Source organism: Populus trichocarpa, chromosome 5, assembly GCF_000002775.5.
Source record: "Populus trichocarpa isolate Nisqually-1 chromosome 5, P.trichocarpa_v4.1, whole genome shotgun sequence".
Taxonomy (NCBI): domain Eukaryota; kingdom Viridiplantae; phylum Streptophyta; class Magnoliopsida; order Malpighiales; family Salicaceae; genus Populus; species Populus trichocarpa.
This window is the reverse complement of record NC_037289.2, coordinates 16,490,846-16,546,721: the sequence shown is the minus strand read 5'-3', so window position 1 is coordinate 16,546,721 and position 55,876 is coordinate 16,490,846. Positions and strand designations below refer to the sequence as shown.

At 32.9% G+C, this 55,876-nt stretch overlaps 2 protein-coding genes and 1 non-coding gene across 12 annotated transcripts; 2 read left to right on the top strand and 1 right to left on the bottom strand.

Annotated features, from left to right (window-relative positions):
• Window positions 1-1,194: 1,194 nt before the first annotated feature.
• Window positions 1,195-1,267, top strand: TRNAK-CUU (transfer RNA lysine (anticodon CUU)). The gene has a single exon. It is a non-coding gene; the product is annotated as a tRNA-Lys (tRNA).
• An 8,093-nt stretch (window positions 1,268-9,360) lies between these two features.
• Window positions 9,361-12,171, top strand: LOC7468898 (uncharacterized). The gene is made up of 5 exons (XM_002307348.4): window positions 9,361-9,815; window positions 9,891-9,964; window positions 10,734-10,869; window positions 10,997-11,281; window positions 11,618-12,171. Exons 1-5 carry the CDS (start codon window positions 9,690-9,692, stop codon window positions 11,879-11,881), a joined length of 885 nt encoding a protein of 294 aa, XP_002307384.1. The 5' UTR covers window positions 9,361-9,689; the 3' UTR covers window positions 11,882-12,171.
• A 4,577-nt stretch (window positions 12,172-16,748) lies between these two features.
• LOC7486602 (serine/arginine-rich splicing factor SC35) lies at window positions 16,749-20,583 on the bottom strand. 10 transcript variants are annotated; one of them, XR_008059361.1, is made up of 12 exons: window positions 20,347-20,555; window positions 20,171-20,249; window positions 20,019-20,098; window positions 19,841-19,907; window positions 18,667-18,738; window positions 18,275-18,484; window positions 18,081-18,176; window positions 17,877-17,972; window positions 17,615-17,768; window positions 17,493-17,533; window positions 17,310-17,410; window positions 16,749-17,069 (listed from the first exon to the last, which is right to left on the bottom strand). XR_008059361.1 is itself a non-coding variant. In XM_052453393.1 (10 exons), exons 1-9 carry the CDS (start codon window positions 20,420-20,422, stop codon window positions 17,636-17,638), a joined length of 909 nt encoding a protein of 302 aa, XP_052309353.1. In that variant the 5' UTR covers window positions 20,423-20,583; the 3' UTR covers window positions 16,749-17,533; window positions 17,615-17,635. The 10 variants fall into 10 exon arrangements, 3 of the variants coding, with proteins under 3 accessions (XP_052309353.1, XP_024456216.1, XP_052309354.1); XR_008059362.1 differs by having other exon boundaries at window positions 16,749-17,059; XR_008059364.1 differs by having other exon boundaries at window positions 17,229-17,533; window positions 20,347-20,583.
• Window positions 20,584-55,876: the final 35,293 nt, after the last annotated feature.

The following is a 55,876-nucleotide window of genomic DNA, read 5'->3' as shown; positions in this document are numbered from 1 at the left end:
TTTTTTCCCTCTTTATAAGGTTTTCTCGTGCTCAGTTAATTTTTGGTTTGTTATCAAATAAGACTATTGAGACATTTTAAGAATATTTAAAGGGTATATTTTCATAATATTTGTAAGAATTTATTTTTTTATTAGTCATTGTCATTATTTTGGTGTTTTTTTTATAATAATATTATTAAGTTAACCGAGTTAATTTAACTCATTTGAATCAATAACTCGAATCCTAAATTTTTCTTGATACTTTAAAAACACTATCATCACTCAAATATTTTTATATTAAAAAAAAACTTAACCTAGCCCATTATATCATAATATAACGTGATCTACCTTTCTAGTTTACTATTTAAAAAAAAACTCATTAACTTAGATGTACACAACGGGAACTAAAAGTCAACATTTATTTTGTTACATTAAAATATCAATCCCTATCAACAACAAAATCTCAAAACTAAAACCTAACTCCAAGCAACTAATAATTCGATGGCAGTGATGATTTTGACCTATAAATTGGTGTGTATGGTGTTTGTGATAAGTACGAGGAGAAATGAAAACTATATGAGAGATCAAAATAAGAGGAGGGAGGAGGAAGAAAAGAGGATAGATTAAGATCTTATTGTATAACCGGTTTGCATGATAGATATGTTTTAGAGAGCGTTTGGAAATGCGAACCAACCCGTCTTTTTAAAAAATTCAAATTGTTTTTTATTAAAAATAAATTTTTTTGTATGTTTTGGATTGTTTTTGATACGCTGATCTAAAAACTGATTTTTAAAAAATAAAAAAATATCATTTTAATGTATTTGGACACGAAAAGCACTTTGAAAAGCAACAGCAACCACACTTCAAACAGGACTAATGATGATTTTAGTGATCGCAGTGTTTTCAAATGTTATGAATTATAGATTTTGTGAAGAATTGGAATTTTCGTAATTTTTTGTTAATGGGTTTTTTTAAAAAAGAATATTACAAAAAGGTGAAAGTGGGCATTTATTTGTCGAGACTATCAATTTTTATTGGAACTTCGAGCCAGTCATAAGGGTAAAATCCGGGAAATTAAAACAAGAGGGAAAAGAAACGGAACGTTGTCGAAAGTCCGGGGACAAAAATTAAATCGTTGATGTTCTGATTATGATTATTTGTGTGTGCGTGTATATATTTATATATATATATTAAGTAGAATCGGGTCAACAAGAAGCCCGTCTAGCTCAGTTGGTAGAGCGCAAGGCTCTTAACCTTGTGGTCGTGGGTTCGAGCCCCACGGTGGGCGATAGCTATATCTTTTTCAAGCTTTGGTTTTCTTGGTGGTGGAAGGCATTCCCATAATGAAAGACCATTTTTTTTTTCTTTCTTTCTTGATAAGGGGTGGGAAACTGTTTATTATGAACGAGACCTGACCATTTTGCTACTGAAATTAGTTTCATTTTAATGTAAACTACATTTATATTTCATCATCTAATGAATCCATCTTGCTGTTAGAACCTTATCAAACTAGAGTTGTTTTTTCTATTTTAGCTTTTGAGGGTGTTTAAAAATGTAGTAGCTGTTGCTTTTCAAAGTTTTTTTTGTTTAAAAATATATTAAAATAATATTTTTTTTATTTTTAAAAAATTATTTTTTACATCAGCACATCAAAATAATTTGAAAACATAAAAAAAATTAAATTTAAATTAAAAAAATTAAAATTTCATGGAGTGCACTGGTTACTAAGAGAGCGTTTGGAAACGCGGGCCAACCTGCGTTTCCAAAAAATTCAATTTTGTTTTTATTAAAAAAAATTTAAAAGAAATTATGTTTTGAATCGTTTTGATGCGCTGATCTTAAAAATAATTTTAAAAAAATAAAACAAATATTATTTTAATATATTTCGGCATAAAAAACACTTTAAAAAACAACCGCAACCACACTCCCGAAAAGTCACTTAACGGTAACATGTGGTTTATTTCCAAGTTGGCTAGAACAGTATTATTGTACTTGTTTCTCCATGCAGCAGAAATTGTTAGGCAAAGGATGAACTAAACTAAATTAAAGTTAAGCAAAAACACTAAAACACTGGCTTTTATCTTTGTACATTATTGTTCGTCTTACAATGCTTCTTTTTTTATTCTTAAATTTTATTTCCTGGTTATTTCATCATTTTATTTTACACTTGATATTTTCATCCATTTATGTGTCCTAATTCGCTTTTATTTTCATTCTATTGTATATGCGAGGTCTCTCAAAGTATTTTCTCTGTTAATTAACCATCAATTTTATAAAAACAAAGTTTAATTTGTACCCAGGGAAAAAATATAAACCAGAATTAAGAAGAAAAACATCCATTTCGTTTTTACTGATCAAGAGGCATGGAAAACTATGGTTTAGTCCTTGAAGTTTAAAATTTTTACATATTTGGTCCTTATTATTTGATATTTTTTGTTTAGGTCCTAAATTTTAGTTTGTTTACATTTTGGTTCTTATATTGAAGGAGAGGGAGAGAAAGTCACCGAAAAAAAAGAGAAGGATAAGAAAATGTTCATTTGTCCATGTCCTAACAAAAAAAAAAAAATTAATATTGGTATCAATAAGCTTCTCTATTAAAATTGTTTGAAACTTTTGTATTGTTAAAAAAATAGATCCAAACTTGGGACTGTTTTTTTAATTAGTTTTCTTTTAGTTTGGGTTGATTTTATGGTATTTTAGGGTTCCAAATAAGTTTCCTTGGTTTCTAGGATTTTTCAAGTTTAATATAGGGTTTTTTAATCCAAGAATCCACAACTTGACTTTGCAGCTAATTAAGGTAGTTATTTGAAGGTGTTTGTTTTTGTGGTTACTTCTACTTTTAAAGCAAATCATAGAAAAAAACTGTTTGGTAAAGTATAAAACACGATTTACTATTTATGGGATCCAATATATTTTGCATTTAAAACGCAGGTTAATCGAAAGCAACTCCAAACTCCTTCTCTTCTTATATGACATATGTGCCGAGTGAATTAATTCACTCTGCATATAAAGTGAATAGTACAAAGTGAATTGTTCACGTGAACAATAAAAAATTCAATTTGTTTTATTTTTAATTTTATTTTATTCAAAAAAAACTAGTGTTTAACATTATTCAATGACACTACATAAATTAAAAGGAGATCGCATGATGGCGTAACATTTACAGGATTTGATCGTAATCTTAATTTTGTTCCTGATGATATTTTACCTGATTTTGTTGCACGCTCAAAAAACCATGAAAACTGTAGTCATTGTCGGATGAATTTCGTACGTGATGGAATTGTAGATAGTTTAATGGAATAATAAAAAATATTTTATATAAAATATTATTTATTTCATAATGTAATAACAGTAGTTAAATCTATAATATTTAAATTAAAAACCATCAATATTAATATATATATTTTTTAGTTATTTTATAACCTCAATTTAAAAAACATTATTAAACACATTAAATTACTTTTTGTTCAACCTCAATTTTAACTACAGTTTTAACCAAACATATATAAATATCAAACTAACCTCAACTAAAAATGTTTTTTATAAAATATTTTTTTTTAAAATTACAATCACAAAAATAAAGAAACTTAATTTATTATTTAAAACAGGTGACTCCATGTTGTCCGTTTAGTTTTTTTAAAAAAACAAATAATATATTTTTCATTTATTAAAAAATAGACAAAAAAAAGTTTAGGCGTGTCCGGCTTGATATTGCATCCCCATATGCGTTTAAGCTTCTTTTGGGGGCCAGGTGTTTGACCCAATCCTCCTAGGCCTAGTGCTTAGCCTTTTTTTTTATATCACCCTTCAATTATTTTTTTTCCTTTTCTATTTTAAATCAAGTTCATTATAATAAATAAAAATAATATTTAAAATATTATCCAATATTACCATGGTTTTTGAATAAAATCTCATTTTTTTTATAATTATATTAACAACTATTTTATCAACTGTTATATATAAATCTAATATGCAAATAATATTGTAATTAACTGTAAGCATTGGAAGCATTAAAGATCAGATAATAAATTATTTTAAAATTATATGATTAATCTAAATTTTGAAGCTGTTATTTTGTTAATAAACTTGTGAGTTGAGTTTTTCTATGCGTTAATTTATATTTGTTTGTGTAGTGACTAGATTATCTGAGGGAGCAATTTTTTGTCTAGAATTATAGTGATGTAATATTTTTTATTTTTTAAAATTTATTTTTAAAATTAGTATATCAAAATAATCTCTAATTACCAAATAAATATTAATCTAAAATAAAAAAAATAAAAAAATTTAATTAGGATGCCAACAATTGTTGTTTGATTGGCAAGCATCGAACATTTAAGCTTCTGATTATCTTAATTATCATCCTCTTATTTTCCTGCCGACAGACCTTTGGTGGCTTGGCAAATTCGCAGAAGTTCAACCTCTTCTAGCCCATAAAATGATCGTTAGTTGATGACATTGATGTCTAGGAAAACAAAATTCCAAGAGCTTATTCATTTTTTTATTTTAAAAATATTTGTGAAAAAAATATAAAAAATTATTTTTTTAATTTTTTCTTTTTTTTATATGATAATGTTAAAAATAATTATAAAAAATTATATTATTTTAATATATTTTAAAATAAAAAATATTTTTAAAAAACAACCGACTCAAAAGTGCCCTTCCTTGCTTTGTAATTCAAAACTATTGATGCCGCCCTTTATTGTGTTTTTGTTTCCCTGTTCTTCACATCACATAAACCTTCTACCACTCTTTCGGTTTGATCGAGTCACTGTAGTGATCCCGTCATCATGATATAAGAGTTGGCTAGTAGTAGTGGTCAATAAAATTGTTTCAATAAATAATTATTACATGGCCATTGATAATTAACAAATAATCAATAATTCCAAGATTTAAATAAAATAAAAAAAAATTCCTAGTAGGAGATTAAAAGGCACAATTTCATTTCTGCCAATAGTAGAAAAGACTTTGTCTGGAAAAAAAATAAATAAGTTAAAACAGTTTGTTTTTGTGTTTTAAAAGTGCTTTTGAAAAAATTTAAATTTTTTTTATTTTTTTTGTTTTAAATTAATATATTTTTAGTTTTTTCAGATTATTTTAATGTGCTAATATCAAAAATATTTTTTAAAAAATAAATAAATATTATTTTAATGTGTTTTACATATCAATACAAATATATGATATATAATTTTTTTTATTTAGTGGAAGATGGTAATACTATTTTGATTTGCCAATTAATTTTAATCCTAGCCCTTTGCATATGGCATTATTATATTTTTATTTAATATATGTATGATTTTATATATTTTTAATATAAATTCTTTCATAGGTTTATTTTTTTTTGCCTTTTCTAATATGTGTTTCCTATTTAATCTTTTCCCTTATTATACTATTATTTTAATCTTTTCCCTTATTATACTATTATTTTTTCTTTTTCGATTTAATACTCAATCGCGTGGTTTCTATATAACATATTCAATGTCTATTTATTATATAGTTTCTTTTATATACTATCATAACTTTTCTTTTTATAGCACCATAAAGAGACTCGTTGATTATAAATAGACAATGAATCCTTCAATCAAAAGGGTTCAAAATCTTCATTCTTTACTTAATATTTATTTTTAAAGTATCTCTCTGTAATATTATTGTATTTTCTCTAAAAAAATCATTGATTTAATCATGAGAGAGTCCTCAAATTCACCAAAAGAAAATCTTTTGCAAGTATCAAACACCCCCGCTCTTAGCCAACTTGGCTGAGAAGAATAGATTATATTGTCAGAATAAAGAGATTAACCGATTATCTAAAACATAAGCTTTGCCTCCAAGCTACTTAGATAAATATAATTACCAAAATCCCTTTATAATTTTTTTTATTAAAAAAACTCATCATGATATTTTTAATGAGAAAACAGTCAAATTAAATGGAGAAATTTAAAATATAAGAAAAAATTGAAAAATAATCATATATTAAGATATATTTTCAAGTTATAACTACCAAATAAAATAGTATTTATCATCAAATTAGATAAAGTATATATCAGTAAAAATGGTACAGGATTCGCCTTGTTAAATTACACTCCTGACCTCAGAAGGAATGTCTTCAAGCTTTCACTGGTAAATTTGCTAGGTTTTATAGAAGAAACAAGGGAGACTTCATATTATTATTTTATTTTCCTACGATATATTTCAAGCAATTTCTCTAGAAAATTGATAAACACTTTTTTAAATAAATACACATTGTTCAACACTTGCGCGGGGCAAGGTTTCTACTTTCTGTACAAGTGGTATTATAGTATTAAACAACTGTGATGTGCATAATCTATTTCCCAACCAATTAAACAGCGATAATCATTATTTGTAAGGAAAGGATAATATAGAAAAATCATAAAACCTAGGCAAGTGGATGTTATGGCTTCTTTAAGGAATCTCTAATCTTGTTCGTTGGGTATGTTCCAAGGTAGGTTACATTACATGGCATACCAATGTGTGGGACACAATTCTCTTATCCACTAGTTTATTTTTTTTTATTTTTTTTTTTTTGATTTACGTGGGGTGTCCGGGCCAGCTTACGCGCACCACGACTATTCCCCACGGCCCACTGGACATCCTGCAAGCCCAGGAGCAGGTAAGGCACCGCGGGGGTGACAGGCGTGCACATAGAGGGTCGAACCCGGGACGGGGGCGGAACAAGTCACACGGTTAACCACAGCAGCTAGACCCTCAAGTGCATCCACTAGTTTATTTTACTGTGTTTTATCGTAGGCTAAATTAATATTTTTTAAAATATATAAAAAAATATTAAGAGCATAAGAATTTTTTTTATAATGTTATTAAACTCGAGTAAGAAGATAAATCTTGAAATACCTTGACTTGGATCCTTGCGTGAGTTTTCAATTTAACTATATAATAGCTAACTCGATGCGAATTGGTTTATTTAATAGGTTAAAAGAAAACCATATGATTGGAAAAGACATGGATCATCTAAAAAAATCAAAAAGAATTTTTTAGAAAAAGTATTAAGACAATGTCATATTAGATGACTCCAAACACGCACGACTTGGTTCATGAACTTGGTTGGGTTTAATATTTTTTTAAAAAAATAATTTTTACTTAATTATATGATAGAAATTAGATGCTTGTAATTTTGAGTATCAATTCTAAAATAGATGTTTATTAGAGACCGTGACAACCCTAAACAAAGTAGGAAAAAAACTATCCATGAAGTCTATTTCCCAAGCAATTCAATATTGATGTATGAAATATGAAAAAAAAAAAGTTTTTAAATTATTATCAAAATTAAGTAAAACATCAAATTACCCCTAAGCCGACCATTAAACCCCTAAAGTCAAGCTTTAAAAGTGATTTGGTTTTTTTATAAAAAGAACTTAATTAAGTGTTGTTTTTTGCATTTAGCATTATAGTAGATTAACTTTGCAAAAAAAAAAAAGACATCAATAACCTCGATTAATTAAAAAATAGCTAATTCACAGTAATTAAAGGAGGGTAAATATGAAAGTCGTTGTAGGAAAAACTGTTAAATTGACTATTTCAGCCTATACTAATTAAGCTGAATGAATCTTCTAAACCTTAGTTAATATTCAAATCTGTAACCCGTGAAATTAAAAACCTAAGTTCAATTAAGAATTTTAATTGTCAATTAATTTAATGCTAAATGATAAAATTAAAAATAAAATCTTAAATACAAAAATAACCAAAGCAAAAAAAAAAAAAGAGTATCAAATATGGAAGGAGAAAAAAAATGAAGGTGTGAAATTGAAAAAGAGAAAAATTCAAAAACTATCTTAAATAGAAAAAGAAATTAAAAAAGGATCAAATTTGATAGAAAAAAAATTAAAGGAAGATCCAATTGAAAAAAAAAAAAGAGAAATGAATAAAAATAAAACAAATAGAAATCAAAATGAGGGACAAAATCAAAAGGAAAAATAACTTGAAAGGTTGATTTGAAAATTGTGGAGGGCAAGACACATGTTTCCAAGTGAAAAGAGAAAAGAAAAGAAAAGAAAAGAAAAGAAAAGGGATGTTGGCGATGCATAAGAGGTCCAGCGACTACACGCGCCATACAAGGTGAAAGAGGAGGTGGAGACCAATCAAATGACGTGGCACAATCAATTTTTCTTCCACCGGATTCAGTTGCACGGGCCGCCTAATGGTGAATGACGCGTTCAATGCATGCATCAGTAGCTTTTTGTGTTTTTTTTTAAATACAGCTTTACCCTCAGGACTCAAATATTATTACAAAAAACCCTCATACAATTACAAATTAGCCCTTCAATTTCAATGCATCCATCGACACTTTTTGTGTTTTTTTTCAAAAATACAACTCTATTCTCATGACCTAAATATTATTATAAAAAAACCATCATACAATTACAAATTAGCCCCTCAATCAAAGCTTTTGAAAATTTGAATCCAAGTTATACTATAGCAAAAAAAATAAAATGCCAGAAAAGACCTGGACTAGAGTTAAATGATTTTTTTTTCTTTTAAGAGTGGAAAAATAATTTTACTGTACAAAAACATAATAAAAAGACAAAGACACCCCTAAATAAATCTCAAATGATAAATGAACCAAAAAAAATTATTTTACCCTTAAAAAAACAGTTGCAATCTAAAAGTTTTTTCAATGATAAAATTATCATTTTACCGTTACAATTCATAATAAACAAATATATATATAATGATTTTTACTATATATTTTTAGCTTTTTTCTTTAATTTCCTTTTCAACAATTAATTAACGCCTTAAACGGAGTTCATTTTCCAAATTTTGTAGTTGTATTGGTAATGGTGATTAGTGATAGTAAATGTAATGTAATGTGATGTAAGCAGGCAATTGGCGGGCCGCCTTTTCAACCTCACGTGAAAGCTGATGCTTTGGCACACGACCCTCGAAATGATGTGGTGTCAAGTGTTGAATGGGCATCTCAAGGTCACCCATTTTGGTTGCTCGCTCACATGGGTGGTGGAGTAGCGGAAACGATTCATTTCTTGAATAGAAAGAGGAAGCAATATTATTCTACAAAAAAAAAAAAAAAAAAAAAAAAAATATATATATATATATATATATATATATATATATATCAATTAACAGTTCTAAGTTCTAACGTAAATAATGGCATGTGAACGCAGTTTGGAAAACGGAAAATAATCTCAGTCACCGGCTCAAAACCGTCATCTGGCCGTAACGGAAAACGCTCATGCTAAGCAGAGGAAAGAAAAATCCCAGGGCGGTACGAAATTCAAATTTAGCACTGGAGAAATAATTAAATAGTAATAATAATAAAAAAAACCCAACAACAGCTGTGCATCCAAGAATCATTTTTAACTCTATATATTTTTTTTCTCTTTGCTTTTAAAACAGAGGAAGAAAGAAAGAGTAGCTGCTACACTACCCTCTGCCCGCTCGCTCGTTCTCTCTCTCTTAAAATCCCCTTCTCTCAGAAAGCTAAGCCAACCATAAAAACAGAAAATTCTAGAGTAGAGATCAGGTCACCAGAATCAAGGACATCGTAGTCATTTCCCTCAGATCCATCCATTTTCTCTCCCTGAAAGACACATAGGAAAACCAAGGGGAGACACTCTCCTCTTATACACATTCATACTGTCTGAAAAGGCAAGCGAACAGCTGTTCTTTCTAGTTCAACCATTCTTATTTACCTTCTTGGTTTTGTTTTTTTTTTTTTTTAAATAATGGAGAGGAGCACTCCGGTTAGGAAACCACACACTTCCACTGCAGATCTGCTCACGTGGTCCGAGACTCCGCCACCTGATTCTCCCTCCGTTGGCTCCGCTCCTCGCCCTACTCGGTCCCACCAGGTCGCTCCCTTTTTTCTTTCTTTTTTAAATTCTTAACTTGTTAGTTGATTAATTTTTTTGGTGATTGATTTATAGCCTTCAGATGGGATCAGTAAGGTGGTGTTTGGAGGCCAAGTTACCGAGGAGGAGTTCGAGAGCTTAAATAAACGGTGAGATCTGCCTGCCTTCTTTTGTTTTTTCTGTCCCGTTACTTTTCATGGATCTTAATAATTCATCTTTATTTCCATTCTAAACTATCTAAATTTGGCTTTGATAAGAAACGGAGAAAGAAAAGATTTTTTTTTTGTCTAAAATTGGAAGAGTTGTCATTATTATTATTTTTTCGCACAATGGGGGTCTTATATATAATTCTAGTTACTTTCTGTTGAATTTGAACCATTTTGTGCGATATATATAATTCTAGTTACTGTCTGTTGAATTTGAACCATTTTGTGCGTGATTAATCCATCTTGTTGTCCTTAGATCTGTTGAAACATACATTTCCATCAGATTTCACAGAGCTTAAAAAATATGTTTACTCATAAGGTGTGTGTCAAAAAATTTGTTTTACACATCTTACTTCTAACATTTGTTCCTTTTGACTTATAATCCTCTCTAATTTTATGTTACTCTTTGCCAATATTCTCATTGAAGTAGTATAATAATCTCTACCGAGTTTTTTTAAAGTCATTGATATTGCTTTTAACAATTCTAGTTTTTTAGGTTTATTTCAAAATATTGAAACAACCATTTTCAATATTGTTTTCTTAGTAGAAAATTAAGTGATGGAGTCTTTGATGGCCGTGGGGTTGTCAAAATCTCTGTTTTCTGATACTAAAAAAACTGCAGTGATGTACAGTCATTCTGCACCTTGTTGTTGTTCATTGTTTTGAGGTTTCCATGTGAGGTCTTTGAATTGGCTGGCTTTGAAATTTTCAGGAAACCTTGTTCTGGGTATAAAATGAAGGAGATGACTGGCAGTGGCATTTTTGCAGCCAATGGAGAAGATGATACTGCCGAATCTGGCAGTGCCAACCCCATTCCTAACAGCAAAACAGGATTGCGAATGTACCAGGTACCTATTACATTGTTCTTGGTTAATTTTCTTCTAGCTTACGCACCACTCTTTGCCCACATTAAAGTAATTTCGCTAAATGATATGATGACTTGTGTTTCTGTATTTTGATTTCGGGAACTGCCAGCAAGCAATTGCTGGAATCAGTCACATTTCATTTGCAGAGGATGATAGTGTTTCTCCCAAAAAGCCTACTACTCTGCCCGAGGTAGCAAAACAACGGGAGTTAAGTGGAACCTTAGAAAGTGAATCCGATGCCAAGTTGAAGAAGCAGATCTCCGGTGCCAAGTCCAAAGAGCTCAGTGGACATGACATCTTTGCACCCCCTCCTGAAATTTTACCACGGCCGACAACTGTGCGTGCTTTGGCTTTGCAAGAAAGCATCCAATTGGGTGAACCGTCTCCGCATGATGTAAGTGCTTCTATCAATCTTTTAATTTGAGTTCGTGTGGATGCATAAGCAAAGTGTTCTGGTTTCTCCCAATCCCTTTTCCTCTCTTGCTTTGCAAGGGAATTTAATCGACCAAATGAATTGGTTGGGGGACATGGTAATGGTTGTCATACATGCAGGCCAAAGATTTATTGTTCTAAATTTTTAGGTTATATTCGCCTAAGCTTAGAATGACTGCTTAAATAAATGGACTTTGTTTACTAGAGGAAGTATATAATTTCCTCGCAGCAGGACTGACCTGCTCTGTAGGTTTGAATTAAAGCCTAACTGGTTATGTGTTTTGCTGGAATTTTTTAGCCTGTTGGAGGTCAGCAGCCTAGCGAGGAATCAGTAGTGAAGACAGCAAAGAAAATTAATAATCAGAAATTCAATGAACTTTCTGGAAATGACATATTCAAAGGTGATGCTCCTCCATCATCTGCGGAGAAACCTCTGAGTGTGGCAAAATTGCGAGAGATGAGCGGCAATGATATATTTGCTGATGGGAAGGTAGAGTCTCGAGACTTCCTAGGTGGCGTACGCAAGCCCCCTGGCGGCGAGAGCAGCATTGCCCTGGTTTAATTTATTAGGTCTAACCCCGTTATTTTATCACGCAGTGTCTGGTTGTGTTCATTGCTAGTGGGAATGTGTTCCAATATTATTTTGACCTTGCATTGTGGGTTTTGGGAATTATATTTTAGGTCTTAACACGCCAAACAGTGTTGTGGACTGTCTGCTAATTGGTTTGTGTGTCCATACTCGTGTTTTTTCAGTGCTTGTTTTAGTGAAGTACTTGGGCTGTTGACTAGATTTCATTTTGTACTTAGGATTATATTTGCCTTTGTTAATTGTTTGTGATTCATTCTGATGAACTATTTTCTTGTCCCCACTGAGCGCCTTTATAGCTCAGCAGAAGATTGTTCGGTGTTTGTTGAACCTTAAAAGTTGTAGCAGTTGGTGTTTGTCCTTTTTTATCATTTTCCCGACCTTTAAGAGTAGTCCAGAGGACAAGAAATCCATGAAGGGATTGTCTACAATATCTGTAATCGTAGTTTTGTAGTGCTCAGATTGTCGTGTTTGCGCTCTGCACTTCAGTCCACTGTTTTAAAGCTGAACAACACCTAGTAAGTAGTTGACTTGTGACTCCGAATTTAAATACAAATAAAAGGAGAATTTACTTTATAATCTAGTAAAAAACCTGGGTTTATCTAGAAAAAATTAGTTAAAACCTGTTTATTGTTTTAAACCCCTTTATATCCTCCACATTTCTTTCAGTTAATGTTCACGAACCAACAATTATTTTAGAAGCCGTGGCTTTATATGATACTTGGATATAACATGCTTTCTTCGAATTAATTACTAGACCTCACAATGTCATCAATGTTCTAGAATGCTCTTATATCTTTTCTGAACTAGCAGAAAGGCACGGTCCATGTGTTAATTGTTCATTAAATGGTTATAACTATACAATATGATATTATCTTATTGATGGTATATATCCAACATGGTCGACTTTGGTAAATATAATTCCATCTCCACAAGGAAAAAAACAAAAAGTTCTTTCTCGCAGTTTAAGAGTCTGCAAAAGATGAAGAGCAAGCTTTTGGTGTGCTATAGGCACGGTTTGTTTACCATAATTCTCGTGAACCGAATGTTTTTGGAATCAAGAAATACTCGGTGATACTATGAAAGTGTGTATTATAAAGCATAATATGTTCATCGAAGATGAGCGATATGTTGATACACTGACTTTAACTATTAATTAAATGATCAAATTCTAATTATATCACCTTACATCTAAATTGTTTAAATCCATTCAAAAAAAATATATTTTTTATTAACGTGAATGCCCGGGTCAGTCTGCGCGTGTTTCGACTAATTTCACATATCTTGAAGCTAATAACTATATAAGCGTCTGGTGATTTTTAATAAACAAATCTAAAATCTGATCAATTGAGTTAAACGGAAAAACTCATTCACAACTTAAGTTGACCTTATGGTTCACTGAAATGGAAAAATTGTACTATGTTTTTGAGCATTCATGGAAAAAATACATATGTTAACATCTAAGGATTTCCTTAATTGAAACATGTAGAAGTTACCTTATGGTTCTGTGTCAAGATAAGCAGCTCAACAACATAGTTAGTCCTATAAAAATACAAGAAGAAGAAATTGACAAGAAAAATAGACAGAGAGCGAAGTTCTAATGAAAATCAGAAAGCTCAAAGCTATTGGCGATGCATATCTCACTGTACAAAGTAAAGACTGATATGAGTAGCATGTCCAAGAGAAAAACAATACTCAAGAAGGTAAATGGAATTCAGAGCTTCAAAGTAAGATCAGGTGCTGATGAATATGTTCTTGGTAGCAGTGCCCTTGCTTCAAATTCATAATCGGACTTTGATACAACTCTTAACCTGATTAATATAGTTGTCTATGTATATAACTAGTTAATTTAATTGAAAATTAAGTTTTATAATTTATTTTAATTTAACTTATATGATGTTCTATCGATCTCATGATTTAGATTTTTTTATTGTATTTTTTTTTAAATTGATTTTTTTTCATTCTTATCATTTAACAATAGATTGATTAAGAATTAAACTTTATAATTTATTTTGATTTATTTTATATAAGGTTATTTCAATCTCATGACTTGAATCACAGGTTTAAGAGGTTAGCTTGGGTTAACTCAAGTTATTTTTTTAGTTTGCTTTATACGAGGTCATCTTGGTCTCATGACTTAAGTTATGAGTTTAGCAGGTTAACTCGAGTTGACTCAAATTGTTTTTTTATGTCCTTTTTTTTCATTGATTTTTTTCTTTAATTCCATCATTCAACATTGAGTTTATTGAGAATTGAGCTTCATAATTTCTTTTGATTTGCTTTTTATGAGGTTATCTCAGTCTCATAACGCAAATTATGGATTTGGTAGGTTAACATGGGTTGGCTTAGATATTTTTTTTTGTCTTTTTTATTATTTTTTTAATTTCATCCTTCAACATTGGATTGATTGTGAATTGAGTTTCAAATTTGTTTCAATTTGTTTTCTATTGTATTATCATGGTCTCATGACCCGGATCGCGGATTTAGCTGGTTAACTCGGGTCGATTCAATATGTTATTGTCTCAATATTAAAAAAAAAAAGGATGTCATCTTGATTTTTTTAGTTAAACTATATTTTTACCAGTTATTTAGATTATCTTTACATTTGCTCAATCGATCTGATCTCATCAGATCTGATCTCATCAGATCAACTCCTATATAATTAATTTTTTTTATTAAGAAGATGTTCTATACTTTTTTTTTTTTTTTAATCTTAGGAAGATGTTAGTAATGTCCTACACTTTTTTTTTCATTAATTTTTTTATCAACCTACAGAGTAGCATCGACTAAAAAATTTATAGTTTTATAAATTTTATCACTCCACGGAAGATCTATCGGTTGTTTAATTACAAATTCACCATTCCATTGGTGGTTTTACATACTGGTGTTGTATCTAGCTAGCGAGTGGATCTTCAGATCGAATTTAACTGCAGGACTGTAATCCACGATCGAGAAAAAGCATGGACAAGAATTGCAGATTAATTTTTGAAATCTCACATGCTTAAATTTACTTGTGAGAAAGATTATGAAATCAAAAGGAAAGATCAAGAATAACTGGTTTTTTTTTTTCCTGCAAGAACGAGAAAAAGAATTTACTAAACAGCTACAGTTTGTACACATATACTTGGAAAACTCTATTAATCCATTTAAAGTAAACATCCTGCATTATTGGCCGTTTTGATGACTTTTTACTATATTTAAAAAAAAAAGAAAATGATTTGTATGTCATATTTAATAGTTGAATTGGACAGAATATAATTTTAAAAAATGTCAATCAAAATATCTTATAGTCAGAGTTGATAATTTGCTAATCAAACACTTATTTTTATTTAAAAATGTTTTGACTTTAAAATTTTTATTAGTGATTTTTCTATTAAATTTATTTAATATAACAAAAAAAAACTTGTCTCTTTACTATAACAAAGAAGAGAAGTGATTATAATTTAATGGTGGTATAAAAACTAGACCTAATGTTGGGAGTATCATATCACTTAGAGTCCATGCTGTAAATTCTATTCTAAAAATAAATTCATGAAAATTAGTAATATAAGATGAACTCATTGATACATGTAATATCCATAAAAATTTAGCCCAACTTAATATATCCAACCCGCTTATATCTAATAAAAATAAATATACCAAGTTTATAATTTATAAAATATTAAAATTTGAATTAGATATAATTATAATAAATACAAACCGACCCAACTACATCACCACTAATAAAATTGGTTCTGAATTTCTATAGCTTCGGGTTCAGGCTCACTTTCGAGGTTTAGATTGGTGGTGATCATGGTTTTTTTAACTCTTGCTAGGCCTTTTTATTGAGAGTGCTTGTTATTCTCCCTCTTATGCGTTGAGTCAGCCTATGCTAAAATGGTTTAGCAGACTTACACTTATTTTTTTTATTCCTTCCTTGTTTTAAATGTTGGACGTCCAATCTCTAACTGAAAAGCTTTGTTTTTCGCTGAAGAAGACAGAGAAAGGATGACATCACCTGGATGCTTTCCTTCTATCACTTCCACTACTAAACATCTCTATACACATCACATTTTTCGGTTACTTCGTTGCACAAAGAAGCTCTGCCACACAATTGAGTGAACAAGTTAAATCTTACTGTGGGGTTTTCTTTCTTTCTCTCTTTTTTTCTTGGCTTTCATATGCAAGTAGATAAAACGAAAGGCGAGATGCAAACAACATACCCATATGCGCCTGCCAGTGATTAGATGAATTGAGCTTTGAAAGCCTGCCAGTGCCAAAGTTTGATATGCGAGCTTCCGTATTCGAAATCGAGCAAAAGGTTTTTATGTTTTGATGAACAAGTAGGGGTGAAATATCGTGGTGCATGCAAGCCACCCCAGCCACCCCATGAGCAACGCCTTAGTAGACAATATTTAGCCTCTTGTACCAATCCAATTCTTTAGCTTCTTCATCGTTTCTCGAGATTGTAGCCAAAAATATTTACCCTCAGTTCGTCTTAGTGGACAATATTTACCCTCTTTGAAGGCTTGTCATAACCTAAAAACGGGTACCATGAATGCAAACTGATACCATATATTCGTGCTTAACATCTCGGGAGTTGCAAAGATAAAGCACCTTGTTTGCTGTTATATCTGTACTCAACACACGTACGACACAAACATACCTAATGGCGCCAGTTTTCATATTCATTTGGATCTGGATTGATCCTTTTCGCCCTGAATCTTCCCTCCAGTTCAAACGTGTCAAAGAATGGAAAGGGCTGGCAGGATTGGTAGTCAATCTGTCAATGCAGCCACTTCCATGGAAACTAAAACCTGCAGAAGTAGATTCCAGGACCAAAGCCTCATCCAGAACAACTTCATGAGAATCAAAATATTCAAATACTTAGTTCAATAATTTGCACAGAATTGACAATCTTTCTGCTGCTTCGGTAGAAAAGAGGGAATCTAGAACTTAAAGACAGCTCTTTATCAGCTTGCTCATGCATTACTATTGGTTGGTGGAGTGCTAGAAGTACTTGATAAAAAGCACAGCATCACCGGGCCAAATCAAGACAATGTCACAGTAAAGTTGTTAAAACACCAGATTGGCCAGCATTAATATGAAATCGTTGATGGCAGAGTAGCAGCGATAGCTGGTGCATCCTCTTCCAGTCAGCATCATTCACACTTCCTAAAAAACACTATATAAGGCCAATATAAATGAACCATGAGAAATCATATTGATTAGAACATTTAGTAATAGAATTGGACACGACAATCATTACGGAAAGAGAGATCATTTAAGGGAAGTAATGAACCAAGGAATCACAGTGGGAAGGAACAAAGGAAAAGGAATCCACCCGGAGGTAGTAAAGTCTCGACAATGGCAAGCAACAAAGCTGGAATGTGAAAGCAATAGCATGTGAATGAGCAAGAAACACCTGAGAGACTCATACAGCATCAGGCAATGAGAGCAGGTACAAAAACTTCGATCAAGCCTAAATTTGGAGAGCAATGCACCAAGAACGTAGATATATGTAACCTTCAAAAGCATAAGTTGGTTAAATCCAACATACAATGTTTCATCCATCAAAAAGATAATTCTAGCATGTCATAAGTCTTACAAAAGGAACACACTACTCCACGAACGGAATTCCCAACATTCCTGCAAGGCAAGAAATCATAATACTAAGGGTCCAGCCACTAATGGAGAATATAATCAATAATCAAATTGCACGGGACTCACATCGGTATCATGTTAATGGGCTCAAGAATCAACTGGTTCATTGCAAGGTGAGACACTCTTTGAAGTAGGTGAGCGTTTGTTATCATTGCGTCCATTAGGACTTCCATCCCTAGGATGTGCCCTGTGTGGAGAAGGGCTCCTTGGAGAATTAGGGCTGAGCAAAGCAAGGAAGGCAGGTAAACATGGATCAAGTTTCCAATCAGATAAACAAATTACAAGCAATTTTGACGATGAGAAAAGCATAAGAATGATCTAATAATACCTTCCATTAGGTGAGCGTTTGTTATCATTACATCCATTAGGACTTCCATCCCTAGGATGTGCCCTGTGTGGAGAAGGGCTCCTTGGAGAATTAGGGCTGAGCCAAGCAAGGAAGGCAGGTAAACATGGATCAAGTTTCCAATCATATAAACAAATTACAAGCAATTTTGACGATGAGAAAAGCATAAGAATGATCTAATAATACCTTCCATTAGGTGAGTGTTTGTTATCATTACGTCCATTAGGACTTCCATCCCTAGGATATGCCCTGTGTGGAGAAGGGCTCCTTGGAGAATTAGGGCTGAGCCAAGCAAGGAAGGCATGTAAACATGGATCAAGTTTCCACAAATTACAAGCAATTTTGATGATGAGAAAAGCATAAGAATGATCTAATAATACCTTCCATGAGACTGGCTCCGACGGTGTCGTTTCTCATCATGTCCTCTACCATATTCTTTGCGATGATCTGGGCTGTGGCTCACGCTTCGGGGATGATAATCTCTATCCCTACCTCGATACCCATCACGGTCATAACGATCCTTGCTTCTACTGCGACTTCTCCTTCTGTAATCCCTATCCTTGTCCTTGTCCCTATAGCCATCTCGATACCTGAAAAATATTTGGTGAGACACCACAAGCAGTGAAACTACAATATCACTATGTCACATTTACAAGCTTTAAGGTGGAATCAATTTGCAAGATGATGGCATCTCCTCGTAAATGTTCATTTAAAACCTAAATCCTCCACAATACAAACAAAATGCAAGCCAAAGTCTGGAGAAGATCCTCACCTTGGACGAGGGCTGCGGCTTCTGGACCTACCTTTAATCTTTGAAGATGATTCCACTATCCTCCCACTCCGACTGAAAATATAAACAAAACAACTAAATTAAAATGGAAAAAACCTGAAGCAACAATTACTTGAAGAAGAAAATGCAACTTCTCAATCAGTTTTAATCAAAAATATCCTGGTGTAAAATAATCATATAGCAAACAAAAGTAGAAAACTAAATTTGAAAACAAGAGAACACAAAGGGAAAAAAAAGATTTCACCAAGGTAAAGAAAGATAACATACTCCACAGAAGGGGAAAAAGAACAAGTAGAAAGCTTCCATCTAATTGATGTAGTTGGGCTTGCGATAACAAATGATTCTGAACAGTCAGGTGTGGGTTTATCACAATTATATGAGAACCTGCCCCAGACAGATTACATGGATAGCCTGGCAGATACATTTATGGACCAGTGAGACAAATCTAGGTCTAAGAAAAAGTATGGTCGCGCCATACCAGAATAACAACTCAAAAGGACCATAACTTTTGATCTGATCATTGGATCAAACTCAAATTTTTATAGGAGTTTCCGGAGGCTGTTTTCCTTAGTGTAGCATGGAATCGCTACTCCAACCATCGAATCTTTAGATTCTGAAAATGCCATGAGGCCTCGGTTTTGGCAGTTTTTGTGATTTTCCTTATTATTTTCAGATTTCATGCTTCTTTCCTTTGTAATTTCAGATTTTTATTTTGTTTTCTAATTGAGATAGGATTTTTGGCTTATTTAAGGCTTTGTATACCTCCTAAGAAGGGGCACTTGAGGATTGTTATTTTAGAGAATAAAACCTACAAACTTGAGGTTCATATCTGCAGCCCCTTTCAATCATTAAAATTCATGTGTTCTTTCTTTGTTTGTTGTCGTCTTTAGCTTCCGTCTACATCACTAACATAGACCCGAGAACAAAAATTTAAATAGAGTAACACGTACGGTTGTTTGCTAGTTACAGGCAAAATAGCTCTCGTTTGGATCAATAGTAATGTATTACCTAATCCAAATTGTAGATTCTTTGCACAGCTGCAGGCGCTAGAAGTCTCATAATTTGTTCATTATTAACAAAACAAGCATCCAAATTAACATTTTTTCTTCCCCATTAAATAAACTCAAAACAAGTTAAGAGAGTTTTAACTACTCACATTCGCTCAGCGTTGGGCCCATACTTAGCGAATTGCACCATAATCTCTCTCCCATCTACAACTCTCCCTAACAAAAAAAATCCAAAATACAAATTAATAACCTTAAATTTCCAAAATAATAATAATAACAACAACAGAATACAACAATTTGAGTGTATAAAAAAGTATAAACACTAACCATCAAGCCTATCAACTGCTTTCTGCGCCTCTTCAGCGTATTTATACCTCACAAACGCAAAGCCTCTCGATTCTCCAGTCCTTTCGAAAAACAATCATTACTACACACACATTTATATACAAAAAAGTGTATGCATAGGTTTATTTATATACCTCCGATCGCGGGGTATGAATACATCGACTACCTTGCCGTACTTGTCAAAGAGAGGGAAAAGATCGTCGGCAGTGGTTCCTGCGAGAGAGTAAGAACAGAGAGTTATGAATTATTAACATCATGGTACCCAAATTAAAGGGAAGAGTAAAACTGGAGAGAAGGGAAGGATAAATACGGAAAGTGATGTTGAGAACGAGGAGAGAAAAGGTGTCTCTGATATCTGGAGGACCAGATCGGCCGAAATGCGACATATCGCTGTGCGGCTTTGATGAGCTAGTGGGTGACGGAGTGAGGGAGTGAGGGAGTGAGTGTGTGTGTTCTGTGCGTGGCGGATTGGGGGCTAGGGTTTTGAATTTTGAGGAGTGGGAAAAATGGGATTGAAAAGTTTTTTTTTTTTTTGGCAAAAATAGTAGCAGTAGAAGAGTTTACGTAGCTGTCTGAGGTTGTTCTCTAAAATATTTTATTTTACTTGAAAATATATTATAATTTATTTTTTAAAAAAATTTTAATATTAATATATTAAAATATTAAAAAATTCAAAATTAAAATTTAAAAAAAAATATAATTTGACTACAATACTAAATACCACCTATATCTTGACGTATATACCCCTATTTTATTTTTAGAGTTACAAGAAGCTTCCTCCACTTGTTTCGTAAGTATTATTTTAAAACCCGATCCAATACTAGAGTAAGGTCCAGGTCATAGATTGAAATGGTCAATCAGGATTAATACTTAGGTGAAATAAATAATAATATTATTATTGGAATTGAAATGCTTACACATGCATAATAATATAATATATCAGTTTATAATATGAAAAAATATGTGCAATTATAGACATATATAGTGATCGTGTAGTAACAACATACACAAGAACATGTCTTCATTTTTTTGCCATTTCCAGCTAAACTTCAAAACATATAAACAAAAAAAAAATTACAAAGATCATGAGTCTTGTAATCTAGGATGTACCGAAACAGTGAGAATTAAGATTTCTTTATGCTTTCTAGGAATAAAGATGTTAGATCTATAGTTCCTAAAACAAAATAAAACACATAAATTTAGAAGAAGAAGAAGAAGAAGAAGAAGTGAATGGTTTTCTATGATATTGGTAATTTTAATTACATAAAGTTTTTGAAATATCCTCTTAAAAAATTACCTTGAAGATGGCGTCAATTATAGTGTATTGTCAACCATTTATGGGTTATGAAAACCCAAAAACCTCGAGAAGAATAGAAGACGGAGACAGATTTGGCGTATGGTTTGAGTTTAGGATGAGGATTTGAGTTGGAGATGGGTAATATTTTGGGTGTTTGAATGACTTGTTGACAGACAAAAATATAAAAGTGAAAGTGTGGGAGGTAAAAAGGCTGGATGAAAGGCAAAAACAATGGAGAGAAAGGAAAGACACGTTAGAGAGAAGGGTAAAGATGGATGGGAGAAGAGACAAGCGAAAAGCAATGACAGGGTTATTTTGGACAATATGAAATTCAATAGTTTAATGGTGTCGTTGCACTCTTTGTGCAATTGAAGTCAGTATTCAGCAAAAGCAAGTTGCGTTTGCTTTTGCTGAACCTGTGGTTGCAACACAGAAATTATGGGTCATACAAGTTGAAAGTGTGGTTCACAGGCTAACCAAACAACATCATTTTGTGGTTTCAACTTAACGTAGAAGTTACCACGTAAATAAACATGGTCTAAAGCCTTTTACTCGAACACCCCCTTCGAGTTCCAATTAGGGATACCAATTGGTTTCATAAACATGGTCTAAAGCCTTTTACTCGAACACCCCTTCGAGTTCCAATTAGGGATACCAATTGGTTTCATAGACCGGTTTTTGTAATATTCATAACTGAACTTGATCCCCATTTTTTTACCTAAACTAGATAGGGCAAAAACCAAACTCAACTCGATTGGGTTTTGGGTATTCATTGGGTATTTATTAGCTATTCATTAGATATCTATTGGGTATCCATACCTTACCTAAACTCAAACCAAAACCAAAACTATAATGTATTTTGCATTGGATAAATCATACATCAAAATAGTTTGAGCCATCATTTAATCAAATGATCCAAATAGATCAAATCAAGAATCAATTAAATTTGCATTGATCAAATATGTACAACATATAGATTAACAGAAATAGACAATAGACATTCAAACATTAGTATGCTAATTGAGGGGGTGCATTTCAAATTCTGGGATAAAAGAAGCAATAAGTACACCAAGCTTTTAGATGCTTTATTTTCATTCATAACAATCAAACCCTAATAGTTTTAATACCTTACATTTTCTAAACTGACATCACCAAAATAAAGCATCAAGGAAACTGCAAACTTCATGAAACAAGTAAAAACCTAAAAGCAAAATGTCCTTAAGGCTTAAAGTTGAAAAAAAAATAGTTATTTTTTATTGGGTTGTTATGCTCATTTGATAAAGTCTACTAGAATGAGAAAAAAAAGAATTAAAATAAAAACCAAAAAGAGTTGGAAGGCTAGCTTTAAACCTTAAAGTCACTATGTGACTTTGGTATAAAAGCCATTTTAGCTTGTCTCTTGAAAGAGAAACAGATAAAAAGAGAGTGCAAGCTGAGAAAGTAAGGGTAACAAAGAAAAAAATAAGGTTGTTTTAAGTGCAAGATCACATGGAACAAAGAATAAACCAACTTGCTGCTGGTGTTGTGACATGTCTGCTGCTAGTTAGAGATTAGAGAAGAGAGCAAGAGAAGGGAGGTGTGATTGGGAGACTCTCTAGTCGGTTGGAGAGGGTAAGTGGATAACCTTAGTTTTTCTTTAAATATATAGCTAGTTACAAATGCAATTTTAAAGCTTTAAAATTATGTATATTATTCTTACCCTACCCGAACCTGACTTTTTCACTTCGGGTATTACCTAAACTTGACCTGAACCCCGAACAAAAAAAAAATCATACACATTCGGATAAATTACAGTCAATATCTATTAGGTTCGGGTAAAATTATCATTCCTGATTCCAATCTTCATAACCTCCAATCCTAGACCAACACATGCTTTTAATCATAAGTGAGTGGCCATGAAGAATCAAGCCTCTTAAAGGTAATTTTTCTTATTTAAAGTCTTTCTTCTATTATAGTTATGTAAATATTTTATAAATTTTTCTTTCTCTTCCATTAATATTCTCTTATCATCATTCTTCTTGCTATTGCATTTATTAATTTGTCATATGATTTCTTTGTATTTCTTTCCTTAATATACATATTTCTAAAGTAATTCTTTTCGCCATGTGAGAAAGAACCATGAGTGCAATTGTTGTCTTCAAGTTTAGCATATGACTAGCTTATAATGAGTATCTATTTCAGTAAATAAATAAAAAAAATTATTTTGAAAAAAAATGATACTTGAGCATAAACTAATTTATTTAATTATATATAAAAAAATCATTATAATACTGAGAATGATAAATTATTTTTATAACAAAGTTAAAAACAATATGTCTCTGATATGAAAAGATATATATATATATATTTAGAAATTACCAAGACACAATTGCATCAAACAAACAATTATTTTTTCTATAAATCATTTCAGGAAGTTTCTCTATCTAAAAGCTACTTTGTTTATATATCTCTTTTTATGTATAAAAACATATATTTTATATTATTAGCATGGTTTTTTTAATAAAGACTTGTCATGACTTGAAAAACAAATTGAAATAAAAAAAAATATGTTTTTGATAATTTTTATGCTACTATATATGAAAATATAGAATACTTAATTTAATAAAATTGTATAACAACTTTTTTAAAAAATTAAGCAATTTATTTTCATCAAATATCCATGGGGAATCTTTTTTTTTTAAAATATGCATATTAGTTTCATATATAATCATTCATAAAGTAACTCATAACATTACCATTGAAATCCTCTAACATTATTATTAAAAACCTCTAATCTAATTTGAAAAGTATAGTATCATCATATAAATTTTTAAAAAGAAAAATTATATTAACCCTTTCAAGGTTCGCACATAATTACATCTTTCCATCCATGGTTTCAAACTCTTTACTGTCCAAAAATCATAAAAATGATTAGTAAACTAGTGCACATATTTATTTAATTTATAATCATGCAATATAATAAGAACAATTTTACAACATTCTTACTTGACAAATATAACATAAAAGATTAAAACACAATCTTAATATGCATACTAAACAAATAAAAAGTTTATACTTAATTATGAACTAATTTATGGTACTTACTTATTAAAGTTTTTATAATATAACCAAGTTGAGATTCTTGTTGTCGTCGAGGATAAATCATTTATTTTTAAAGATTTATTGCTTTTCACTTGATACAAAAGAACTAATTTTAATAAGCCTCATAGGATTTTAACAACTTATTCTTGTTTAGATGCACTCTTAAACAAGGCCTAACAAACTCAAATTAATTATACTCAATATCTCTCTATATAGACTGAACTTATGCTCTATACTAGAAAGAATGAGTGGAAGAACAAGTCTAAGGAAAATTGACAATAAAAAAAGGAAATAACTCAAGAAATTTCATAATTTTCTTTTCACCCATCAAAGACATTTATTTATATGTCTTAAGATCCAAAACATTAATTGTTTATAATTCATGAATGTTTATTAATTATGATGAATATTTATATTCATGAATATTCAAAATCATTTAAGTTCATATTCATAAAACATATTCATGAATGTTTATAGTTCATGAATTACTCATAATCATATTTATTTTTATCACATAATTAATGTAATAGACTAAAAAAAGTTACTGATCAAACAAAATAACAAATATTTTTCATTAACCAAAATCAATTCCAAACTCATATAAGCCCACAAACTCATTGTCGAATTTACAAAGCTATTTTAGATTAATTTTTTTTTTTTATCCAAAGGTTTTTGAGAATTATCTCTCATTTATTTTTAATTTGATTTTTTAAAACGTGTTAATATTCAATATTAAATTACAAAGTTATGCTTTTAATATCAAATGTAAGTGAATCTCACATTTAATTTGGCTTAAAAGGGTCCATTTATATTTTATAAAGCCAATTCCAACGTTCTTTTTGTACTTTTTGTACCATTGTTTATAATTTTTATAACAATTTTCATATTGGCTTGAGTGCATGAAAAAAAAGTATCAATAAAAAAATTGAAAAAATTACAAAATTATTATTATAATTGAATTAATGACTAAAAAACCATTATAACTTTTATATATATATATATATATATATATATATATATATATTATAACTTTGTCATCAAATAAATAATAATAAAAAAACAAGCATTCACCCATACTCTTTTCTCGCAACCCAAATCCAGCTACCAAAACCCAAGGTCTGGTAAACAATTAATTATTAATTAACCCACCAAATTAATATAGTGCGCAAGAACCCATGAATTCATTATAAAAGCAACTAAATGTTGCATAATTTCAATTATAATAGCTAGTTTGATGAGGTTTCTTTATAAAAAAAAGTTTTTATTTTTATTTTTTTTTAGTTTAACGTGGGTGTTCGGGCCAGCTTGCGCGCACCTCGACTAATCCCACGAGCCCTGAAGTTAACGACCATGTAAGCCTCCAGTGACCATCATATGAGCAACCACAAGGCTCGAACCTGAGACCACAGAGGGAGTAAACTTCTTGGTTCCAAATTCTTACCACTGGGCCACCACCTAGATGGTTTTTATTTTAACACTTGAGAATATGACTGCACCTGAATAAAAATTCCAGCATTATTGGTGATGATCAAATCTGCCATGCGAGATGTGACATTGTCTCTCTCAAACATCTCATTCCTTCTTCTCGAGAAAATAAAGAAATTTACCAATAAAGAACTCCTGATGCAACTTCTAGTTTCCAAAAACTGCAGTAGTGAGTTTCAGAGCCCCATCCCGAGTAAATGAATCATCTTTTTCTCTCTTTATTTCCACACCTAAAACCTTCTCTACAAAATACATTGCATTCAAAGATTGGTCGATGATGAATGGTAAAAGAAAAGGGGCATGCCCGAACTTCAAAGTTTCAATAATAGAAAATGACTTTATTAAAGAAAATAACTCATTCTAACAAAACCAGAAATTTATATAATTAGAAAGATCTTACTTGATTTGTGTTTAATTTTCTGTTAGTGGAGAGTGACAAAAAAAATAATCAAAATCTGTGAAATAATCTGTTAATCATAATTATGATATTTATTTTGTATCAAAGTATTATTTTAAATGTTCTTGATCGATACTTTATTAAAACTAGATATTAATTACAGCTGTTAAAGCTGATACATATTGCATTCGTTTTTCTATGAAAAAAAACAATTGTTCTCATAAAATAAGGTATAAAAAATACCTAAAAGTAATATATAGGTGCTTATAAGATGACATCTACACTGAATTGACTTGCATGAGATTTTCTATGAAGGCTCACGATACACTTGTATAAGTGATCTTTAGACTTAAGATTATTATATTATCTTATATAAGAAATGTTATGTTTTGACTCTGACTGCATGTTATCTTAATCAAAGGTAACAAATGAAAAAAATATTGAGTATAACATGAACTATATGAAGTTATTTGAGTGATAAAGAGGATTTATCACCCTAAGTGAACTAAAAAAAATATTCTACATGTTCTTAAATAATATTTATTGTGAAATCCTTGCGTAAGATGAAATTAGATTTGATAAGAGTTTTAAATCTTTTTCAAATAATTAATGACTATAATATTAAGAAGAAACATGATTTGAGAAAACAAACACATTTAATTTTTAAATATCTAAATTGAAACATTCTTGACGAAAGTATAACAATTACACCGAGAAAGTTATCATTGGAAGTTTAAGACAAACCACAAATAATTTTTCTAATATTTAAGGGATTATGATACGTTGTTAGACGATGCACTTGATCTTAAAATATAAATGAGTAAATTAAATTTTTTAATCCTATTTTATTTAGTATCGTGATTTACATTTGTGATAACATATTTGAAAACCTATTAGGTCATGAACATTAAGAACCATGAGTAAGAAATTAAACTGGAATGATTAATCAAGTATAACTTGATTGTAAATAAGATTTAGAAATTCAGGACTATAACGTAATCTATACAAGAAATTATAATTTTAGACCTAGAAAAATTAAGTAAGGATCTCAAAATCTCAAAAAATTTTAAAATTATAATTTTTATTGTGTATATGTGTTTTAAAAATCCCATTAATTTGTGCTTGGGAATAGTGTTTTAGAGGTTTCTAGTATTTTTTTTCATATTTTTAAATCGAAAAAGGCTGAGAATAGGATTTTTAGGATCTGAAGAATTAGCAGCCTACTTGTTTTGTCACCAAAGGTGGCAGGAAACTATTACAGCATGAGACATATCATTTGTTCATTTGGATGACTTGTCATTCATTTCCTTCTAAAAAAGAAGGGGAATAGTTTGGACTCGAAGGCCTAGGCATGCCTAGGCTGTTTTTTTGAAAGTTTAGGGGTTCTAGCCTTGGCTTGAAGGCCTAGTTACTCCTCGGCTTGGTTTTTGAAAGCTAGAATGCTTATGCCTGAACTTACTCCTTTCATGTCCATACATATTTGGGCTATTTTATGAGCCCTTATCTCTCTGTTTTTTTTGTTAAATTTATTTTTATATTTTAAAATAAATCTTTGATGTTTAAAGAATTATTCAATTATGTAATATTTTTTAAATAAAATTAGAATTTTTTATAGTGATATTTGTAATTTTTAAAATAATTATGTATGAAAGTAACATGTATGAATTTTTAAAAAACAAATTGTACATGAAGATTCTGAGAATAAAATATATTTTTGTTATTTTTTATTTTTTTCTTGAATTATTTATTCTTTTATTTTTTCATATAGTCATATAAAAAATAATCGAGATATTGTTTTTTTCTTGGTTACAAATTGATTTACAAATCATGATAAATTCTTATAAAAAAAACCAAGCTTCTTATAAAAAAGCATTATTCATCAAAATAAAAGAGAAATAAATGAGAAATGAAAAGGGAGTTTTGTCTCAAGAAATATACATTTTCTCCTAAATTTAAATCATTTGAATTCTTATTTGAATTTATTTATGTTTGTATTAAAAAAACTGTATTGTTAATAAAAAAAAGCCATGACTTCGTCAAATATAAAAAAATAAAAAAAATATAATTTAAACCAAAAAAATATAATTTCTGACTCCAATATCTTAATAATTGAAATTTGTTGAGTATTTATTTTAATAGTTATAAAATTAAATAAAAACATCTTTCCAAAATAGCCTCAGAGCATCTGTGAAAAAATAAAAAGGTCCAAATAAAAAATGAGACCGACAGGCCGAAGCATAAACATTGATGTAAATTTCACCACGAATTTGTACTATCTCTATTCTTTTAGAGCATGTTGCAGTCACTTCATATTTTTTTTATCTGTTACACAGTAAATTAATTAGAAAAAATAGTATGGGTCAACGAATAATAAAGACAAACCTAATAATGAGCTGAGCCGATGGGTGTGTTTGTATATTTTTATCAAAAATTAGTTTATATATTTTTATCAAAAAATTCTCATGCGTGTTTATAATCAATTGAAGAATCATCCAAGTAAGTTTTTTTTATTCTAAATTGTTAAATTATTTTTTACATTAAAAAAAATCATTTCGTTTTTCCAATTTAGATAGAGAGAGACAGAGAGTATTCGTTCATTCTCATAGTAAATTGTTGTCTACACTCTTTGTATGCATTCCCTTCAATGGGCATTAGAGGCCAATTTCCTTTTTCATTTTCGGACGTAAGCCAATATGTAAACATGAATCAACGGTATTTTTTAAAAATTTAATTTTTTTATGTTTTAAATTGTTTTGATGTGCTGGTTTTAAAAATAAATTTTTTTTTAAAAAATATTATTTTAATGTATTTCGGCATGAAACACACTTTAAAAAGCAACCGCAAACACACTTCCAAACAAGCCTTTATCAGAGAGTCTGACATTCATAAATACCTTCTTTTTTTTTTAATTTTTCAAGAGTATCACTCCCTCGCTCAGAAGAAATAGACCGAACATGATAGTATGAAGCTAGTAATACCTAGTAATATATTCCCTTATTATTTTGAATAAAAAATTAAAAATTAAAAATTAAAAATATTAAAATTGACCTAGCTAGGTCTCATTCGAGTTTAGCCGGGTTAATCGAGTCGTGTGTTAACCACTAAATCATTTGAGATTGATCTAATAAGCTTCTAAAATAGTTAATTTTTTTTTATTTGAATTAGGTTTTAAGATTACAGGTTATCTGATCGACCCGAGTAGTTAACCTGAGTTTTTAAGCTGTGATGAAGAGCACCAATCCTACACTAGTTTATTCCCATGCTTCTCTCCAAACAATACCAAAATCATGTACCTGCTTCAGTTTATTCTTGTTGATTCACGTGAAATTAAGAAGGGAATATAAAATCTTCTTACCTACTGAACTTACCCTTTTGTTCAAAACACTATACTGATAAAAAGTCCACACATCACTTAAAATACTAATTAAACTTGCTGGCATACAATACACGTGGGACTTCAACGGGGCACGCACCTCCATGATTTCAACATCGATGACTGCTGGAGCCTGGTTACCTAATTTCAGTACTTTAATTTATATGCAATTAATTAGGGGCATGCTTTTCATTGCTCAAAGGACCGAAATCTTATCCTTCACTGAAAACGTCGGTGAACAGGTGATTCTTCGAATACTTGTTTTTTAAAATATTTTTTATTTAAAAATTTATTAAAATAATATTTTTTATTTATTAAAATTTATTTTAATAACAGTATATTAAAACAATTAAAAAACATAATTTTTTTAATTTAAAATAAAAAATAAAAACATTTTAATTTTTTTTCAAAAACACAACATAAAAATAAATGTGGTATTAATCTGCCAAAAACGTGTTACAAGATATTGATGCCTGGCATAGAGCATGGTCGGCAAAATCAAGCTGGATATATATTAATATTCAAGAATGACAGTACGTTCTCTCTCCGTCCATAGGCTAATTTTCAAAGGAGGCAGAGACCTTAAATGATGGCTACCCCAAAACCAACAAGCCTTGGAAGGCACGGAATATGAGAGTTGGGAACGTTTGGTAATGCGTTTCAACGTGTGTTTTTAAAAATTTTGATTTTTTTTTTTGCTAAAATTTAATATGGTTTATACATTTTAGATCGTTTTGATATGCTGATGTCAAAAATAATTTTTAAAAAATGAAAAAACATCATTGGCATACATTTTGACACGAAAAGTTATTTGAAAATCACCCGCAACCACACTGCCAAACAAACTTATCACCTTACCTAACTTTGGTCACTATAATTTGACTCTTAAGAGCCTGTTTGACAGTGTGGTAGTGGTTGCTTTTCAAATAGCTTTTCGTGCCGAAATACATGCCAATGATGTTTTTTTATTTTTTAAAAATCATTTTTGACATCAGCACATCAAAACGATCCAAAAAGTACAAACCACACTCAATTTTAGCAAAAAAAAAATTAAAAAAATTTGAAATTTGGTCAAATGCAGGTTCAACAGCAGAGCCAAACAGGCTCTTATAAGAGTCCATCACCTTAGTGCTCCTCCATGCTTCGTTACCTAAATTGGTAACTGTAAATAAAATTAAGTACTCTATACAATTTACTTAGATTCACTGCAGTTAATTAGTCCAAATCCTTCCTCATAATCATAGAACATGTCATTTTTAATGCCTCCTACCTTAGTGTGTTTGTGGGCCTGTTCGAGCACCCGACATTAATGGGTTTGAATTCGTGGCCAGACAAGGTTGCTGTTTCTAGACAATAAAATTGGATCCACTTACATTTTCAACACTAATTAAAACATTTTGGTGCCTGGCAACTATCAACAAACAAAAGGAAAGGAAAGAAACAATGTGGTTTGCAAGACACGAGGCCTTCCTTGGCTTCAAGCTCAAACCTTTAAAGTGTACATTTTATGCATATTTCTTCTTGCCCATATTAAATATATGCCCTCATCAATAGATGAAATTAATTAGGACGTCAAGAGAACATCAAGCAAACGCGTGGATGACATAATATACATAGTAGACCCAAGCTTATAGTTTTGCGCCATGCTAATGGTTGGATTAATGAATTATTCAATATGATCCAATCAATTTGTCTGATTAAAAAACAATTTGATCAATCAGTAAAAATAAATCCGATGATGAAATTAAGAAAAAAAAGATGGAATTAACAAAAAAAATCATCTCGACCCAAATTCTTGTCTAGCTTGAGTTTAAAATTAAATCGCGTGGAGTTGCCTCGACGTGACCTAGTTAACTTAGATGGTCTAAAGATTGCTCGACTGATCGGTAAAAAAATATGAGGATGAAATTGAGAAAAAATGATAAAATTAACAGAAAGAAATTCTCGACCCAACTCCTTACTGAGTCATCTAAATTTAAAATTACATCGTGTGAGAGTTGTCTTGATGTGATCTAGTCGACTTGGTTGGTCTAAAATAACCTGGACGCCTATTAAAAATATATGAAAATTAAATTGAAAAAAGAATGAAATTAAAAAAACAAATTTTATTAACTATTCATAAATTTCCCAAGTTTTTTTTAGTATATTAGGTTAATAAACTAGTTTTTTTTTTCTTCGGGTTCACGCACAATTAAAATTCAATGTGATATTTAACCACCTTGATTGTAACAATATAGTCGTAGGACACTGAAAACAAAATAAGAAACGTGTGACGGCTCTGACTTTTGAGGTATTTTAGCTTTGGTGGCCATTTTATTTTGGAGTCATGACCACTCGTGAACAGAAGCTAGCATTTTTATGGCTTCCCACCTACATCCCTTTCCTTTCTATGACTAAAATAATTGCGATCACAGTATTCTTATGTTTCGTTTCTTTTTCTTCGGAAGAGGGGGGGGGGGGGGGGTCCCGACCCATTAAGTTCTATAATATATTGACCCAAATACAAATTATAATTTTAAATAAAATAGGATTAAATAAATTAAATAATTTAATATATTATCAATTCAATAATTGATTGATTTATATTTAAAGATCAAGTGCATCATCTAGTAACGTACCATAATCCCATAAATATTAAGAAAGTCATATATGGTTTGACTTGACCTTTCAGTAAGTAGTTTCTCACTGTAATTATTATCTATTCAACAAGAATGTTTTGATTTGGACTTTTGAGTATGAAGTGTGTTTGTTTTGTCAAATTATATTTGATCTCAACACCAGTCATTGATTCTTTAAATAAAATTTGAAACTCTTTTCAAATATCATTCTATCTAATTTCACAGTCAATACTATACGAGAACATGTCAATTTTTTTTTTTAAATTTACCTAGGGTGATGAATCCTCTCTTCATCACTCAAATACCTTCATATAGTTCATGTTATACATAATACCTAATCGTTTGGTACCCTTGATTAAGACAACATGTAGTCATGATCAAAACATATCATTCCATATATAAGATAACTTAGTGATATTAAGTTTAAGAATCACTTACATAACTGTCACATAAGTCTTTCTGTAATAGCCCTCACATACTCAGTATGTGATCATACAAGATAAACAATAATATATTAAATAAGTAGTGTGATTTTTTTTTGTAAAACACAATTTTGGGTGACTCATACTCACCCAAACTTTATCCATAATTGTTTATAACAATTCCAAATCAACTCACATGAATACATCTTGCAATATAACACCATCATAAAAAATATATGCTTAAAAGAGTAAAACATCCAACATCTTATATTAATAATGAAAATAAATATCCAACACTAGTGAGGAGAGCTTCAACATAAACAAATAATAATTCATAATAATTTGGCTTTTTTGTTTATTACAAGCTCTCATAAGCTACATGAATATCCTAAATCATGAAAATCTTATGGCTAGATAAAATCCATTAAAGAGGTCCTACAACTATACAAAATACGCCATCTAGTTCTGAACAACACATAATGAACCTATAAAAAATAAAACAAACTAAGTAAACAGAATAATAGTTAAATTTCACATTACATCATTAATCACTCAACATGCAAAAATGTTGTTTTTTTCTTAATAAATACATATGATTCATACAACCTTTTTAGCTACGCAACATAACTTTACCATATCCATTACTTCTAACAACCATTGGAAGTAACATAGTATCGTATCACCTCTAAGTTTGGATTTTGAGTTAACTATAAAATTCTAAATTCCTTTTACTTCTCAAAATATTCTAATAAGTCATATAATATTTTAAACCCCAAAACTCCTGACCGACATATGTCATATAGTTTTAAGCTTGAGTTTGGTGTTATTACACCAATAATTAACTTTAAACAAAACAAGCTCTTCACTCCAAGACAAATTTCTTGATTTTCAGTTGATTGTACATCCATATAAATGTACAAACAATCCAAATTCTAATAAGATAATCTTGTCCAAGATGTATACCAACACCTTTTTTAATTTTGCATACACGGTTATCTCATGTTTTAAGCCCCACACATGTGGCTGACTCCCATACTCAAATACATTTTCTACATGTCCTCCAAGGACCACAAACCTAGCCCTATTCATGTGGTAAGCTACCTTGTTCAATACATTTTTAATATGTCCTTCAAGGACTAATAAAACTAGCCCCACTCATGTGGCATGCTTCCATGAACACATTTTATTCATACCCGTTTTCAACACAGGTTTACAAACTAAGTTTCCTGCTATGAGGTTAGTTTTCACATAATTACACAATCACATGAGAAATTTGTAGTTCATTATTCCAAGCACCACTCATATGGTCAATTTCCATACACATAACACAATTTAAAGTACACATTTAACAAGACTTCACTAGTCTTTAATCATTTCATTACTTTGCATAAACATCTCCTTATCGGAGTGCAACTTAGAAATTAAACATTAAACTAATGCTGAAAATTAAGGAAGTTGAGGTGACGAGCACCTATTTGTTCCTCTAATTGGTCTTGTACCACTTGCTTGGGATCCCGTAGCCGATGCCTGTCCTACATCACCCAAGGTTTTACATCAAACTCACTCTTTAAATATCAAGAATGTACTTCTTAATATTCTTTTAACAATTTGAGTGCTTTTTACTCATGAATACACGTATTCTTATATTATCTCATATTAAACTTAAGGTTCGCAACTCTTAATGTTCCAATATAAACAATGTTATCATATAAGCTATATTTCATGCATACACACATATTATGCTTTTCTTTTTCCGTATAATAATCACCTATCTTCCTTAAACATCCCAAAAGAATAAAAGAAAACTAAGAAAAAGCCAAAACACAAAATCAGGTCACCACAAAACAGTAGCCAAAACAGTCTCATAATTTTGAGAAATGGTATGACAGTTTTCTTAAATCGGTCTAGTCGTTTCTCGAAACGGCTAGCTCATTTTAACTTTTGGAAATTTCCTTTTTCTCTTTCTCTCTAAACGAACCCTGATCCTTGAAATCTTAAGTTTTTATTTCCTTTCAAGATCAACCCATACTCATGCAAATTACATACTTAACTCACTAAATGATGGGTTCTTTAAGGAAACACACTTAATTACTACAAAACCCTTTTTTTTCCTGCAAAACTTGTCGTGACATGCACAATGTCGAATGGTGGAGCTACCTCCTGGATTGAAGGGTGTTGGGGTTTAATCATAAAGTTATAATTAGAGGGAGTCACCACCTAGTATCATGGTCACTAGAAAACCTATAGTCTGTGAGAGTCTGGGTAAGGGGAGACTAGCTGTGTAAGGGGAAGACACATTACCCCCAGTGCACCCTACGTAAGGTAAGTTGCATTGTTGATTGATTGTTAATCTAAGTCATGTTTTTATCTGTTAGTCTCATCTAAGGTTCAAGACAGATCTCCCTTTATGAGGAAGTCTCTATCATATCAAGTTCAATTTTAACCATTCTAAGATCTTAATTTTAGCATCGCATTTAATTTCTATTTTGTATCTTTAATACTTGAGGGTATACTATATAGTGTAATTTTATACCCCCAAATATTAAAGTCTACAATTAAATCCTAGTACTCCAAATATTAATTAAACAAATTAATTGTTGTGAGATTTTTGGTATTTTTATCAAATCCTAATGGATAATAATAAACTGGTTACAATATCCATTTTGTTTTTTTTTAAACCATGATAAAAATGCAATTTTGTTTTTTTATAGAAAATATACATGAAAAACATTTATAATTTGGCCATATGCACGAAAAAAAACATAATTTTTTGTGTTTTTGAAATGAGGAAATTTTTTAAAATTGTTTTTGGATTTTTTAAAATTTTAGAGAAAACCAAGTATTTTTAATATTGAGTCCGTATCTTACATTGTAAGTCTATAGTTCGATATTAAATAAAATTGACACGACCAAAGAGTTGATGTCTTCTCCCAAGTGTAGGAGTGTCGAAGTAATAAATAACCCGGCAAGGCCAAGGTCGAACCACAGGGAGGTTAACTGTATAAACTACAGATAAAGAAAAAGATAATAACAGAAAAGGAGTTGAAGAGAGCTTTGAGATGTGATATTGATATAAGGATTAAACAAGGATAAAATAATTGTCAAGGTTAGAGGATCCACTAATGGTATTTCATTTAAGTATAGTATAAACTCTTTTTATTACTCAACTGGAAACCACACACAAAGGAGGTTCCAATCAAATTATAAATTGTTAACATGATTACATTAGTTATCTTATTCGAATAATGCTAATACTTGTAAATGTTGTCAGATATTCATGATTATAACTTATGTTAACAATAAATCAAGTTCCTTTCATAGCATAGGTGTCGGTTATACCATACGATTGGGCTATGAGTAAGATAACAAATACAAAACATGTTAGTATCAAACATTAAAGTCCATGTTGAGTTTATATTATACTTATTCTTACACCATTAGTGTACCCTTTTCACATTGACATGATAAACTTAGCTAAACATGATTAAAAAGAGAAACATAAACAAACTAGATAATAACATAGTTATGATGAAAAGCATAAACGAGATATTAATGTAAACAAAATTTAAGCATTACAAAAATATAAAGAGAGAGAGCAAGAACATGATCTTGATCTAAAAACCAAGATGACTAATTGTTGAGTGGATGGCCACATCTTGACTTGGTGACAATTCTTATCTTCTTGTCTGAACAAAACGTCATTGCTAATGTCATAATTTGAACAGATTGTCTTTATGAAAGTTCTAGGAAATTGTCTCAGCTTTCCAACAAAAAAGGATCGGTGCATTTGGACTTCTAGAACTCGAGATATGGGCTGAACACTTAACAGTGTCTGGGCTGTAGGACAGATTCTGACTTCTCTTTTGATGCTAAGATTTGGACTTCCAAATAGCAGAATTGAGTCTTGGACTCTCCTAAATGTTTTAGGCCTATGTCTTAGCTTTCTAGTCATATAAACCAAACTGAAATCCAAGATCTACAGCTCCATATATGACCCAATGATTGAACAGTGTTCCAGTTTGGACTGAACCAACATCTCTTTTCTAAGCTTAGCCCTCTCTTTGTCTTCTCAATTTTAATAGTTAAACTCATCAATTAATCCCTTAATTTATGTGATAGGCCTGCATTTAAGATGAATATTTACCATAAATTAAAGGTATCTTATAGTATTAGACATGATATTATAAAATATGCTCTAGTTAAGGAGTTATTGATACTTTAAGTGCAAAATGATGATATAAAACTTTGATAAAAATACACTTTTAAGTACTAATCACCATCCCAACCAGCTTATTACTAATCACCACCCCAACCTTGATAAACAATTTGCAAGTTCCACAAAGCAAGGCATTCATCATTCAACTTCCATTAATCTATTCAGATAAACAATCTCTCATTAAATTTTTATATCTGCTCAATACCTCTTAAACAAAATATTAATAAAACTTTCTTTTTATGTGCTCAATGTATGAAAACATAGATGATGAGGCTTTTATTGGAAGTAAACAATATTCTGTTATAATGTTTAAGGTTAACTTCCTAGGGTTGGGATTATTATCTTCTTTTTTTTTTCCTCTTTTTTTTTTTAATATATATACATATAACTTATAACACAATGCATCTTTAACCCATGTAACGAGCTTTTGGTTAATGACTCACAGACCAGTTGGTCTTAGGGCATTAGGTGTTGAGACACCCCTACAAGCTTAGTAACTCGGGTTGCAGATACTGATACGTAGATAGTGCGATGTTTGATTCCCTTAAGCTTTTCTCCTTAACCCATGTAACAAGCTTTGGGCCAATAGCTCCCAAGTCAGTTGACTTTAAGGTATTAGGTGTTAAAACACCCATTCAGGCTTAATTGCTTAGGTTAGGGAGGCTACGAAACCAAACTTATCTACGTTTTTATTATCATCAATATTATGAATTTTTTTTGCAAATTATATACTATCCTTTTCCCTTAGTTGTTACCTTTAACAAAAGAACATAAATAATATAATAATCCAATATGCAACCCACAATCATATGTTAAAGTGTATGTGGGAAATTGAAGGTTTAAGAATACTTGTTAAATAAGTATATAAACAGAATCAAGTGATAACAATGCGAGAGTTTGTAAACCTGAATATTTTAAGAAGTATTCTGATAGACATTGATAAGAATATTTACTAAGATGCATCTCAAGAGTCAATAAAATTCCTCCTTACTCTGCTATCTTAATAACAGTTTTGTCAAATGGTTTTAATAATAGCAAAAACAGTTAGTAAGTTAGTTTTTTTATGTCAACTACTACCCTCTTCCCCCAACCAAAACGAGACATTGTCCTCAATGTCCTAAGGTAGAAAGATAGAGTATAGAAGACCTGCTAGGTGTTGAAGAGGGCTGGTTTTTGTACCCTTGATGGTGTTGATATGGTAGTGGCTTCAAGAAGAATGATGGTGTGTGGAAGGTAATCTACTATTGGTTGTTTGGTTGAAGATGAGGTAGAAACCACTATTGGTTGTTGCCGGTTTAAGTTTCTTTGTTTCTATTTTGGTGACAATCACAGTGGGTCTTGTGGTGAGAAGGAGAGTTGAAGATAGGTGGTTGGACTTTATAGGTGGTGCTGGTTTTGTGTGTACTGGTTGGACAAGGGTCTTTCATGTCTTTCTATTTTTCTCATGTTTATATATTTTCTCTTTGTTTTTTTTTGTTTCCTCTCTCTCCCACACCCTTTATAGTTGTCCTGGAGTTGGTATTTATTGTCGCACGGGAGCGGCGTCGCGGCGAAAACATCCACCCTCAAAATCTAATCTTATGTGGCAAATGTGTGGAGACAAGGAATTCATGTCTTTTATTAGTGGAAAAATGGAATGGGAGTCGCCATCTAGTATTTTGGTCACTAGGAACCCTAACTGGTCTCAGAGATCGGGTACGGAGACTGGTTGCGTAAAGGGAAGGTATTAGCACCCCAAATACGTCCTACCTAAGGTAAGCTGCATTGTTTTATTGTCTGATAAAATCTAAAGTCATGTCTTGCTTTTTATTTGTTGGTCCGTCTATGGCTTAAGAAAAAAGTTCTCTTCGGTAAAGAGATCCTTATATTATCGGGTAAAACCTAATCGGTCTAATGCCAACAAAGAAAATTTTAATATCCGGAACACGTCTTACGTATAAGATCATAACCCCCGATATTAAAAGAAAACAAAATAAATTTTTTTAGAATTTTTGAAATATTGGCCTAGTTCTCGTGACTTTAATAAACTGGTTATTAAAGCCAAAATGCATGCTAATACATATTTTTTGAAATTTTCTTTGTTGTATGAAAATACAATATGATTTTTTATTTTTGAGAGACTTGGCCGTATGCATGAAAACAAAACATTTTTTTTATGTCTGGACGAAAACGTGGTATTTTAATATCGGATTTGTATCTTTACAGTATAAAAATACAAACCGATATTAATCAAAATGCAGTAAAAAACTTTACAAAAAATCACAGATTTTTTTGAAATACTTTTGAAGAATTTTTTTTGGGGCTGGGCCCAGCCCGACCCATGTGGCTGGGCCCAGCCCGGCCCATGTGGCTGGGCTGGACCCACCAAGCCTGGTCGGGTCACTGGCCCAAGCCAGTGACCCGACTGGCTTTTAAACGCAAGCGTGCGTGAACAATTCACGCACGCCTGCTACAGCCACAAAGTAATTAAATTGCAACTGGACAGTATTTGTGCAATTACAAACGGAAGGAAAAGGAATGAAAAGCTTACCTGGTTCACAGCTGCTGTTGGGAGAAATCTCTCCTAAGCTTGTCGCTGGGATTCTGGGAAGAAGCTATGATGCCACTCCCTGTCTTGCTCGGTCTGGTTTCTGGTTCTGGAGAAGCGGAAGTTGATGGTGATGCCGTCCTCGTCCACTGACTTCTTCTCTCCTCCTCTGTTCTCCCCATTTTCTTTCTGCCTCTGCTCTCCCTTACTCTTCTTCTTTCTGCTCTCTCGTTCTCCTCATTGTCTCCTTCTTTTTTTTTTCCTGTCTTTTCTCCCTTCCTCCTCCCTTCCTCCCCCCTCTGCACTGGCTTCGTGGTGGTGGTGCTGCTCTCGTTGGTTCACAGTGGTGGCTTCGCCGTTGCAGACGAAGATGACAGTGTGGAAGGGTTGTTCCACCAACACTGCTTCCTCTCCTCCTGTTGTATCCTCTGTTTTTTTTCTTTGCTGTCCCGCTCCTCCTCCTTTTCCCCCTCTGTTTCTTGTCTCTTTCATTCCCTCTCTCCGCTTCTGTTTTCCCCCCTGTTTTCTCCTCACTATAACCTCTCCTCCTCCCTCTTTTTCTCACGTTCTCCCTCTCTCGGTTTTCTTTCCTCTCTTACACTGTCCTCTCTCCCCTCTCACTGTCTGTTCTTCCTGCTTTTATAGGCCAGAGACGGCCTTGTGCTGGTAAGTGGTAACGGTCGCCTTGTAATCTGGAAACAACGGGATAGCAGCCATAAAATATGCCCCAAGATTGGAGCAATTTGGCGCTTTTGCTGCAAAACGTATATCTGTTTCTTTACTGCTGAAAACGGCTTCTTGAGGGAGACAACGAATATTGCTTTTAATGAAACGGCGCCGTTTCAAAATTCAAATGAATGTCCTTGTATGTTTTTATAATTTTGCAATCAAGCCCCCGGATGAATTGTAATTGGATCCCTTGATCTTAGCGCTTTTCTGGTTTGGTCCTTGGTTTCAGATTGTTTCAATTAAGTCCCTAATTGACCATCAAACTTCAATAATTATGCAATTAAGCCCCTAATTTGACCAAATCAACTCTTTAAAATTATAATTGGACTCAGAACTTTAATTTCTTCCAATAAAAGCTTAAATTGACATAAGAAATCAATTTTCTTGCAATCAAACCCTCCATAAATTCATTTAAACCTTGGATAAAATTTAATTGAGTCCATAAACATTTGATTTTGGACTTTTCTTCCTCAAATTGAATTTTCCTTATCAACAGGGTTCTTACTGTCAAATTTCAATTCTTGTATTTCTGAACCTCCTCAACCAACTCCTAGTCATTTTATGGTAGTTCCAGCATCCTTTTCTCACTCTTATTTTTTTTCCTTCCGAATATATTTTTTTATGTGTATTTTTTTTGTATTTTTTTCATTTTTTTATGGGGAACTCAAAAATGAGTAACAACAGATGCCCCCTCTTTACAATGCTTACGAAGCAAAACATCATCAATGTTTTGCATAGTAAGCTTGTAAAGAAAAAGAAAAAGAAAAAGAAAATGATCTCATTATCTTGGGCGACCTGCCCCTTTTGAAGAAAGATTGTTTATTTTCAGGGGCGACCAGCCCACACACTCACACGGTCTATTTTCATGGGCGACCTGTCCTTAAACTCACACTGGTCTATTTTCACGGGCGACCTACCCACACATGTTCATCATGGTCTATTTTCACGGGCGACCTACCCACAAATGTTCATCCTGGTCTATCTTCATGGGCGACCTGCCCTTCCACTCACACTGATCTATTTTCACGGGCGACCTACCCACACATGCTCATCCTGGTCTATTTTCACGGGCGACTGGCCCACATGGTCTATTTTCATGGGCGACCTGCCCTTCCACTCACACTGATCTATTTTCACGGGTGACCTACCCACACATGCTCATCCTGGTCTATTTTCACGGGCGACCGGCCCACATGGTCTATTTTCATGGGCGACCTGCCCTTCCACTCACACCGATCTATTTTCACGGGCGACCTACCCACACATGCTCATCCTGGTCTATTTTCAGGGGCGACCGGCCCACATGGTCTATTTTCATGGGCGACCTGCCCTTCCACTCACACTGATCTATTTTCACGGGCGACCTACCCACACATGCTCATCCTGGTCTATTTTCAGGGGCGACCGGCTCACATGGTCTATTTTCATGGGCGACCTGCCCTTTCACTCACACTGATCTATTTTCACGGGCGACCTCCCACACATGCTCATCCTGGTCTATTTTCAGGGGCGACCGGCCCACATGGTCTATTTTCATGGGCGACCTGCCCTTCCACTCACACTGATCTATTTTCACGGGCGACCTACCCACACATGCTCATCCTGGTCTATTTTCAGGGGCGACCGGCCCACATGGTCTATTTTCATGGGCGACCTGCCCTTACACCCGCATTGTTTTTTTTTTTTTTTTGAAAATTTTCTAATGGTAGGGTTCTTCTCATTTTTCTTTCTGTTCCAAGGTCACAACAATGATTCTCTTTTATTATCAGCTCAATGATTTTTTTTTCTCTTTTTGTTTTGTTTTGTTTTGTTTTCTTTTTTTTTGTTTTTTTTTTTGAGGATTTTCCTGTAACAAATAAAAATATGTGTGCAATGCTTTGAGGTTAGATGACATGCATGCATCCTTACCTGATTTGAAATATAGGTCCCCCCTCTTCGATGTTCCATCGTCATAAGGTGCCTTTGTTTGCTAACCAAAGCCTTCTTTGCTCTTTCCATGTACTGGCCCGTTCATGTGCTAGTCATCCACTCCACTATAAATGTAGCGCCTATCCTAGGTTGTCTTCGATGATTACTGGTTTCACTGTTTATCAAGCTTGATCAATAGGTTTTCTAGTGTCGTCCTCATCTTAGATTGCTAATCAGCCATCGAGTTACCTCCAGTATGATCTGAATTATCTTTCTTTGAAATCCATTGTCCTCAGTTCACCAATTCATCGTTTAATCATTTTTTTATTGCCCCCTAGCTGATCTGAATACTGCTTGTTTTTTCTTTTCAGGGTCCATTGTATTGCCCCCAGCTGTTCAACTTTTCAAGAAGTGTCGAGAAGTATTGATGTCACTTCTGTCAAGATTTTGCAAACTCGATCGGTGCTCTTTTTGTTTGACAATCTTTCTTGTTCGGGAATCAACTCTCATATTTCCAAGATCATGCCTATTTCAAAGTCTAATTGTTGAAATCAAATCAGAGAGATGTCAATATTTTTTTTTTTGAAATTCAAGCTTCTTTGGTCAAACACCCAACACGCGTCATTCAATACATGTAGTCCTTTGATTATCTTGTATTTTGACAATAGAAATTGACCCGTCAAAAGATCAAAATGGCTTTTTCCATGGTTCTTTGTGTCAATTTTAATCTTTGATCTTGGGTATATCTTTTGATAGTCTGTGATGAGGTGACCTTTTTGTGAATTTCAAAAACAAGATGCTAAAGTCAGAACTCAGGCTTTATCAAGAAAGGCTTTTTTTTTTAAGCACTTATTTTATCAGCATGCATAATAACAAGTAACTTAATCCATGAAGCCACGACTCTTATGGAAAAACTCTTCAAGCTTTGAGAGCGCCATTTATCGGTTCAAATTGCTTACTTGATTAAAAAGGGCTTTTAAAAGCACGTAATGTAGGCTATGGTTTATGGCTATGAAAGAAAGGAATTTTACAGGCTCAAAAGGTGTTTGAGGGCTTCAAAAACCTAGGATCAACATCAATTATTCATCATTTCTCTTTCTCTTATTCTATTTGTAGAGAAAACGACATATAACCTTATTAACCTCAAATATCAGAATTCTCTTAACATATGCAGAATGCAAATCCAACTTTTTCTTTGATGAATAATCAATCTCAATCATCTGATAACATCAGGAGTTTTATCATGGATGCCAAAAGTCATGTTTGTAGCCCATATTTTTTTTATCGATTTTCGACATTTGTTATGAAACTTCTTTTATCTTTCCTAAACTTAATAGGCATTCTCCTTCCTTTATCTTTGACCTGCCTTTAAGTGTAGGCATTTTTTTTTATTTTAATGGCTTTCACATAGCCTTTCTCACAGTTTTTTTTTTTAACATGCCCCCAGTCTAGGTCTTCTTTCTTTTAGCTCTCTCTCAAATGTTGGACTTTCGTTCTAAGCCTTCCCTTTCACTTTTGTCTTCTCTTATTTGCCCCCAGTGTGGGGTGTGATCCTCGTTAGGGTTTCTTTTGAAAAGAATATTCTATCAGGCTCAAAATGGGATTGCAAATGATATATTTCCAGTATTGTGAAAGGATAAAACAAAGATAGCCTTTTTTCATTTCAAGCAAGGACGGTGTGAACCGATAAATTTTGACCTCGTCTAGTGTAATGATTTGGACTTGCAAGAACCTTGATTCGCGAGTCCATAACTACTGAATCCATTACATATCATTATGCATACTGCTAAAACTTAGCTACATGGTGGGTGATTCAGTTTCATGTGTGAGCTCAAAATTTGTTTGGTCACCCCATATCATTTTAACAAGCATCGAGTCATTTCTGAAATCAAAATACTTTTAATCTTTCTAGGTTGATTAGCCTTAATTGCATGTTGGAGTTCGATCAAAATATTTTGTCAAAAGTAAAATGTTAAACATCTCCTGACTTCAGAATAACAAAGAGACAAATAAAAGACATGTTTCGTTAAAGAATGAGATGTGATCCCAAAACAAAATGCAAAATGACAAAATTCCATAACAATATAATTGACAATTTATCACCATTCTTGAACCAGCTTTCTTAGCAAGCATTTTCAATCACTTGTCATTCTGAAGATGTTCGTGGGACAATATAGCCAATGACATCACCTTTCACAAACTCAACTTGCCTCTTGCTCATCCACCTCCAGAGTCATCTCTCATCATTGTTCTGGAATCCATGACAGAACCTTCAATCTTTCCCCTCTTTATAGCTTGTTCAATTCTTTCAGCAATCCTCACAACTTCATGGAAATGTTGAGCCGAGCTTCCTATTAAATGCGCATAATAAGGGGATTGAAAGGTGTTGGCAAACAACATCACCATTTCTGTATCTATCAGTGGAGGTTGAACATATGTTGCCTTATCTCGCCATCTTTGCGCGTATGCCCTCACAGACTCTTGGTTTTCCTTCTCCATAGACATTAGGATGGTTCTGTCAGGAGCAATTTCAAGATTGAACTTGTACTGCTTAAGAAAAGCCTCCACCAAATCCTTCCATTTCTTAACTTTAGCATTGTCCAACCTCATATACCAGCTTAGGGCAGATCCCGTCAGACTATCTTGGAAAAAATAGATCAACATCTTATCATCATAAATCACCTCAGCCATTTTATTGCAGTAAGATCGAAGGTGCGTGTTTGGACATTCCAATCCAGTGTATTTGATGAACTCTGGTATCCTAAAGTTCTTTGATACTATGATGTTTGGTACCAAACACACTTCAACTGCTCGCATGGGATCAAACCAATCATTACCCTCAACTGCTCTTAATCTCAACTGCTCGCATGGGATCAAACCAATCATTACCCTCAACTGCTCTTAATCTTTCTTCCATAGCAGACAACTTGTCGTAGTTCACAAAATCAGTGGATCTATTGCTAGGGGGTCCATCTGCTGTTAAATCCACGGTGATGGGAGCTTGACTTGACGGGATAGGGGCGATAGGAACAAAATGTTGTTCTGCTGTTGAATCTGCCCCCAAGTTTTGAGATGTCCATGGGACGTGGATTGATGGTGTTTTCACAGGAGGTTGTGTAAAAATCCCCTTTTCATTTTTGAAGCTCTGCACTTGTTCAAGCAGATCTGTAAGTCTAGCTACTTCACCTTTGATGCTCTCAATTTCATTTTGATAATGGGCCTCTAATTGAGCTCTTTCTTCATTATCTATCTTTCAGGTGTAGCAAATCTTGGATGGGGGACCTATGTTTCAACATGGCAACATGTATGATAAATGTATGAGTATGTTCCTATATGATGAGTTCGCCCTTCTAGGGTTGACACATAGTTGTCACCTTTGCATTTTGATTTTTGCTCCACAACAGAAATTTCCTGAGTAACGACCATTGTGTCAACCACAAGTCTTGAGTTCAAGATGCTTCAGGAAGGGTTTACTTTGATGCAAAACAAAAGCTAAAACACACAACCTAAGAACAGGTTATATTCATTAAGTGAGACAAAAGGTTGGTTGACTATCTAGTCTCAAAAGGGTCTCATATCTGCCCAGTGACGATCTTCGTAAAGACAGTGTGGGGGCGTTGCAAGGAACAGTTAAGGCACGTATGCCCACCATTACCAAGCAGGTACTCAGATATGAGTTGGGTGTTTCATGCATCTGAACCCTGACCAATAGTCATAGGGCAGATCGCTAATTCCCCACCTAACTTAGAAGCTTGTGTGTGCTTTCCAAAAATTAAAGTATGTGATGCATGAAGCAGTTATATACAATGCATGAATATATATGTACATAAATTAAAGCATGTAAAATAAATAAATAAATAAAATAATCTTATTAACAGAAAACACGCAAACTAAACAAAACACAGTTATCAGACAAAAACAAAGCTTAGTCCACAAGGTCCCCAGTGGAGTCGCCATTCTGTCGCACGGGTGCGGCGTCGCGGCGAAAACATCCACCCTCAAAATCTAATCTTATGTGGCAAATGTGTGGAGACAAAGAATTCATGTCTTTTATTAGTGGAAAAATGAAATGAGAGTCGCCACCTAGTATTTTGGTCACTAGGAACCCTAACTGGTCTCAGAGATCGGGTACGGAGACTGGTTGCGTAAAGGGAAGGTATTAGCACCCCAAATACGTCCTACCTAAGGTAAGCTGCATTGTTTTATTGTCTGATAAAATCTAAAGTCATGTCATGCTTTTTATTTGTTGGTCCGTCTATGGCTTAAGAAAAAAGTTCTCTTCGGTAAAGAGATCCTTATATTATCGAGTAAAACCTAATCGGTCTAATGCCAACAAAGAAAATTTTAATATCCGGAACACGTCTTACGTATAAGATCATAACCCCCGATATTAAAAGAAAACAAAATAAATTTTTTTAGAATTTTTGAAATATTGGCCTAGTTCTCGTGACTTTAATAAACTGGTTATTAAAGCCAAAATGCATGCTAATACATATTTTTTGAAATTTTCTTTGTTGTATGAAAATACAATATGATTTTTTATTTTTGAGAGACTTGGCCGTATGCATGAAAACAAAACATTTTTTTTATGTCTGGACGAAAACGTGGTATTTTAATATCGGATTTGTATCTTTACAGTATAAAAATACAAACCGATATTAATCAAAATGCAGTAAAAAACTTTACAAAAAATCACAGATTTTTTTGAAATACTTTTGAAGAATTTTTTTTGGGGCTGGGCCCAGCCCGACCCATGTGGCTGGGCCCAGCCCGGCCCATGTGGCTGGGCTGGACCCACCAAGCCTGGTCGGGTCACTGGCCCAAGCCAGTGACCCGACTGGCTTTTAAACGCAAGCGTGCGTGAACAATTCACGCACGCCTGCTACAGCCACAAAGTAATTAAATTGCAACTGGACAGTATTTGTGCAATTACAAACGGAAGGAAAAGGAATGAAAAGCTTACCTGGTTCACAGCTGCTGTTGGGAGAAATCTCTCCTAAGCTTGTCGCTGGGATTCTGGGAAGAAGCTATGATGCCACTCCCTGTCTTGCTCGGTCTGGTTTCTGGTTCTGGAGAAGCGGAAGTTGATGGTGATGCCGTCCTCGTCCACTGACTTCTTCTCTCCTCCTCTGTTCTCCCCATTTTCTTTCTGCCTCTGCTCTCCCTTACTCTTCTTCTTTCTGCTCTCTCGTTCTCCTCATTGTCTCCTTCTTTTTTTTTTCCTGTCTTTTCTCCCTTCCTCCTCCCTTCCTCCCCCCTCTGCACTGGCTTCGTGGTGGTGGTGCTGCTCTCGTTGGTTCACAGTGGTGGCTTCGCCGTTGCAGACGAAGATGACAGTGTGGAAGGGTTGTTCCACCAACACTGCTTCCTCTCCTCCTGTTGTATCCTCTGTTTTTTTTCTTTGCTGTCCCGCTCCTCCTCCTTTTCCCCCTCTGTTTCTTGTCTCTTTCATTCCCTCTCTCCGCTTCTGTTTTCCCCCCTGTTTTCTCCTCACTATAACCTCTCCTCCTCCCTCTTTTTCTCACGTTCTCCCTCTCTCGGTTTTCTTTCCTCTCTTACACTGTCCTCTCTCCCCTCTCACTGTCTGTTCTTCCTGCTTTTATAGGCCAGAGACGGCCTTGTGCTGGTAAGTGGTAACGGTCGCCTTGTAATCTGGAAACAACGGGATAGCAGCCATAAAATATGCCCCAAGATTGGAGCAATTTGGCGCTTTTGCTGCAAAACGTATATCTGTTTCTTTACTGCTGAAAACGGCTTCTTGAGGGAGACAACGAATATTGCTTTTAATGAAACGGCGCCGTTTCAAAATTCAAATGAATGTCCTTGTATGTTTTTATAATTTTGCAATCAAGCCCCCGGATGAATTGTAATTGGATCCCTTGATCTTAGCGCTTTTCTGGTTTGGTCCTTGGTTTCAGATTGTTTCAATTAAGTCCCTAATTGACCATCAAACTTCAATAATTATGCAATTAAGCCCCTAATTTGACCAAATCAACTCTTTAAAATTATAATTGGACTCAGAACTTTAATTTCTTCCAATAAAAGCTTAAATTGACATAAGAAATCAATTTTCTTGCAATCAAACCCTCCATAAATTCATTTAAACCTTGGATAAAATTTAATTGAGTCCATAAACATTTGATTTTGGACTTTTCTTCCTCAAATTGAATTTTCCTTATCAACAGGGTTCTTACTGTCAAATTTCAATTCTTGTATTTCTGAACCTCCTCAACCAACTCCTAGCCATTTTATGGTAGTTCCAGCATCCTTTTCTCACTTTTATTTTTTTTCCTTCCGAATATATTTTTTTATGTGTATTTTTTTTGTATTTTTTTCATATTTTTGTGGGGAACCCAAAAATGGGTAACAACATTTATAAGGGATTTAAGGGATGCCAAGGCCCCTATGTTGGCAAAATCATCATTGTTGATAACCAAACCTTCATCCTGGCCGTTGATCTTGATCATGTGAATCTGCCTCTCAGTACACTACACTTGCATGTTTTGGCTTGTTGTTCAGGCCGTGATTTTCACTTGTCATGCCAGGGCTTTAGTGATGTTAAGACAAATAAAAGGTGGCTTACATATAAAGCTCAGTGTCAGAGGGATACAAGGGATGGTGAGGGTATGAGAGAGAAAAGAGGTTTGAAAGGTGGCATCAAGGCTGGCTTTTTATTGCTTACATTAGGTAGGCATTAAAGATGATGAACAACATGCTTTAAAACGATATTTTTAATTAAATGAAATGATGTCGTTTTGGTGTTTTAGGTTTAAATTAGGTTAAATCCTCTCTTTCAATTTCAGTCCTCAATCTTTTAATTATTCAATTAAGTCTTTAATTGAATTTTGATTCTAAAAATCAATTCAATTTCACCCATGTCAAGTTTTAAAATGATCCCCTAACTTTAGTGCCATTTTCATCTTGCTCTCGAGTCTTGATTTTTTTTTCAATTTCATCCTTAATTGACTTTCAAACTTCTAATTTCTTCAATTTCACCCCTATTTTCAGTTGATTTGGGTCCTGAATTCACATGCTTTTTGCAAAAAGGTCCTTGGTTCCGAATTTTTTTAATTTGATCCTTAATTGACCCCTAAACTTTGAATTTCTTGCCATTTTATCCCCGATTTCACCCGATTGAGTTTGGAAAAATTAAATCCGATCCTCTAAAATTCCAATCTTCTCAATTAAGCTCAAATTAAGCTTCTAAACTTAATTTTTCACCATTTAAGTCCCTAATAAAATTAATTTGACCAATTAAAAGTCTAATTAAGTATTTGCACTTAATTAATTCTTTTAATTTGATCCAAATTAATTATTAAACATAATTAAACCTTTAATTGGGCCCAAAATTAAATCAAATCGGCTTATTAAAAGTTTATTTAAGTCCTCATACTTAAGTTTTATACAGATTCGTCCAATAATCATTTAAAACCTTGAATCAACATTGTCTTTCAATCTTATATACAATTAGGTTCCTGATTTTTGTCTAAATTATCATTTTGGTTCCTCTATACATTTGAAACCCTTCCTAGCCTGCTCTAGCTCTTCAGTTTTTTTTTTTAATTTTTTAAAAGAAAAAGATAATTTTAGAGGAAACCCAAAATCAGGTTATAACAGTTACCCCTTCTTCATAATGTTTACGACAAAAAGTCTCGTGAGAGATTTTAGAAAGGAAGCTAGTAAAGAAAAAAAGATGAGAGATTGTGGATTGACTAGATTAAAAAAAGGTCAATCTCTCCAAAAGTGTCAGAAGTGAGGGCTTGAAAGCGTATTCTGGAGAAAAGAGATAGGGCTACAAAGTGCACTATCTAATATGCGGGGGGTTAGAAAGTGCATTTAAAAAAGAAATAGAAAGGGCTAAAAAGTGTACTATTTGATATCCGAGGGCTAGAAAGCGCACTTAGAAAGGAAATAAATAAGGCTAGAAAACATACTATGTAATATATGAGTGCTAGAAAGCACATTCAAAAGAAAATAGATAGGGTTAGAAAGCGTACTATATGATATATGAGGGCTCGAAAGTGCACTCAGAAAGGAAATAGATATGGCTAGAAAGTGCATTATCTAATATATGAGGGCTAAAAAGCACACTCAGAAAGGAAATAGATAGGGCTAGAAAGCACATTATCTAACATGTGAGATCTAGAAAGCACACTTAGAAATGAAATAGGTAGGGCTAGAAAACATACTATTTGATATGTAAGGGTTAGAAAGAGCGCGCAAAATAAAATAGATAGGGCTAGAAAACACATTATCTCATATGTGAGGGCTAGAAAGCGCACTCGAAAGAAAATAATTTCAAAGATGCTGCATCAAAATCTTGGTTTTTTAATCAGTAAGAGCCTTGCTGCCTTAGAACCTTGCTGGGTTCTTATTAGATGGAGTCTTGCTGGACTCTTTCTTTGAAACCTTGTTGGGTTTATAATCTTGCTAGGTCTTTTTGCTGAAAAAAATTAAGTCCATCAAGGATTCTTTCCTTAGACTCCCTGCAAGGGTCAAAATGCAATGCGTTGTGATTAATATGCATGTATTTTTACCTGAGAAATATAGGTTCCCTTCCTTCATAATTCTATCTCTCAAAGCTCCGATCCTAGTAGTAAGATCCCGTGGCTCTTTTGTTTTTTCTTACTCAAACCACAACTTGTGGATTTGTCCTCTAGAAAGGGGATGCTCATTTGATGAGGTGAGATGATATTGATATACCTTATTATTTTCCTAAAAGAGGATTTCAAGCTCGCTTTCCTTTCTTTGTTTTCCTAATAAAGGAATTATAGAGCTATTCATATTATGTTTCTTGGATTTCTCCTAGTCTGATCATGCCCCCAAGTATATTATCTTGTTTTGTTTACTTGGGTTTTCATAGGGATGATGTCATGCAGAAGAGTGTCTAGTTTTTTACAAGAGGTTGCTTTCACAGGAAATCTTTGGAATTTTAAAGCCATTTCCAAATACAAAAACCATTTTGATACTAGTTTAAAAACAAACTTGTTTCGAAAAGAATTCAAGCAATTCCCATGGATAAGGTTTCATTAAAATTGAATTTCTCCATGGGTTTTTCTGTTGGTGAGAATGTGAAGTGACCTTTTGTTTTTCATCTTGTTGGCCAAAAAAGTTTAAGTTTTGACCTGAGAGTTTCAAAGGAAGGAAAAAATATTTGAAGCATTTATTTTACTTGTATGAGTAATAAAGTATAACCAAAGTTTCTTGAAAAGCTTATTTTGTATAGGAAAGCATTGTTTACTGACACGATCAAAGAGTTGATGTCTTATCCCAAGTGCAGGAGTGTCACAGTAATAAATAACCCAGCAAGACCGGGGTCGAACCACAGAGAGGTTAATTGTATAAATTATAATTAATAAAACAACAACAATAATAACAACAATAATAGTAATAGTAATAATAAAATTAATAGTAATAGTAATAATAACAATACTCAGTACGTGGCGTTGTTATACCTGAGAATGATCTCAAAGATCGGGTCACAGGTTTCCAGCCTATATACTGAGTTTATGAAAAGATCAAAGAGATATATTATATAATATAAACAGATTTCTGATGCGAATGAACAAGGCAAGACCAACAATGTCAGGATCCTTGATCAAACACAGAGCATACTTAAAGTACATAAAATATAACACGAATAATACTAATAATAACAATAATAACAATAATAATAATAATAATAATAGCAATATTAGTAGTAGTAGTAGTAGTACTAATAATAATAAAGAAGAAGAGGAAGAAATTAATGAGAACTTTGAGATGGAAGATTAATGTAAAGATTAAACAATGATAAAAACAAATGTCAAGGTTAGAGGGTTCACCAATAGTATTAGAGATAAGTAAAATATAAACTCTTTATAAATTATCAACATGATCATATTAATCATCTTATTTACATAATACCATACTTACAAATTTTATCAGGTATTCATGATGCTAACTTATGTTGACAACAAATCAAGTTCCTCTCATAATAACGATGTCAGCCGAAGACTATGAAGGATCAAGTATTTGATGTACCAAGTGTTATACAACACAAATCTAGATTAACCATTTAACAAGCAAGGTATTAAGGATTAATAAGATAAAAATGATAAGACATGTTAATAGCAAACTTGTTTAGGATTTAAGCATTGAAGTCCATGTTGAGTTCATATTATACTTATTCTAACACCATTAGTGAAACCTTGTCACCTTGACATAATTAACTTAGCTAGACATTATGAAGAAGAAAAACATAAATAAACAATATAAGAACATAAACATGATATAAGTTAACTAAGTATAGTAAAGGAAATGAAAAGCATGAACAAGAGATTAATGAAAATAAAACTTAAGCATTACAACAATAAAGAGAGAGAGCAAGAACATGATCTTGATCTTAGAACCAAGCTTTTTAAATGAATGGCAGATGCCTCCTTTTATAGGCTAAAATCCAGAACTATTCATTTGGTAATTGATTATTGATGTAGTGGCCAACTATTGATTTAGTGGACTTGGTGGACAGCAGCACTCAAGCACTTTGGCTGGATGAAATGACATTGATCCATTCAGAATTTGGCAAAGTGTTCCGCATAAAAGTTGTTGGCAATCATCTTATCTTTTGACCCATAAAATTTCAGAGCATTTGGATCACTAGAGCTCGAGATATGGCTAAAATACCGAGTAGTGCTGTTGGTGGACGTGGTGGATAGACCTCAAGCTCTTGTCTGGATGAAATGTCATTTTTACCATCCGAATTTGAGAAAATATTCTTCATGAAAGTTGTTGGAAATGGTCTTTTCCTTCCACCCACCAAATTGCACGTCATTTGGCCTTCTAGAACTCCAGATATGGGTAAATTTATAAGCAGTGTTTGGGCTGGATTACAGGACAGATTCTGACTTCTCTTTTGTGGCCAAACTTTGAATTTGAAAACGGCAGATTTGGGTCTTACACTATCATGAACATTGTAGGCCTATTTCTTAGCTTTCCATCCATATAAATTAAGCTGAAATCCAAGATCTACAGCTCCAGATATGACCCAATAACTGAACAGTGTTCCAATTTGAATTGAATCGGTATCTCCTTTCTAATCTTAGCCGTTTCTTTGTCCTTTCACTTTCAATAGTTAATCACATCAATCAATCCTTTGAATTGTGAGATATGCCTGCATTTAAAATGAACATTTACCATAAATTAAAGCTATCTTATATTATCAGATCTATTATTATAAAACATGCTCTAGTTAAGGAGTTATTAATACTTCAAGTGCAAAATGATGATATGAAACCTTGATAAAAATGCACTTTTAAGTACTAATCATTTACCAATTTAGATTACTTGCTTTTGATTAAAAAGAGCTTTATTGGGCATCTAACGTGGGCTTTGGCTCTTGGCTATGAAAGGGAATGATATTTATAGGCTCAAAAGGTGTTTAAGTGATCTCAAGACCAAGGATCACTAAAGCTCGATCTCAAACCTTTTTTTGGTCAAGGGATTCCTAAACCTTATGATTAACTTTGTAGAATGGTTTAGTCATGCCCTCGGTGTCGAGCTTGGATTTCTTTTATTTGTTTTCTTCATTTAGTGTGGCATGCTTGACCTTTTTGAATCTTTGAATTTTTCATGCCCTAGGTTTGTTTGGGCATCTTTGATCATTGATAATTATTTTGTATATTCTAACTATCAAAATCTTTTCTAATTCTCATACTTGCTCCCAGTATGGGGTGTGATCTTAGTTAGGGTGGTTTGTAAGGAAAAAACTTATTTGGCCCAAATAGGGACTACAAATGATATTTTTTAGTATTGTGAAAGAATTATCAAAGATGGTATTTTTCCATTTCACACACATGCGTTTAGGATTAGTAAGCTTTGCTTTCTCTCAGTATGATTAGTTTGGATATGCAAAATCATTTCTCATTGTGATTATGAATCATTATTCATTCAACCAAAAGACAACTTCAAAGTTATTTTAGGTGGTTTTTGGTTTATTTATCAAGTTTTTAAGCATTTGGTCACCTCACTAGGAGATCACTTGAAATCCTAAAACTCGCTTGTTAAAAACAAACACCAGTTTGACTTCTACATTTGTACTAACAACTTTGATTTCCCAAAAACTTTTGAGAAAACACTAAAACAAATGGATTTTTTTGTATGAGCCTATAAGATAATGCAAAGCTTTTTGTTTAGAGAAAAGGAAAATACACCGAAGAATTCTTGGCCAAACTTTGATTTATCAATAAAGTATATTAGGCATAATACTTCTTTACAACATCAAAGTTCGCTAGTCCAGGAAAATCGTCTCCGTCCATCTTGGCCATAATTAAAGCTCCTATGGAGAAGGCTTTCTTCACCATGTATGGTCCTTCGTAGTTCTGTTCCTATATACTCTGATTTTCTCCCGATGCTAGCAAAATCTTCTTTAATACCAGGTCTTTTTCTTTAAACACCCTTGACCTGACCTTTTTTTTATAGGCCCTAGCCATTCTATTTTGGTACAACTGGTGGTGACAAATGATTGCTAGTCTCTTCTCACTGATCAGATTCAACTGCTTAAATTTTAGCTTTGCCCACTTTGATTCTTCATTCTGATTTAATTAGAACCCTTAATTATGGAATCTCCACTTCTAAAGACATTATTGCTTCCATCCCGTATACTAAAGAGTAAGGGGTTGCACTAGCAAAAGTTCTGATCGTGGTGCAGTACGCATGAAATGCATACAAAAACATATCATGCCAATTCTTATAAGTGACCACCATCTTCTAGATTATTTTATTGAAATTTTTGTTGGCTGCCTTGACCGCCCCCATTCATTTTGGGTCTATAAGGAGAAGAATTTAGATGCTTAATCTTCCATTTAGTGCAAAGCTCAACAATTAGCTTTATGTAGAATTTCTGAGCATTGTTTGTTGGCTTTTGATTTAATTTTACAGGGTTTAAAATGTAAAATTAAAAGATCATAGATTTATTTCGATGAAAAGTGTGATTTGTCAGCTTGTGTGAAAACTAGGGACTACAATGTGCTTTTGTCATTCTATCCTTATCTTCAAGATAATCTCTATCTTCAGGATAATCCTTGTCTTCAAGATAATGATAGTTATCCGCTTTCAAATTTGATTATTAATAAAATTCAAACTTCAAAGAAGAGAATGAGTTTGATTGAAACTTTATTTCTCACACGCGATGAGACTCTTGCACTATAAATACATATCTTAGGGTATGCACAAAAGGGAAGGAACAATCACAAAAAACCCCCTAAGAGGAGGCCATTAAAAGAAACCCTGAGAGGAGGTCATTAGGAAAAATCGAGAAAAAAGAAGACAGGGATTGAGAGAAAGAAGAGGGAGAGGGAGACCCAGGCGAGCCAAACAAAAGCCAAAGAAATTAAATTACATAGGTATTGTGAAAAAGAAAAAAACCAAGCAAGCTTCGTTCTCATTTAAAGAGAGCAGCAAAGAATACAAAAGAAGAAAACGTTGCCCTGCACCGCTTGGTTCTTATTCAAAGGTTCTGCAAACCAAGTAAGCTTTCATTCTCCCCGTTTTGGCATTTTAATTACATAGGGGCTGTAGCAAGCGTGCGTGAACAGCTCACGCACGCTTGCTCTTTGGACCAGCCGGGTCACTAGCTTGGGCTAGTGACCGGGTTGGTCTGGTTGGGTCCAGCCCAGCCCATACGAGCCCACCCCCTAAAAAAAGAAAAAAAAGAGTGGGCCGGGTCTGGGCTTTAGGCCCAGCCGGCCCAAATTGTGTTTATTAAGGATGTGTTTGGCAAAACACATCCTTATGCCTTGACCATAATT

Coding starts and splice junctions, on each gene's coding strand:
- LOC7468898 (XM_002307348.4), top strand. CDS start 9,690: ATGGAGAGGAGCACTCCGGTTAGGAAACCACACACTTCCACTGCAGAT. Junction 9,816..9,890: donor GCCCTACTCGGTCCCACCAG/GTCGCTCCCTTT, acceptor ATTGATTTATAG/CCTTCAGATGGGATCAGTAA. Junction 9,965..10,733: donor TTCGAGAGCTTAAATAAACG/GTGAGATCTGCC, acceptor TGAAATTTTCAG/GAAACCTTGTTCTGGGTATA.
- LOC7486602 (XM_052453393.1), bottom strand. CDS start 20,422: ATGTCGCATTTCGGCCGATCTGGTCCTCCAGATATCAGAGACACCTTT. Junction 20,250..20,346: donor CGTTCTCAACATCACTTTCC/GTATTTATCCTT, acceptor ACTCTCTCGCAG/GAACCACTGCCGACGATCTT. Junction 18,739..19,840: donor GGGCCCAACGCTGAGCGAAT/GTGAGTAGTTAA, acceptor TTATATTTTCAG/TCGGAGTGGGAGGATAGTGG.